Source organism: Enhydra lutris, unplaced genomic scaffold (genome assembly GCF_002288905.1).
Source record: "Enhydra lutris kenyoni isolate GAN:26980312 unplaced genomic scaffold, ASM228890v2 scaffoldscaffold12, whole genome shotgun sequence".
Classification (NCBI taxonomy): Eukaryota; Metazoa; Chordata; class Mammalia; order Carnivora; family Mustelidae; genus Enhydra; species Enhydra lutris.
In genome coordinates, this window is record NW_019154096.1 from 42,190,426 (window position 1) to 42,261,021 (window position 70,596).

At 50.6% G+C, this 70,596-nt stretch overlaps 1 protein-coding gene across 3 annotated transcripts; it reads left to right on the top strand.

The window, feature by feature from the left end:
- The first annotated feature begins 16,823 nt into the window (after positions 1-16,823).
- On the top strand, positions 16,824-47,262 carry LOC111145109 (C-X-C motif chemokine ligand 12). Of its 3 annotated transcripts, XM_022499755.1 has the most exons (5): positions 16,824-16,956; positions 21,214-21,331; positions 23,682-23,768; positions 39,360-39,364; positions 47,168-47,262. In XM_022499755.1, exons 1-5 carry the CDS (start codon positions 16,896-16,898, stop codon positions 47,260-47,262), a joined length of 366 nt encoding a protein of 121 aa, XP_022355463.1. In that variant the 5' UTR covers positions 16,824-16,895. The 3 variants fall into 3 exon arrangements, with proteins under 3 accessions (XP_022355463.1, XP_022355464.1, XP_022355462.1); XM_022499756.1 differs by lacking the exons at positions 39,360-39,364; positions 47,168-47,262 and adding an exon at positions 29,017-32,264; XM_022499754.1 differs by lacking the exons at positions 39,360-39,364; positions 47,168-47,262 and adding an exon at positions 26,422-28,826.
- Positions 47,263-70,596: the final 23,334 nt, after the last annotated feature.

Consider the following 70,596-nt stretch of genomic DNA (forward strand, 5'->3'; position numbering starts at 1 on the left):
AAAATACAGAGAATTCAAATAATATAGTTGATTATATATAATATACATATATTTACTTAAACACATATACTTAATTTATATATGAGTATGTCTCCATGCTTTCTAAACAGAAAGTTTACATCCTTTTCTACAGTCTACTTTTCTTACTGTATTTCACAAAGAAAATCTCGAATTAAAAAAAAGAAAACAATACCAGAAGCACCTGCATAGAGCCAAACTAGAAACACCCACCAGAAGTCTAGTCATTACCAATTACAAGGAACAAGTTTGGGATTTGAAATACTCTTTCCTAAACAATACGTTGGTCAAAATAAAACTTAAGTTAGATCAAGGAACTTCCTCAAAACACCACTCCTGGTTAAAACCTCTGGGATACTGTTAGAGCTGTAATTGTAGAAAAATGTGTAGCCATGAATATTTTTAGTAACAAACGTGATAATAAAAACAGGTGAACTAGGAATTCTATTCAATACATTTTTTAAAACTGCAGTCACAAAAAGAATATCAAACATAGGATCAAAAGCAAAGTAAGAAGTTAAAACAGAAATGCAGCATACAATTGATCCTGGTAGAGAAAGTGAATCTTTGGGAGAGTAGAATAGAATAGAATATTAACTAACCCTGTTAAGGAAAACAAAAATAAACTAATAAAAGAAAAGAAAAAGGAACAAGGAGGTGAGGAAGGAAAAGGGGAAAGAAATAGAGTAAGACAAAGAATATCCAAATTTGGGTATAAAAAGGAAGGGACAGAATTATACAAACATATTAATGACTTTGAACACCAGAACAAAATGTTCTCTTTTTTAGAAAAACACAGATGAACAAAATAGACTCAAGAAGAGATAAGAAAACAAACAAACAAACAAACCAGAAAACAAAAAAACAAACCAGAACAACTACTGAAGAACTACACTCCGTAAGGCACCTGGTCCCAATGCTTTTCTGGATGCCCTAAACTGAAACCGATCCTGAGACCAGATAGAGGCAAAAAAGAAAAAGAAAAAAAAAAGACAGGAAGGAAGGAAGAAAAAAGAAACTCTTTCAATTGTTTTTTGGAAAGCTAACAATTCTGACATCAAAACCTAAGACAGCACAGAGAAAGAAGACTACAGAAAATCCTTGCAATATTAATGGTTAAGTCCTCAACTAAATGTTAGTTGAAATAGGAATGTGTCAATGGGAAATGGGTCAGCGCACTGATGGCCCCCAATTTTGTGAGTATCTTGCTTGGTCTTTGGGTCCAACTCTGTTTCTGACGCAGAGAGCCTGGTCTTCTCTCAATGCCCCAGAAGGTCCCACTCAATATGGTGTGGCCAAGCTTGGCGTGCCTGACAAGGATGGGCTGGGAGCAAGACACAGGTGCCTGGTCAGGGTCTCTTGGCAGGTGTGGGTCTGAGACCCCTGTGGGAATTGTTCAGGGACGCCGCAATAAAGTGGAGGTAAGGGGTGCAGTGGGGAAGGAGAGACAGAGGTACAGGAGAGAGGCGGGACCAGAGTGGCCTCGGGTGCCCCCTCCACGCAGGAACAGGGTCATCCGGCAAGGCGGGAGCCTGGAGCTGAAAGCCAGGGGGCTGGTTCACGGTTCCTGAGCCCCTGGAGATTTATCTTAGACAGCTGGAAGGCACTTGGGAGGAAAAAAAAATACAAAAAGTGAAAACATCAAAGTAGCATCAAAGGACAAAAAGAACCGTGCCATGTTTCACAACTACCCAAGGCCCTTTGCAGCTTTTTAGTCTGTTTCTTATCAAGGCTTGGACAGTGACCACCCCCAGGGACACACCTCAGGCAGGCTGGGGAGTTAGGGAGCACATGCCTCACCTTCTGTGCCTCCTCGCCTCCCTCTGCCATGCCCCCCACATGCCAGCCCCCTGCCTCCCCTCCAGGCCAGGCTGTCCCTGCTGTTGGGGCTTTCCTACCCCAAGTCCAACCAGCTTGCACACGCATCCAGCTCTGGAACGGCCCAGGGTCCTCGGAACCTGTCGGAGCTAGGCTATTGCCCTTCCTGTCTGTCCTTCTGCTTTTTGCCAGAGTTAACTCCATAGATCCCGCATCCTCCTCAAGGCGCTGGAGAAAGTGATTTGTGCAAATGACAAGGTAACCAAGGAGGTTATATGCAGAGCATGATTGATTCCCTGGGGCTTTATTGTAATAACTTTAATCTTCTGGAACTCATCTGGTATGAATTTAGGAACCGTGCAGAATTTCACTGAAATTCCCCCTTAATGCGGCCCTCGCTCTGCTGGCCTTGGTGGTTACAGAGTTTGCCATGTTTATGATTTGGCCCCAGGCCCCTTATTAATGGGCCTTGAAAAGAGGGTGTGGAATGTGTGGGCGTCTTTAGTCATGCTTTTCTTGGGGAGGAAACAAACAGAAATATCTACCTTGAAGCGCTTCTGGGTTCTGCCTTCCTTGGAAGAGAAGTAAATCAGCTTGGGTTTCCTAGGCCCCATGGAGGTAGAGAAGCTTCTGGCACCTGAAAAGTCTCGGAGCTCCTGATGTTTGCAGATTGGAAGAAGGGACAAGATTTCTGAGGTTTCTATGACAAGAAACTCAGATCCTTCCTTAGCTGGACCCACCAGGGTTGATTTTTTTAAAAAGCGAGAAACCATATGATAATTAACTCTCTGCTTGAAGGAGAGGAGAAGTGAGTTGGGGGAAATTGGAGGGGGAGACAAACCATGAGAGACTGTGATCACTGAGAAACAAACTGAGGGTTTTGGAGGGGAGGGGCGTGGAGGTTTGGGTGAGCCTGGTGGTGGGTATTAAGGAGGGCACGTATTGCGTGGAGCACTGGGTGTGGTGCATAAACAATGAATCTTGGAATACTGAAAAAAAAAAAAAACCCTCTAAAAAAAAAAAGTGAGAGAGAAAGAAAAAAAATGCCATAGGTTTTGAAGACCAGCTTCCTCTACTTTATAGTTCTCCTGGTCAAATCTGACCACAACAGACATCAAGAGACGTCCCCTGGCAAACCTGTCACCCGATCTCTTTCCCCAAATCCGTCCCTATGTCCATTTAACAAGCCCTACTTGGAGTGGCCTTACAGAAGGGTCTTCTGTGCTGTGTATGCACTAGGCATTGGGGTATCAAAATCGGGAAAGCAGAGGCTGGACCCCAGGGATGGCAAGGTCAAAGAGTACCTTCTGACTTTCACGTCCCTCTGCAAGATCGTCTACATGCTGATGAAAATGGGCTCTGCTTCGTTAGCGGGATGAGGGGTCCATGGATCACATTATCCTCTCCAGCCAGGGGGCACTTGTAAATACGTAGAAAACCAGCCAACAAGACTTGCCCTTGTAACCTTGATGTGGCTGTGCAGGGACCCATGGAGGGGATGGGAATCATGGCCGCTCAAGGTGCAATGGGCACTTCCCTCAACCGTTTCCTAACTTTCCCATAGACCTGTTCTTGCGGCAAACGGCTTTGCTTAGCTCTGTTTGTACGAGGCGGCGCAGGTAAATGACTTTCCCCAGAACATGGAAGGATCTGCTGCCTCACAGAGACAGGCAGTGTGGCCTTCCCAGGCTTCAATCGGACAGCCCAGATTTTAATCCTGGCCGCTCACCAGCTCAGGGGTTGGGCAAATCACTAGTGTCTCCTAAGCCTGTTTTTTTTCTTAGCTTTAACAAGTGGTAATAAAATTTGCCTGCTTTAGAGGGCACGTGGCAATTAAAGTAGATAATGGTGTCTACTCCCCGGGAGGGTGCCCACGTGCAGATACTCAATGAAGCTACATTTACCTCCCTGCTTCTTTTTTTTTTTTTTTTTAAGATTTTACTTAGTTATTTGACAGATAGAGATCACAAGTAGGCAGAGAGGCAGGCAGAGAGAGAGAGAGAGAGGAAGGGAAGCAGGCTCTCTGCTGAGGAGAGAGCCCGACACGGGGCTCGATCCCAGGACCCTAAGACCATGACCTGAGCTGAAGGCAGAGGCTTAACCCACTGAGCCACCCAGGAGCCCCAACCTCCCTGCTTCTTTCCACTACTCTTTCTTACTGAAAGGAAGCGGAGAGCAGAAGAGCATGGTTAGTCCGTAGGCTTGCTAGCCTATCTGGGTGAGTACTGGCAATCCTCAGCCCTGGCTCTTGGGGCCCCTGGGGGAGGGGGGTGTCATCCACGCCTTCCTTGTCTGGCACTGTCTTCTCTGTGCTCTGGATTGAGAGGCCCTTGGGGATCTGGAGTTTGCAAAATCCACAAAGCAAACATGTGAGCTGCTCCCCAACACCACTCATTCCCCACCCTGGGCTTTGCCAGGCCATTTGGCCCAGGGGAAGGGCATTACTGTCTCTGAGCAGACATCCTGAGTATCCCCTTAGGTTTTGAAGAAATCGGGCAGTAAGGAATAGGGAGGGGAAAAAGCCAGCGGGAAAAGCCTAAGTCAGGTTCTGAACCTGGCCAGCAACCTGCTCCCGCTTTTGCTCGTTCTCCCCTCTCGGGGCCTGGGCCTCATCTGCACTACAGCAGCTGGAGCAGGAAGGGGGTGACAGGGGTGCTGACATGCAAGGACCCTCCAGCAGCATCAGGACAGCAGCCACACAACCCAGATCTAGGGCATCCCTGGCTGAACTGCTGTTCCCAGGGTCACTGGGGCATGGACCCTCCTGGGGCAGCTGGGGAGGAACTGCAGTAGCCTCCAAGGGCCATGGAACCCAGCGAGTGCTCCCGGTTATCCTCCATGCTGCTACTCCCCTCTCCCAGTTCAGAATGTGCCCCAAGACCAGACCCTGGGCAAAATATGGGGGGGGGGGGCGCGCGTCCCCTTCTATGGAGCAACGGCTCCTCCCCCACCTCAAATATGTAGAAGGGCAGAGAAAGGGAGAGAGGGACATCTCATTTTCCCCGAGGCCAGTCTGTCCTTCCTTTCCCTGGTCTATTTACAAAACCAGTAAATTCCCCCACCTTGGCCCAAGTTAATTCAATTGGGTTTTTGTCATTTGTGACTGTAAAAAATGATTAATATAAAAACCCTTGCATAAAGTTTGTAGACATTCTGCTCTAACAAGCTGGCGGAATTTTTACATCCCTGCTGTTTTCATTATAAAAGTTTCTTAAATTTACATTCATCTTAAACTAGGCCAAACCAATAGTCTGAAAGGTGCTCCATGAAATTCCACTAGCTCCCTGAGGTTTCACAGAGGTCCTGTCCCCCTCGGCTTGTCCTAGCTGTCCGCCCACACCCAGGACCCTCCCGTGTGCGTGGATACCTCTCCCGGTCCCCGTCCGGTGACTTAACTGGCCAGCTTCCTCTTCTAACACAAAACTCTTCCTGGACGTGGTTTGGTGAGGCAAAGCGGTAGACCATAGTTACATGTTGCGGTGGGCAAGAGAGTCCCCTTTGGGCCTGAGGGACTTGTTTCTCCCAAGCCCTGGGAATACCAGTGGCTGAGGGCCACCTGCCAGCCACCCCATCAGAAGCTGCCCTCTGCTGGAGAAAGCAGCTTCATCCAGGGCTAAGCCTCTTCCCAGGGCCAAGCCCCAGGAGATAGAAACATGGGGGGCCCTGTTCCCTCCGGGACAGCGTTCCCATGAGATTGGCTGGGACTTTTTTCAGGCTGCCCCACAAGCTAACTCCCTCTGGCCAATCCTGCTTCCTTCCCTCCTCTTCCACAGGTGTCCATCCTGGGAGCAAGATGCAGAACACACAGGTAAAACTTAGTCTCTGACCCCAACAGTCCTGGGCTCAGACATTGTCAGGGGCTCCCTTTTGCCTCTAGAACTCAGTAGCACTCCCAGCAGTGCCAAAGGGGCCAGCCGCAGGGTGGGGTGGAGGAGTGGGAGTTAGGTCATCCTGTGCCTGTCCTGCCTGGGCTGAGAAGAGCAAAGTGACACTAACTGCAGGTGCAGGGAGGGGAGCAGGAGGCCTTCTGATTCCTGGACAGGCCCCTCTGGGGAGTCTGAGTCAGCTGGAAGGGTGCTGCAGCAGAGGGGAGCTGTGCAGGGCAGGTCATCCTGGTGGCAGAGTGTGGCACAGGCGAGAAAGGCGGCCCCTCTCCACAGTGCACAGAGAAAAGCTCCTGGGATTCATGGGTATTCTCGTGATAACTCAAGACCCTATCCATCCTTCTGAGAGGCCTCGCCCACCTGCCCTGAGGGGCTTTGTGCAGCATGAAGGAAGGGTGGCCCAGGACTGGTGGTTAAGTGTCAGTGCAAATCCCACCCTTTCCATTTACAGGTGACAAATTCACTGAGCCCCAGCCTCCTCGTGTGACACACAGAAATGTGTAACAGTATGCAGGCCCTGAATGCCACAGCAGGTCCCTTCTCCTGTCCCCATGGTCACTAGGGCTCTAGAGTTCTCCGGGAAGTGGAAGAGCTCTTGGGAGTCTGAGTTGTGCACTCATTTCTGCATGAACATCACACCCTTGGGGGTCAGGTGCCCTACCGGGTCTTCCAACCACCACTTGAAAAGGAATGAGGAAGAGCCCAAGTGGCCACAGAGAAGGGAGTGTGCTCTCATCACGGCATGGCACAGTGGAGGCAAGGAACCTTTGGGAATGGTGTTGGGTGCCAGGAAGGGCCTCTCCAGTGCTCGGGTGTCGCTGCTGGGGCTGGAGACACGGCATCGCTGAGATAGCTCACTTTGTGCGGTCACTTGTGGAAAGCAAACACGGGGCTGTGGAGAGAGGGGGCAGGGAAGCAGTTCAGTGCCCAAGGACGGTAGAGATGCCTCTCCAGATCCTTTCGCCAAATAGGGAGGCAGGGGACTTACTGGGTAAAAGCACAAACCTTCCGGCTTTCCCACCATCACCCCACCCTTCCTGAGCCGACCTGCCAGGGGGCAGAAAGCGCGGGGGTCACACCCATCTTGCCCCAAGCCTCCCAAATCTGCAGCCGCCTCAGCTAGATGGGTTCTGTCCATGGTGCCTGGCAGCTTTGGGTGGACTGGCTGGCTACAACCCTGAGGGCATCTCCTCCCTCCTTGGCGGAGATCGAGCTAAACTTCACATCTGCAGTTCACTTGATCCTGTCGCTGTCATCGGAGTCCCAGGCCGGGCTGGAGAGGTGAAGCGCACCAGCATGGGAAGGTAAGGCTCTTTCCTGGGGCACACTGGGTGTTGCCACCCACTAGTGCCCTTCCCTTCTGGGTGCGCACTGTGTCATTCTGAGCCCGGAGCGGAGAGCAGACACGGCAAGCCTGGCTGGTGGACAGCCATCCACTCCAGTTCCTTCCTTTTCCTTATCTGCAAATGAAACACGGCTACCATCTGGCCTCCTGGAGAGATGGAGGTCAAAGTTTGCACACACAGGGCACTTCAGCCTGAATAAACAAATCACCCCCCACCCCCGCTTTTTTTCTTGGTCCCCTGTCATTCCCAGAGTCAATCCAGCCGTTCTCAGCCTGGGCTACCTCTGGCTGGGCCCCAGATGTACTCTGGGACAAGGACAGGAGCACACCTGGGCTGGCTGGGGAGGGGGTGGTGGAGGAGATGGCCAGGGAGGGAGATGCCTGCACTTGTTCAGGGAGGGAGGGAGAGCGAGAAGGTGGGAAGGAGAGACAAAAGGAGGGAGGGAGGGAGAGCCTAGCAGGTGGCAGCCGTCCCCTCAACCCCCACCTGGCTCCACCTGGCCCTGACTGCTCTTGGTGGGGGGAAGGGGAGGGTTGGAAGAGGAGGTCTTGGAATTAGAGGCCCCTTCCTGTGAGGCTGACTGACATGGACACACACAGGCCCCCTCTTCCTCCTATCATGATGAGGCTCCTAGGAAATGCTCCCCCTCCCTCTCCCTCAGTGGTCTCAGACCTTTCTTCTGTCTCCTCTACCTCCTCCTCCCCCTTCCCCAGTGCTGTGCAGAACAGGTCCCTGGGTAGAGGCCAATTTATCTTCTCACTTCTATCTCCCATCACTTCCTAGGTCTGCAGACAGGCTGGTTCTCACTGAAACCACCATGACCCATACCCCAGTGTTGACGCTTACAGAACATAAGCTCCCATTTAAACGCCTGTTAAGGGGCCAAGCTGAGAAGAGCAAGGAGAGGCAGTGTGCCCTGTGGGCTCAAAACCTGCTCTCCCTGACTTCAGATCTGACCTGGGGACTGGGTGTTCACAGCTTAAAAAGCCCCCTGCGATAAGAGCAAGGTGGCAGGCACTGGCTGTTCAGGGTGAACTGGTTTCCAGTGTCCTGTGAGGGACAAATCCCTGGGAGACCCAGCAGACGCACTCCCACCCCCAAATGACTGCCTCCTCCCGACAGCCTTCCCAACCCTCTCTCGGGCCGCTTCACCAGCCTTTAGAGGTCATGCAGCCAAGGGCATGGCTGCCCCCAGGACCCTGCCTCCTCACCCACCACCTTGAGCAATGTCTCTCAAGTCTTTGAGCCCTGGATGTTTCCTCAGCAGAATGAGGAGGCTAACTGCTCCCTGGCTGCAATTCAGTGGGAGAGAGAAACACATCTGAGGGCAGCTTCCTAAACCAAGGAGAGCTGTAAAATCACATAAATACCGCAGGCAGTCCCTGCCCCTCCACAGACCAGAGTGTCTCCCTCAGAGCTTCCAGATCCATCGAAAGGGCAAAGCAGACTGTGGCTCCTCTTCCAGCTCAATTAACCAGCTGCGGTGCCTTTGAATCGCTCCGTGCTCAGAACAGAGCATTTGGGTCTGATCTCAGTCATGAGGACTCCAGGTCTGCTAGGGCACAGTCAAGGCCGCGCTTCTTCCAGAGCCCACAGAGCCATGCCTGGAACCCCCTGGCAGGCACCAGTAAGCACGGAACAGTGGAAGCCCATGACACCACATTCTGGGGTGCCAGGCCTATGGCCCCCACTGAAGCTCCCAGCCAGCCTGAGCCTCTGAGGCTCTGCAAACCCCATGGTGGTCCATGCACATAGACCAAAGGGACCCAGCCTCCTTCTGGTCTTTGTAGTCAGCTGTTCCGTGCATTTATTAAACTGCCTCCTGTTGGCTTTCTTGAAGCCCCCCAGGGACGTAACAGACCCTACTGCCCACGTGCAGACACATCCCACTGCGGCCAATGGGTCAGGAGGGAGCATGCCCTTCTGCGTCCAAAACAACCAAATGCCAAGCCTTTCCTCACCACAATCCGGGGCACAAGGGGGAGCATACTGGCCACATCCCCAATTCCCATTGTGTTGGGAAGGCCCTTCACTCTCCAAGCCTGGTTGTCTTCACCCGAAGATTGGGATAAGCACACGAGCCTATAATACTGCGGGGGGCGGGGGGACTCATGAGCTGGCAGGGAGACCCATCAAGGGACTCTTCTGCTTCTGTTGGCCATTCAGCCGCACAGTCCTTGCCACCACACACAGGACCTCCAGGCTAACTGTGGCCATCTCAAGAGGCGCCTTGGTGCTTGGCTCCTGGGAAAGGATGCCTGTCCTCCTAAGCGGAGTCTTTCATTTCCCTTCCAACTGCAAGATCTTTGCAGGGTCTAGTGGACTCTGTCTACCGAGGCTGCATGAGACAGTCATCCAGTGAAGCCTACCATCCTCGGCCAGTGATATGCCAGAAACGATGGGTGTTCCGAAAGCTCTGGAACAAAATCCAGCCGACAACTGCACAAACCAGTGGCGTTGTTGGACCAGGTACAAACTGAGGCCATCAGTCTCTGTTGACAATGGCCTGGGTGTGTAGAGACCCTCACCCCATCCGGCCAAGACAGCGCGATGTGCTTTTCTTGGCGCGCTCTGGGCAGGGGTGCCTGACTCCTCCTGAGTTATGAGCGTTCAGGGTTTGGGCTTCCTGCTCAAAACCTCAACTCCAGTCAACTGGTAGACAGAATTATACCCACGCTGACCTGCTGAAGAAGCCACAGAAGTAAATATCGCCTCGGGTCAAAGCCACTCCTGGAATCTCGGCTGCTTTGTTGAAAGCTGGGGAGGCAGGGGCCATACATCACCGCCACCCGTCTCTGTTTACAACCGGGTAATGCCTTTTATGACCGGCCCTCTCTACCCTGAATATTTGTTTTATTGCCCCTGTAGGGAGATTTTTCCATTTGGCAAAAATCTTCAGATGGTTTTAGTCATGTTAACAACTGGTCATTAAATACAGAGGAGTAAACAGAAATAAAGGTTTGTTTCTTTGCTATTTTTTCTTTCTTTTTCTTTTTTTTTTTTTTTAAATAACTCATGGGAGAAAGTTATGAAAGGAACGATGAGAGGGGGGGAAGCCAGGAGTGTTCGAATGTTGCTCTCGGCTCCTTCCTGGGTGGGCATTCCCCAGGACGCCCTCCCTGCCTTTCAGAGAGGTCATTCCTTCAACAAGGGGAAGGCAAAGGTTTCAAGCTGTATCAAGGTGAGGGCTTGCTCTGTGATCTCTAGATTTGGGGCCCTTGATGCTTGATTATTCCTCCCCTGTGGCCCAGGAAACAGGAGGCACATCTGCTTCTGGCGGAAAAGATATCTCAGGGCTAGAGCACCTGGACAGGATGGATGGGGAGTGATTGAAGGGGAGAGCCAGGTGGGTAGGGGGGCGGATGCTTGGCTGGCTGGGTGGCCGGCTGCTAGATAGATGGATGGATTCGCAAGTGGATGGGTGAATAGACGGGTGGGGGATGTCGGTAGAGGAAGGATAGATGGGTCGGTGAGGGAAGGATAGATGAATGGATGGAAGGTTGGACTGCAGATTTATGAAGGAAGTGCAGCACCTCTTGGTGGCCCAGCCTAGGGCGTTGAGGCAAAACTTGTGCACTCTACAGAAAAAAAGAAAGCATCAATGATCAGTCAACCAGACTGCAAACACAGAAACTTCATTCTGGGAACCTAAGAAGAGAAAGACCTCAGGAAGCTGGGAGCCAATGAGACTTCATGGATGAAGCCCAAACTCTTGTAGGTGTCCTGCATTTACATTGTTAAAAAACAGTAACAACAACAACAACGCCTAATTTACAAATTCTTTGTTTGATAAATTATCCCCCAAACAAAACTGCCTTTCAACCTTCCCAGTCCGCTTCTGAGCTGTGGGGTGGGAGGATGGGCACCTTAGAAGTGCTGGGCCCTTCCCCACAGCTGAGTCCATTCCCCACTTTCTTCCCCTGGGCCCTGCTGCCAGTGGGGCCTGCCTTTGGACTTCACCTTGAAAGGCTCTCTGGGCAGCCTCCGTGTGCGGTCTTATCCAGAGCATCTGTGCCACAAGAACTATAAGACTCCCAGCCCAGGGAGGTAAGGTGGAGAAAAAAGTACAAGTCCCTCATCTGAACGAGGAGGGCCAGCAAGCCTGGAAGCCTGGCTTCTCCGACCAGGGGACCAGCTGTGCAGGCAGCAGGCCCAGAGCCTCCTCCATGACCCACAGCAGTGCTTAACCTCTTTCCTCATCTGCAGAGGCCCCGGATCCTGCACCCCCCATGTGAGGCTCCCTCTTGGGACAAGGCTCCTCAGCTCCTTGTCTCCCCCCACCCCCAGCCCATTCCACCTAAAACAGGAGGAAGGGTGCAGGCGCTGGGCTTCTGCCTGGGCAGGAAGAAGAAGAGGACTGGGGATAGTGGGGAGAAAGATTGTCTCTTCTCACCTTAGGCATGACCAGACTTTTTCTGGAAGCTCAGGGTTGGAGCAAAGGTAGCATTAAAATGCTTGTGACAGAAAGGAGAGAGAGAAGTGAGGGGGGTGGGCGGTGGAGATCATCGTTCCCAAACCGCTTTAATGCACCATTTCACACCACAGTAAAACTCTGTAGTAATAAAACTCAAGAAATCCCCTCACTGTGAAAGTGCGTGATTCTAGAACTTGCCTTCCCAATACCCTTCTCTCCCTCTGCCCACATGTCCTGGAGGCCCAGGGAGAAAACCCACAGAGAGGGGCTCCTTTGTGTTGTGAAGGGTGTGCACTATGGAGTAGAGTTACCAGGCTCAGCAAGTAAAAATCCTGGACACCTAGTTAAACTTGAATTTCAGATGAACAACGAATGATTTCTTTTAGTTTAAGTATGTCCTATGCAATAGTTGGAACATATATACCAAAAAAAAAAAAAAAAAAAAAAAAAAAAGACTTGTTGCTTATCTGAAATTTAAATTTAACTGGGTTTTCTGCATTTTATATGGCAAACCTGCTCTTCCGTCCTTTACCAGGAACAGTCCTACTCCAGAGCCAGGCTAAGATGATCTAAATCCTGGCTTTGCCAAAGAGCAACTGTGTGACCTTAGCTCCCAAATCTGGGGCATGGTGTGAACACTGAACCCACCTCAAAGGTAGTGGGAGGATGAAAGAAGTGAGGGGTGCACAGCACTGAGTAACACGTGTGAATGTTATTTATCCTTAAAGGGTTCACGCTTCCCATGACCCAGGGGTTTGTGGTAGAAGCGGGTGCACGCTCCCAATTCTAGAAACTTCTGCAGCTCCTATGCTGAGATCAGTCTATCCACATGCAAGGGTAACAGGAAAGAGTGGGGTGGGGTTAGGAACAGCAGAATAAATCTGGACCTGACTGCAGTGATTTTGGTGATGGGGTGCAGAAGTGAGAGGGTATGTGAGAGCACAGACCTGACCCCTCAGAGCCCTTGGGTCTGACTCTTCCTAAAACATTAGCTCTGCTCATCCAATGCTCCTGCAGGATGTCCCAGAAAATACCACCCCTATTTTAGGAGTGTCCACAAGGGAGAGTCTTTGGACAGAAGATCTGGCTGGCTGGATTTGGACATTAGCTATGGTAAGGCTTGCCTCTGTATGTGCCCCACAGCTGGCCAGGACCCGGCAACAGAGGAGTTGCCAGGAGCATCCAGGAGCCCTGCATCCAGGAGCCCTGACTCAGCTTCCCTAGGGTTCTTCCCTCCAGAAGGAAATGAGGCTCTTGGAACTGGCTCCCGAGGCCAATTTGGGATCTAGCTGAGGAAACCATGGCTAGACTGACAGATGCTGAGCCCCAGTCCTGGGTACATGCCTCCAAGAGGCTCCCATGAAAGTGACGTACATCCCTCTGCACACTCCCATGTTGTTCCAGAATCTGGAAAAGCTGGTCTAGAGAGTTGTGCCTTTGCCCCTGGCCAGCTCTTCCATGTTGGTCAAGGCCTTCAACCACTCTGAACTTCGGGCTTCTAGTCTTCAAAGCTGAGATATGAGGGCCTATTCCGTAAATTCTGTCTCTGGGAGAACAAAATGTAACCCATTCAGAGCAAGTAAGCCGAAGTCCTATCATTCTGAGAGCCTTCTCTGGGCCAGACAGCTTCACACTTAGTAAATCCCAACACCAACCTTGAGAGTTAGTGTAACTGTTCCACCGGTGACAGCACCCAGCTCTGAGGATTTGTTTTTCTCCCTGGGACTCCCAGTTCCCAGGGTAGAGTACCTACTTGTGAATCCCAGGGTGGGGCGTCAAAGGTGAGAGAGGGGAAGTGGGAGGGCGGGCGCAGGCAGACAGCGGTCTCCTGGCTGTGCCCCTTCAGGCCTGCACCAAAAGTTGGAGAAAGAAGACTCATGGTTGGGATAAGAGAGCTATGGGCAAGGGGGTGGGGTGGGATCTCAAAGTTCCCCACAGGGGGACCTGAGCACTCATAGGTAAGCATTCTCTAGCCTCTCCTGATGGCAAGGGTGAGAAAGAGGCCATACCTCTCTTGTGTGATTTTGTCTTACCACTCTGGGGCCAAATGGTTTGTTTGTAAGGGAGGTGAGTAGTATCAAATAATACAAAAAAAAAAAAATGTTCTTTATTTAGACAGCATTTTCAAGCTTCAGATCTTTGTGTACGACTGTGGATTTTTGCTGTATCTCCAACCAACTACAGTACTGGCTGCTATTACTTTAAATATACTTGCTTTTTAAATCATATATTTTTAAAAAATGAAATCAATCCTGAGCCATATCTGAAATGTCTGCTTTAATGTACAAGGTATACTTTTTTTCTTATTACTTTTAAAATAAAATATATAAATCTGAATTTCTTACAAATAATGTTTTCAAAATACCACCTGAAGTCATCTTGTCAGTTACACACCGGAAACAATGAATCAGAGCAAACCTTCAACCTTGTACTGAAGTCCTTCCCTGAAAGGCCAACCATTGAACTCTGAAGCAATGAGCAAGCCAGGCCGAGGGGCACATGAACTGGGCACTCGGGGTCTAGAGGTACACCTTGACAGCCAGACCCCTGCCTGCCTCCCACCTCAGACCCAGCATGACTGTCGTGTTTCTAAAGAGCAGCAAATCAGGGTGCTGAGCCAAGAGAGCCCTGGGAGATCTCACTGGGAGGGGGAGCTTGCTTTGGGCCTTGATTGAGGAACTGAGTTTCCTGGCAGAGAAAGAAAGGTGGAACCTTGGAAGTGGAGACTGTGGCACCAGCAGAGGACAGAGGAGCAGGGGTGGTGGGCTCTGCTGTCCAGAATTTGGGAGGCACCCGTATGGCTGAGAATAGAGCTCAAGCTAAAAGGCACAGTCTGGTAGCCCATGGCCCCCAAGAGCATTGGCCAGTAATGTTTTAAATGTTTTAAATTCAAATAGTTTGCCAACTGAAAAACTGGAGATTTTATCTAAAATGCAGATTCCTGGTGTCCCTACGTAAAATCCTAACTCATTCCCCTTCCCTCTGCTCCATTTTCCCATAGCACCTAAGAACATTCTATAGATTATGTGTCTAATTACTTATGTTTTCTGCCATTTTCCTCTCCCTCCTTCTTCCCACCCCCTTCCATGTAAACTCCAGGACAGGAGGTGTGGGGTTTTCTTCTTTCTTTTCTTTTTTCTCTTTCTTTCTTTCTTTTCTTCCTTTACTAAAGTACCTCAAACACTTCGCCAGTGTCTGGCATGTAGTAGGTGCTCAATAAGGATTTTAATAAATTAATGGAGGAAGCAGCAGGCTCTGATGAGTCCCACACTAATGTCTATCCTGGGGTGGCAGGGCCCAGCCAGGCAGGAAGCCTCGGCCCTAGCCCACGCAGGCCCCTCTCCAGTGACTCCCTCAGCTGCAGGGACAAAACCCAGATTTGAGGCAAAGAAGCCAGTGAGAGACTGGCATTTGCTTTAGCAGGATTTGCAGGGAAGGTTTTGTGCAGCTCCCGCCAGGGTCTGGATTCCAGGTTCCAAGTCTCGCCAGCTCCAGGCTTCTTGATTTACCGCCCTGCATCGCAGCTTTACTAGGCTGCGCTGGGTTCGGGGGGGGAGGGCATGAGCCTTGGTCCACCCAGACCTCGGGGGCGGTGGGCAAGCGAGGTTGGGATGCGGGACATGGGGACAGGCCGGGGTTGGGGGGTGGGAGCTTGTGCTGGAGACTTTGCCACCAGAGGGCGCCCGAGCTCAGTCGGCGAGCTCTTTCTCCTCTGAGGCCAACACAGGCTCACTAGTTCGCAAATACCCACCGAAAAGAGTGGGGGCCAAGGAATGCCTGAGGACTGTATTCCCCACTGGATTGTTAGTTCTTTAATGCCAGGGACCAAGCCAGTGCGTTTCCCGGCTTTACGCCCAGTGCCCAGAAGTGAGCTCGGCCTGGAGTAAATGAATGAATAAATGCAAGTTCCCAGTGTGTCTAATTGGGCGTGAAAGTAGTTTTGGAAAAAAGACACAAAAGACACCTATCCTCAGGACCTGAGTCCCAGAGCTCTTACAGCTTTCTGCTGACCGCCCCCTCCTATCGCCCCTGGCTGGAACTGCTGAGCCCAGGCCCCACGGGCCCCGCCCATTCCCCCTAGGGTCCAGACTGCGGGACTTCCCAGGTACAGAGAGCTGTCCGTCCCTGATATGCGCTCCTTGGATGGGGCCAGGTACAGAATCCACACCACTAGGGAGTAAGGGCAAGAGGAGGTAGCTGGAGCGTCCTGTGGTCACCAGTGAGGCCCCAGCGCGTGCTCCTCTCAACCCTGCGCCTCCTGGGCCGCCTGCCTGCACCCATCCCTGCTAGCTGAGGCTGTCTCCAGGTGTCCAGGTTGGGGCACCGCCTGCCAAGAGTTCAGACACCGCCCGGGCACGACTCTTTTTGTGGACCAGGAGGGCCGATGCCAGGAGTAGTGTCGAGGGGAAGAGGGGGAGTTCTCTCAACACTTTGGGTCGCGCAGGACATTCATTGGGAGACGGAGAAAATGATGAAGTTTAAAAAATTATTCTAGATTCCATTTATTAAGTACTATGTGCGGGACTCAATGGTGAGCACTTCACGGCGGAGAGAGGAGTCCCAATCATTTCCCGCACTTACTCTCGGCAGGATGGAGACTGTGGTCAGCCCATTTCACAGTTGAGAGAACAGAGGCACGGCGAGCCAAGTACTTTCACGCCTACTTAGAATTCAGGTTAAATTCACGGAGCGCTTGAGTGGACTACTTTTGTTTCCTCTGGGCAACATGGCCTTCTATTTTAGAGTCGCAGTTTTACAGGTGAGAAAACTGAGCCTTGGCTACTAAGTGATGGCGTCGGCTTGGGATGGGATTCGCTCGTTCTGCAGACTGGTCTCCTTCCCTTGGGTCAAGCTCGCGGGGCCGCAGCGCAGCGATCCCGGGCCGGTGGTCACCTCCAGGTTCTAGAATCCAAAAACGGGACGGTCGCCCTTGGCTACCTCAGGCCTAACCGGCACACATCCTCTTGCTTATCATTGCTCCTCATTCGCTTCCCGCCTTTGGGACTCCGTCTGTCCACCTGCTAAGTGGGCACAATAACTAGCCTTGAGCCCATCTCAGCGCGCTGCTGGGTGTCCTCCTTGCAGGTCGAGCCTGACAGAGCAGGGCCCCGCGGAGCCGGAGGAGGTCAGAGGCCGGAGCGCACCGCCGCGCCGGCTGCACCCCGGGCGTGGAGGGGGCGGGGAGGGGACAGGAGCGGCGGCCGCGTGGGAGGGGGACGCGCGCCCCAGCCCCCAGCCGCCGCCGCCCGGCTGCCGCTCCAAGCCCGCCCCTCGCCGTGCGCCCCGCCCCACCCCGCCCCTCCCCGCTCTCCCCTCTAAAGTGCCTGGAGCGCGCCTCCAGCCGCCGCACTTTCACTCTACGCTGCCGCGTTCGCTCCACGTCCCGCCTGAGTCCGCCTCCCGCGCGCCGGTGCCATGAATGCCAAGGTCGTCGTCGTGCTGGCCATCGTGCTGGTTGCGCTGTGCCTCAGCGACGGTGAGTGCGCTCCTCGGCGGAGGCGTGGGCGCCAGGCTCCTTGCGGGACCGCGGCTCCTCTGCTTGCGCCCGCGCTGTCCCGAACGGACCCAGTTCGCGCCGCTTTGCACCGGGGAGGTCGAGGCAGCCGCCTCCTTGGGGCGCGCTCCCTCGGGCTGCGGCGCTCAAAGCGCAGCAGCACCACCCGCGCTGAAGCTTCGCACTCCGCCTCGGGACTCGGGTCCGGGACGGGGGGCAGCGGCAGCACAGGGTCGGGCAGGGTTCCCTGGCCGGGAGAGCTCCGGGAGCGCGGGGAAGCAGAGCGGAGTCGGCAGCCGCGGGCCCCGGGGGTGGCGCGCCCACCCTTGCCCAGCCGGTGATCTCCAGCGCGCGGCTCGGTTTCTCGAGGGGAAGGGACTCGGAGGGAGGCCCCGCGGCGCCGGGCGCGGGAGATGCGTGTGCGAGAGAGCGCTTCGCCAAGTCTGCCTCTCATCGCGACGCGCAGGCGGTAGCGGCGCGGTCAGGGGCTGCTGCGCCGCGTCCCCTCCATGCGAGGCTGGTCCCCTCTCCGCACCCACCCGAGCGAGGTTTAGCGGGCGAGCCAAACGGAGCAGCTGTCGTGTTTGCACCACCCGCCCGCCGCGCTTCTGCACAGCCCCGCGGTCCGCAGGGACGCGAACGAACCCGGGCGCGCGTCCAGCCTGCTTCCTGGCCTCTTGCCTGGGTCACCGAAGAGAAGCCCAGGGGCCGCCGGGGTCGCTCATCCCCTCCCCTGCTCCCCAAACACACCTGCAGCCTGGCGCCTTTGTCACCGTCCAAGCCATCGCTCTTACCTCGGAAGGAGCGCGGCAGCCGAGTTCAATCGCCAAGGCCTTAGGCCACTGGGAAAGGTGGTGTCCTGTTTCACTGGGAGAGGGGGAGCCCTTTTTTTTTCCCCTTCTGAAGCTGAAGAGAAATCTGGCTGTCCTGTCACAGGACACCACCGCTGCAAACCAAAATAAAGTGTTGTCTTTAAACACACAAAACAAGCCACGTTAGCCAGGCCACGCTGTCCTTTCTTGGCTGCGAAGTTGCCAACAAACCCTGCAAAGGGCTGAAGGACGCTGGGAGTGCTCTTGGGGCAGCCACGGTCCAGACAGGGCCTGAGCCCCCACAGCTCAAGGCTGGGTTCCAGCTGCAGACCCTCTTCTGCATCCTGGCAGTGGACTAGAAGCCAGGTGGGTGAGGTGAGGGTAAGGTGAGCAAATGTGGAAGCAGGGCCCGAACTCCCAGGGGTTCACAACTGACTGCCAGGGGAGTGTTTTTTTTTTTTTAAGTGTAGCAGGTTAAGCGGCACCTGGGTGGCTCCCAGGTGGCTCCGTTGGTTAAGTGTCAGACTCTTGATCTCAGCTCAGGTCTTGATCTCAGGGTGGTAAGTTCAAGCCTGGAGTCTGGGTGAGGGGTGGGAAATGTAGCGAGTTGCTGGGCAGAGCTGCAGAGGGACTGGATGGAAGGCAATCTGGATTTTACCGCCCAGCTGAAAAAGTATGTGAGGCTGACTCTCCACACTGACCCCCAAGGTCATGGGGGACACTGGTTTGAGCATGTTAATGCATGTTAACTCAAATGTTAATTTGATTGTCTGGTGAGAGTGGAGCTGTCATTGGGTACCTCTGTAGAGAGATGGTGCTGCCCCCCCCCTTCCCTGGGGAGCTGCAGAAAGGTTGGGAATGCCAGGACCCACTCAGGTCATTGAGTCCTAGGCACAGCGGACCTGGAAGGAGCACAGAGGGAGTGGGAGTCTCATTAACAGAGTCATCCTGACCCTTGGAAGGGTTGGTTGCTTGCCTCTCTGAGCTGCCTTCTTGGCAGCCAAGTGGCCAGGACAGGGTCCCAGGCTGGAGGCTGGTCAGCTTCTCCTTGCATTCATAGGCTAGAATGTACTTTTTGACCTTCTGGAGCCTGTGTGCCCATACTGAGTTCCAAAACTGACCTTGGAGACACCCTTGTTTTCAGGGTCAGGCTCCGGTTCCTGCCCTCCCTCCACTGGCTGACCTCAGCCAAGCAGCTGGGGCCCTGGTTGCCCTGGGCTTTCAGGAGTTAAATCCAGGGTGGACTCCACTCTGAGACCTCATTGGAGAAGCTGGCCAGGGCTCCTTTCTGTGTTAGCGTGGAAGGTTCGCTTGGAACTGCTCTTGAACAGAGCCAAGTTCACCACTTACGGTCTGGTAACATCTGGGCGAATCACCTACACACTGAGTCACCTCCAAATCAGTTGGAAAAGTTAGTAATATTGACAAAAAGCTGGAGAGGACACAGGTGGACATAGCACTGCTTTTAGTAAGAGCCGTTGGTGCTCTGTCACTTTAAAAAAAAACCTGTTGAAAGTCCCCCCTTGACAGGCAACTAACTGGGTCCTGGGAGCAGGAATACAAATTGCCTTTGAAGGAAATGGATAATCCCAGGGGGTAGAGGGGGGAAAAGAAGAGAAGAGAAAGCCTGTGTTTTGAGCTCAGAATCAGCTCTGATTTCTGGCCTGATCTCCACGGCTTGGTTAGCCGACCCAGACTAGCTTCCCTACCCACCCCTGGGAGAGCAGCTAGCTTCCCTACCCACCCCTGGGAGAGCAGCAGCCCCCACCAGCTGCAGCACTCACACTGTGTACCTTTCAGCTTGCTGCTGCTCTGGGCTTGGGACCCCCCCCCCCCCCCCCCCCCCGTGTCACTGCCCAAGCCCAGGGCTTCAGTCCCTACTCGGCTCAGAAGGACCCAGGAGAATTCCAGGGAGACTGGAGGTGGGACACTCAGAGGAGAGACTTCCGACTTTTCCTTTACGCAGTCCACCCAGCCCCTAGCCCTGGGGTCCCTTTCCCAGGCCATCTAGTTCCAAGGCAGTATGGGCAGGATAGTAGAAGCTTCCCCTGCAGGGATTGAGTGCCCTGGCTGAAGGCCAGACCCCAGCAGAGACTTTCTGGAGTCACTTAGGTATACAGCAAAGGCTGCCCCAGGTGCTCTCCAGTACCCTGAGTCTGAGCACCGTGAAGCTGGGCTCTTTCCTTACCAGTTTTTAGGGAAAAACATTTGATCCTAGAGGGCTGGGTGGTCTATTTTTCCTGACTTGTTGGCCGAATAGGCTGCTCTTTGCAGGCTCTGCCATCTCTCAGCTGAATGCAGCCTTGAGAAAAATGAAGAAGTCCCTTACTCACAAGGTTTCTCACAGCTTCCCCAGCTCTCTTGCCCCAAAGTGCAGAATTTCAGGACCAGCAGAAGGCCTCTGGGAGCTCTGTAAAGAGCAATCCTCTTTTTTTTTTTTAAATCTCTGGACTAAATATTCTCAGACATACATTTAATCCCTGATGAAAGGATCCACAAATTCAAATAATTTGGGGTATTAAGTAGGGCTTGGATAAAATCTGCAGGGGGAAAAAAAAAAAAAAACCACGATGATCCCAGCCCCCTCTAAGGCTTGCAATCCTAGACTTAGAGGGTGAGTGGTGAGTTCTGCAGGAGCCCTTTGCTTATTTAAACTAATGAGTGTCAATTATGGCATTTTGCTAATTGGTGAATTGGCAAACAAAGAGGTAACATAACCCAGGAAGCTCTAGCATCTCTGCACAATGAAAGCCACCTCTGACTCCAGCCCTGGTAATCGTCCTGCCTTCAGGGGAGTGCTGGGGTGGGGGGGGGGGGCTTGGCCTGCCCTCCGGGGACTCCCAGGTAGAAAGCCTGCCAGGATTCTTTTGTGGTTGCCTGGGTTGAAGGTGAATGAGAGGGGAGAAGATTGCAGGAGTGGGAGGCCAGCATTCCCCTGGGGAACTGCAGTGGCTCCTGGGACAAGAGGGAGCCCAGAGCCTCCTGCTTCCCCCTCCTCCTTCCCTGAGTATGGAGGGCTTTCTTAGTTGGCCCTGGAGGAGTTTACTTTGCAGAGATTACTTGGGAACCTCAGTTACCTTAGACTGAAACAATCCTGTCCTGGGATTAATACATTTGATCTTAAGATGTCTGAGCAAGGAGCCGCTTTTAATTTCCCAGGTTCCTAGAGTCCAGCACTCTGCGGGTCCATTTGCCTTCTGGTCCTATGGAAGCTGGGCTTGCCCCGTCTCCCTTCCCTCCTGCCCCAGGGGCTCACTGTACCACCCAAGAGCTCTTAGCAAGGATGTCCCCGTAACTAGTCCCGTGGCTCTTGATCCTAAGCATCCATTCCTCCACCTTAGCCCTCAGCCGCGGACCCACACGTGCATATATCCCCACAGTCCAGCAGGATCATAACAAACCGCCCTGTTTTCACTACCTCTTCCAGGGAAACCGGTCAGCCTGAGCTACAGATGTCCTTGCCGATTCTTTGAGAGCCACGTTGCCAGAGCCAACGTCAAGCATCTCAAAATCCTCAACACTCCAAACTGTGCCCTTCAGATCGTGTAAGTGTGAACATCAGCTTCAGGAGGGTTGCATCTAGTGGGCATCGTAGCCCCTAACTCCAGACTTGTCAAAGCTAGAGAATCGACACATGCTGAGCGGCTGGCCTTGAACTTGGCATAATTAGAGGCAGCTGCGATGACCAGGAGGCCTTTGGGTACGCCACCGTGCCAGAGTTTCAAAAGCCACTCTTACCCTTGGCGCCCCGCTGTGCTCCAACTTGTTCTTGCCTCTTTTTTTCCCAAATTTCCTCCTTTAGCGCAGGAGAGGGAAGGACCGTGGGATGCCTTCAGACTAGAAATGAGGAGTTTCTGCTGAAGTCCAGTGAATGAACCAGCCCTCTGCAGGTCATAGGTGTCTGTCCTGCAGTTCCCAGACTTTGGTGTTCTAGATCCTTCCTTTCTCACATGCAGAATCTCACAAGACCCCAGTTCAGGTTAAGTGGTCTTTAACCGTTGGGTAAAACTCAAACTTTTCGGCTCACTTAACTGCTTTGTCTCAAACACAACACACGAGTTTTTGTTTTTGCTGGTGTTGATGGTAACCGCTTGTATTTGCTGTCATTCGTGTGGGAAACGAGACAAATGAAAATCCCCCCCAGAGAACACATGAAAACCTCTCGCCAGGTGCAGGAGGCTGGGTGGGGTTCAGCGAGGGAGCCTTGCACGGCCGCTCACTGCTTGGCCCCCCGCGTGCTCAAGTGCACCCCTGCTTGCCCCTAGCGAGTGTGGTCAGGGGTCTGGACGCAGGGGTGCTGGGGCTCAGGGGCTCTGGTGGGGACCTTACCTCCTGAAAATTCCCAGCGCTGAGAATGGGCTGGGGCCACAGCGGTGGGAATGAAACCTGCAATTTGAAGGTGAAAATGAATCCTTTGCTCCCTAATACCAGCTGTTTTGAAGTTTGATTTTGTCTTTTTTTTTTTTTGCCAGCCTTGGCTGCCTTGAATGTGTTTGTCACTTACAGAATGTTTTAGGCCACTGGAAGATGAATGTTTCTTCGCTGACTTTGTTTACAGTCAAATACTCTCTCCTTTGAGAGGTGTTTTGTCAGATGTGGAATTGAGCCCCATAGACCTGCTCTGCAGTTTGCATCACGCCGGGACATCTGCTAGGAAGGCACCTCAAAGTGAAAGAGGCAGCCCTGGGCAGACACAGAATCACCCCCTTCCTCTCCTGATGTCAGTCACTTCACAGGCAGGCTGCAGGATTCCCGTGGGTATCCCCAAGCCACTGTGCCAGCCTGAGTTGTCCTCACACACCCATGAGTGGCTGGGCAGGAGTGTCCTCAGGCTGCTTGAGGTTACTGGTATCCAAGGCTTTATGGAGGGGGACCCGGAGAGATAAGTCCAGTCTGCCCCCAGGAGGTGTCTGGTGGGGAGGTGTGACTGGAGCCGAGAAGTGGGAGGAAGGTGCCCTATGAATTTTTAAAAAGCAAATGCAACCAAGGAGCGTTCAGTAAACTTGTAAAATCTTTCTGGAAACCACTTTCTGGCAAATTCCCTCCACTGTGCCTCCCTTCACCTGCATAGTCCCTCCCCCACTGTCCTGTCACCCTCTACCTGTACTGTACCTCCCTCACTGTCCTCTCACCCCCCCATCCTCACTGTCCCTCCTTCACTGCCCTGTCACCCCCTACACGCACAGTCCCTCCCCGACCTGAGCTGTCCCTCTCCCACTGTCCTGTCACCCCGATCCACACAATCCCTCCCTCACTGTCCTGTCACCCCCTACCTGCACTGCCCCTCCCTCACTGTCCTGCCATCCCCCCAACTCGCACTGTCCCTCCCTCATGCTCTGTCACATCTCTTCCCCAAACTATTGCAGTCCCTCTTTTCAAATCTCCTAATTCCGGGCTTACTCTTAAGTCGGTCTCCCGTGAACTTTCAAGATGATCCATCCAAATAAAAGTCTGCCTTTGTCCGTCTCCAGCCTCAGTCCCCATAATCTTGCAGAGAAAACCCCACTCTTTTGCCCTGACATCCGGCCACCTGCTTCTCGGGCAGCCCACCCTCCTCCACGCCCTCAGTGCAAGTACCCCCTTTGATGCCTTTGCTCTTGCTTCCCTCCCTCTGTATTCCACCTGCCCGGCCCCTCCGTGTTCTCCCAAGGCCAACTCACACGTTCCCCGGCCTGCACTCTCCCCAGACTCCCCTGTGAAGGCAAGTTCCACCTTCCCGTATCTGCGGGGGGACTCGATCCGCTGCTAGGGACGGGATTCCCCACCTTGAGTTCCTCCTGAACCCGAGCCTGCCAAGGGGGTCCCGGTGCTGACGCGGGCGATGAGCCCAGTGCCCAGGTCACGACGAGCCCCCTCGCGCTCAGCCTCATACTGTCACCTCTTCCGTTCTGGCAGGGCGAGGCTGAAGAACAACAACAGACAAGTGTGCATTGACCCGAAACTGAAGTGGATTCAGGAGTACCTGGAGAAAGCTTTAAACAAGTAAGCACATCAACCAGAAAGGACTTTCCGCTAGATCCACTTGAGGAAAGCTAACACCGTACGGCAGATGGAGGGCGAGGTGTGGGGGCGGAGGGCCTGGATGGGGAGGACCAGGTGTGCCTGGGGGGCAGAGCACGGACCTGGGAATGGGCTTGAGGTCTGCCCAGCATGTAGAACCGCATTTATAGTGTCTGGTACGATCCTGCAGCTTCTGTTCACCCATGCCCCAGACCCTCGTGCATTGGCTGTTTTATAACTGGGGTTTTTCTAAGAAATCATGTTGTCCCAACAGCATTTCCCACTGACCGCTCTCTCCCGATCATCACAACCCTCATCATTCCCATTATCTTTTTTTTTTTTTTTTTAAATCAGTGATTGCTTCAAGATCTGTATTTGGTTTTGCTTTGGAGCGTTTCTTCCTTGCCCCCGGGGCCTCTGGGCACAGTCAGGTGATGGCCAAGCATGGAGCTCAGAAAAGTGTCCTTCCTCCAGACTCACAGGCTTGGAGGAAGGCGGAGGGCAGCCTCCGCAGGGGGTGCCCCTCTGGGAATGACATCCCCCTCCCCACCCTACCCCCACCCCCCTGCAGGTGACTCAGATACTGGCTAGTGCTAGGCAGCGGCCACCACATCCACCTACTCTTTTGGGCTCCGTGATTGGCTCTGTAGGCTCCATGTAGAAGCTCCTGTCACTGGGGACTGTGCTCAGAGACCCACTCCCGGCCATTCCCAGGCCTCTCCCTGCCTCCAGTAACATGCTTCCTCTTGCTTCGGCTTCTCATTTCTGTACATGCTCAGTGGGGAGGAGGGTGATTGCCAGGGCCCCGCCCTGCAGCCCCCTTCTCCCTTGGCCCTCCCCCGCACCACCCCTCAGGCCCTCTGTGAGAATCTTCTCTGGCCTTCTCTGCAATGCGGCTGGCCCTCTCCTGGGGTGGGGTGCGGGAGATCATGTCTCCACCTTCCCTCAAAAGGCCAGTCTTTGCAGAATCAAATGCAGTTTTCAATCTGAGAAACTTGTTTTGAGGAATTCGGTTTCTGTGATTGCCTCTGAGGTTTTTATAAGCCACGGAGAGGCTCTGCACACTGTGAGGGCTCTGCAATCAGAAGCAAACAAAATAAATGAAGAAATGAGCCTCTTGCCATGAACCCCTCCTCCTGAAACCACGGCAGGGTTTCAGTTTCCAGGCAGAAACGTTGGCAAGGTGACATTTCCCTGCATCAATGCGATCCACAGATGGGCCTGGTGGTATTTGTAACTTTTTGCAAGGCATTTTTTATATATTTTTTGTGCACATTTTTTTAATGTTTCTTTAGAAAACAAATGTATTTCAGAATATATTTATAGTCGAACAATTCATATATTTGAAGTGGAGCCATATGACGGTCAGTAGGTTACATTTCTCTATTCTCTTGACCCACTGGCAATTTGTAAAGAAATATATATGATCTATAAATGTGATTACAGCTTTTTAATGTTAGCCACAGTGTATTTTTTCACTTGTACTAAAATTGTATCAAATGTGACATTATATGCACTAGCAATAAAATGCTAATTGTTTCATGGTACCGACCTCCTACTGGACGTGGGAATTTATTTACCGGAAGTAAAATCCATCAGCTGTTAAACACGGGGCTCAGATACATTTGTAGAGTTGATGGAGGTTAAGATGGCCTGCTGGGTGGGTGCCTTAGGTCCCTCCTGCCCACTTCACTTGTGAGTGTGGGCCTCGCTCAGGAGCACATGAGAACTGCAACTCAAGTTTTTGTGCCTTCTTTTTTTTTTTTTTTAACCCAATGGAAACAGCAGTGCCAGTTTTCTGAAGAATAATATTTGACTCACTAATTCCTCTTCCCTTTCCTCCTCTTCCTTGGTTCTCCTAACATCCCCCCACGTAATCTCCAGAGACTCAACTCTCATAATATCCAGCTTTCACATTTGCCCATGTAAAAATCCCATAATTCTAGGCCATGGTTAATAGCTTTCACAGGAACAGGTGGCTTACCCCATAAATCATTAAATACCATTTAGCTTGAATCATTTTAATGTGACAATCATGAGCCAGTTGCTCTAATCGAATTCTGCTAACCAGCTCTCTCCCTTGCTCTCCAGAACAATCCCAGTCATTCCCAGGGGGTGTCCCCAGGCATCCAGAAAGGAGAAGGTGGGATCAGGCCCACCTTCTTTCTCCTCTCCTGGATGGCCGCCTGAATGCAAAGCGTGATTCAGTCTGAAATGCAGGTATTTTCTGTAGGGACAGCAGAGTTCAGCTCTGCACTGAAAAAGGAAGAAGGCCAGAGAAGATGGGATTGAGGTGAGTTAGAAGGCCAAGTCCAGCCTGGGTCCTTCGCACCCTTTCAGATGTGAATGCTGTTCAGGGTTGAAAGCCTCAGGCTGGCCCCTTGGCCCACAGCTATAGGCTATAACCAGTTCCCAGGTGTTCTGGAAGGCCAGCTAACATTTTTCTTTGAATTGGGGAAAATGTCCGATTTATTTTAATGAAGTACTGATGGACGGTGCTTTGCCCAGGGGCCTCCAGGCCTAAGACTGAAGCCAGAGTAAAACAGACACCCAGGGAAGTGTTAGAGATTGTGCAGACTGAAACAGACCCCTGTGTATTTCAACATCATTAATGGTTCTACTGATTTTATCTAAGGGGGCGCAGAGAAGAAAAAATGGGGAAAAAAGAAAAGATAGGAAAAAAGAAGCGACAGAAGAAGAGAAAGGCTGCTCAGAAAAGGAAAAACTAGTTATCTGCCACTTCGAGATGGACCGCAGTGCACGCTGCTCTTGTCTCCCCCGGCGCTTTGTAAATTTGCTCTAACCCTCCTCCAGGGCAGACCCCCTGCCTTCCAAGCAGGGGCTCAGACCTCAGTGGAGGAGCGGCGCTCCTGTGGCCTGACTGGCCCCTGTATTTATGCGCATTTTCAGGCCCTTCCTGGTCTGCTAAGTTATGAAGAAAGTAGTTGTGCAGAGACTGGGGCGGCGGTCTGGGGTGAGGAGGAGACTGTGCTCGAGACTCTGTCTAGCGTGGCCCAGGGTCTCTCCAGCACTGCCCTGGGCTGCCCAGCCTCCCACCCCGCCCTCCACTCCCTCTCTCCGAAGGGCCGGTGACTGTTCCGGAGCCCACATGGCTCCACACATTTGCCATCTGTCTTCCTGCTGAGGCCAGGGTGGGGCTGCCCTGCCCTGCCCTGCCCTGCCCTGCACAGAGCCGTGACTAGCCCAGCAGCGGGAGCCTCGGCCAGCAAGGGACATGCACCTCCTGCCCTCCCCTTGACCACGGCCAGTGCCACCCGTCACCGCCTTCGTGGGGCAGCTGTGGCCGTGCCTTTTGCAGGTGCTCACTGACTTTTTTCCCAAGTGCCTGCTGCCTGGCCCTCCACCCCTCTGATGCCCAGGGTGGGACTCGTCCGGCAGCCCCTCCCAAGACTGTGAGAGTGGCTTTACCTCCGAGCAGGGGTGCTTTCTGAACGCCAGGTGTGGAAGGTGGGTGGGAGCTCCACATTCCCAGGGAGCAGCTGTGGAAATACTTCTCAGGGAGCCTCTGGGCCCGGCACTTCACTTTACAGATTCTTTAAATGGGTCCCCAATGTGGAGGAACTGTGTGAAAGGCCTGTTTCTCCCACCCACCTTCTGCTGGGTGAGGCTCTGTGACTCTGTGCGATTAGGTTCCAGGACACAGCTGCCACAGCCCTCACTCATGGGAAAAATCTCCTTCAAGTGAACATGGTGTTCTAGAAAGTTCTAGAACTTTCCTCATACCACCCACAGATTAATGTCTAAAATTTCTTGCCAAGTCTCTTTAATTTGGACCAGAAGAAGAGGGATCCCATGGGAGAGCAAGGCCCTGATTTCAGTAATACTTTGAGAAAGGACACCTAGAATATCTGGGCTATTCTCCCCATCCTCCTGTCCCTCATAAATACTTAGCCTGCACCCCATGCCCTTGGTCATAATTCAGCATGTGGACACAGAAAGATGAAGTAGTTGGAGGTCAGAACAGATGGAATGAGGAGAAGAAAATCTCAGGTCCCTGCGTGTCCCACTCAAACTGGAGCACTGTGTTCCCTTCTGCTTTAGTGCCATCCTCTGTGATAGCAGCGCAGAGCATGTGGCATTCCTTGTTTCCATCAGGGAAGTGTCTGGCCAGCGCGCTGCAGCCAAAGACCTTTTAGTCCCCATCGCCATCCATTTATCCAGCCGACTCTCAGCCTGCACCCCTATGGCCAGCCCTGCGGTCAGCAGACCTGCTCCCGGGCATGTGGGGAGCCCACCCCCCGCCTCTGCCTCGGAAGGCACTGGGCTGTTTGCTGTTCTGCCCCGGGCTACAGTCTTCTGTGGAAGCCAGCAGTGGGCCTGGTCTGGGAACCTTGGCTGGGGTAGCTCACCTCTTACATAAGCATCTTGGAGCCAGTCACACCTGAGGTCCCAGGCTCTCCATTCTTGATCCAGCAGGATTAGCACATCTCTGTGCCTAGAGAGGGGTGGCAGGTCCAACCTGGACACTGCAGAGAGCTACTCGCCATCTAGCCGTGGAGGGCAGGGGGAGTTGCCATGGGGACTAAGACAGCTGGCCCCACATTAAGAAAAGCAAACCAGCTCCAGGCTGTCCTTCTATGACTCCACTGGCCTTGGGCCCTCACGCTACCTGACAGGCCAACCCGGTGTCCTGGAAGAGTGAAGAGCCGGCCTCCATTCCGTGGTGGGTTGAAACTAGGCAGTGCTCTCGAATGGCACTCGGTCCTGGGCCCACCCCTGCGGTGTTGGCCCAGAGACTCCGGGGCCAGTCAGCAGGCTGGGGTGTCGATGGAGGTGGTTGATGGTGCCAAGGCCTCGGAGGAGCAGGCAGCCTCCTCCGGGCTGGGTGTGTGTTGGGGCCACACTCAGGCGGCGGGTGCTGGCAGCCCTCCATGTGTGCTGGGCTCGGGCGGGGTGCCCCGCCTGCTCTGTCCTGTGACCACTGTACCGTGTTGTCTGTCCACGCGCCCTTGTTCATCTGCTGTGCCCCGTGCTGGCCGCGCCCTCTGTCTTCACTTCCCAACTTCCACCCCTCCCTCCGCTTCAGCCACCCCCCACCAGCTGCCTCTCTCCCCACCCTCCCCCTTCCCAGGGCCTCGGAAAGCCGGTGATTTGGAAGTCAGGAGTTGGGGGCCCCACCGCCGCCGCGGGGGGCTTGGCGTCTCAGGCATGCAGCCTGGCCGCTGTGGGAATCCGCCTTAATGGTGTCTCCCTCTGTTCTTGTTAACAGGAGGTTCAAGATGTGAGAGGCGCAGGTGGGGTCAGACGCCTGAGGAAACCTTACAGTGGGAGCCCGGGTCTGAAAGCAGTGTTAGGAAGAGCCCGCAGCGGCTCCCCTGCACCCAGGCAGGGCCCAGTGCATTTCCAAGGGCTTCGTTCTGCACAGTTTGCCTTATTTTCACCATTTGATTATGTAGCAAAATATATGGTGTTTACTCTTCATTTAGTTTGATTATCCAATGTCACTGGTGACAGATAGGAACTTAGACTAAGGCCATTATTTTACTTGCTATCTTACGATATCTTCCCCTTGGAGCCCCTCGCCTGGCCCGAGGTTCCTGAGTGTTGTATCTCCCTGAGCTGTGCAGGCTGGGACCCCCAATCACCCTGTCCTAGGATGGAGAGCCACCAGGAGGTATCAGAGCCCACCAGCCTGGGCAAACCCTAATGAAGGCTGCCCTTGTGCAGGGGGTAGAGGAGGGCTAGGTTTAGAGGGCCAGGCAATAGCCTCACCCTCCACTGGAGTGAGGCCTGGGGTCTTCCCCTTCAGTGAGCATCACAGAGCTTCCCCCAGCCGAGGGCAGGCAGGAGTGTGAGGCTGGGGTAGGGGGAGACACGCCCCTCATCCTGAACTCTTCTCTACATCCCATCACGTTCTTCTCATCACTGTCTCTCTCATCCATCATCATGTGTATCCAAGACTGTCTCCATCACCCCGGAAAAAGACTCTCTCAAGACCCAAGCTTTCATTTAAACTGGGCACCAAGAAGCAAATCAAAATGTCTCGTGTTACCATGTTCTGAAAACACTGTGCACATCTGTTGTCTTGTTCGGAATACCGTCTGTCGTCCAACCCTGTGTTCTTGTTCAAAGCCAATGTCCTCGCTGCATGCGCTGTCAGCTCCTCGTATGCAAAGGCTCAGAGTCAGGAGACATCTTTTAACCAGCTTTCTGATTAGGGCCGTGAGCCTCTTGGGTGGACAGCCTGGGTTTCTCCACGGATCACAAACCCAGGATGGATCCACGGAGCCCAAGGGAATTCGGTTTTCAGCTGGGCTGAACTCTGAGGACGCCAGCCCTCCCTCCATGCTTCCACAGGTGTGAGTATCTCAGAACCACGGAGAGTTTTGTCTCCGTGGCGCCAAGAGCGTGATTCTTTTGGCCGTCACATGAAAAGAATCCTCAACTCTTTTTTGGTTTTTGAAAACCCAATCCACAGAATAATGAGTCCTGGACAGGAAGATTCTTTCCCAGTTAAATTCTAACCTCATCTTTTCCCCACTTGGCAATCCCATCATCTGCTCCCTTGTAAAGTGGTCTCTGGACTTGGCTGCTGGAATTGCCTTGTGCTTCCAGAATGTCCAGCAGGGCATTCCTCCTAGAAAAGGGGACGTTTGGGAAAGTAGGTTAAAGCCTTGACATGTAAAGGGTTTCCCTTTACTGAGACCAGTTTGTAGAGTTGCACTAAGCAGTTTTAAAATACCACTTTTTGAACAGCTAGGCATTTGAGGGGGTTTTGCTTATTGTCTTTGTTTTATATTTCGTCTCACGAATACTTTGCCCCTTTGGTTAAATAGCCCAGGGAAAATTTTTAAATTAAGAAAGAAAAATAGAAGGCCAAAACCGGGAAATGTATCCATCGATAGGACACTGTAAATACTATACAGAAAGTATATTATAATAAAATAATCTTGAATTATAGATGTTTTTAGATATAATCATCTTTGGGTTGTCAGTTACACGTTTAAAGCGTTTCCATAAATATTCCTTTATATAGGATCTTCAAGGTAGAAAGCCAGTCCACCAGCCAAACAAAAAATGTGTATCTTCAAGTCAGTTATATTATATTGAATAAAATAGAGTACAGGGGCCTCTATAAGGAATAAAGAACTGATCTCAGGACCCTCTTCTGAAATTAAGTTATCACTGCAGGTCTCCTGAACTATACTATGGGTGAAATGATCGAATTTTTCAGTAGGATGGGCATTTTCTAAGTAATCCAAGATAATTTAAAACTCTCATGGAAAATTTGGAACCATCCTCCCCTGGAATCCATGAACCAGAACCATTAAATCTCTTGCTCCCAGAAAAACAAGGCTCTAAATCTTGACTACAGTCAAAAAAAGAATCATTCCTTTCTCCCCAATAGAGGGAAAAATAGATAAGAGTAGAAACTGCAGGAAAAGTTATCTGCCTAACAATTGCCCTCCTTACACTCTGCTCCTGAAGAAAGACGGCCTCTTGAAAGCAAATACGCATTTAAATAGTCTATTTGCAAAGGAAAAGGCTCTCTTGATCCCCTTTTGCTTTAAAAGTACAAGTCAAGTGCATTCATGGATTAGGAGTCCCCCCGGCTATTCCTCCCTGTCCGATGCTGCTCGACCTGACCTTCCCTTGGGCTCCTTGTAACCCCCAGGACAGTCCTCCCCCTGCCAGCCTTTGCATCAGGACCCGGGCAGCTGTGGGGCCGAGCTGGGGACGGGACTGCTGTGTGTTTATATCCGAATCTGCGCCATGTGTTGTGTGTACTGTTCTTCGTCCAGCCCTGCTCAGGTGCTGAGACCCCAGCGAGGAGGCTCAGGAGAGGGGCCCTCTGCGTGTGGGCCTGTCCTGCAGAGCAAGGAGGCTCAGCTTGGAGCAGACGGCCTGAATAGCAGAAGGTTGCAGTCCCCCCTGTGTGAAGCCCAGAGAACTCCTAAGAATTTTCATTGGATCCGATTTCACCTTCCTTTTCTGACTGCTGCCTGATGCTGTAGCCATGGGCTCTGGGCAGGGAGTTTATCAGCCCCCCAAGCCCCTGCCCCAGGGGGTGCACCCTTCCACAGCAGGATAAGAATTGTGGGGTCCCTGTGCACATCCTCCCTGACCCATTCCAAGGGATCCCCTTCCCTGGAAAGTGCTCCCTAGAAACCTTCAAGTCCCATAAGCAGACCACTGACACGGCCAAGTTGAAAAAAAAAAAAAAAAACCTCCCAAGCTACTTGTGGGTCCGTAACCTCGCTGGCGTCTCAGTCTCCAGGCAGTGATGGGTTCAGTGTTAAATGTGATGAATACTGTATTTTATGTTGTTTAAATACATCTCCCAGATAATGTGAAAATGGTCCAGGAGAAGGCAGCTTCCTGTATGCAGTGTGCTTTTTTTTTTTTTTAAATAACAAATAACAACTCCTTTTGAGAAACAACCATTTCTACTTTGAAGTCATATCAATGAAAAGATGTATATCCACTTACAATTTTCCTAATAAAGACATGTATTCAAATGTAGCAGCCAAGACTTTGAAATTAGTGTTGCCATTCGAAATTTTCCAAACTTGGTTCTTCCTCCTTCATCCCAGCCCAGAGGAGTTCTGTAATCTTAGCTGCACTGGTTAGTGGAAAACAGGCCATTGCAATCACGCTAATCGTAAGGAAGAATTCTGGGGACATGCTTGCCTCTTCTAGTCAACTGATCCGTAGCAGGTGCGGGGGAAAGGCACTCTCTTCTCTTTGAATGTCCTTGGTTTTGCTGAAATCCCTTGTTAAAGGCAAGCCAGTCCTCTACTCCAGAAGGGATGGTTTTACGCAAGGACCCACATAGTTGCCTGTCAGCTGTGGGTCAGGAAGCCTCCATTTGCTACTTTCAAGGCCTGGTGGAGGAGAACAGCAGCCCATTCCCACAGGCACCGTCAAGGACCCAGTGCCCTGGGCATCTTTTCTGTCCTGTGCTGGGACCTCCTGGAAACTTACTGGATCTCTCAACAGCTGCTCACCAGCACTGTCCTGGATAACTTGACCAGGCGGTGAGCCCGGTAGGGTTCTGTCCTCATAGAGGTCAACCTGTCACACTTACTCCTACATTCTTTCTGGTCCACAGTCAACTGCACCAGAAAGGAGGGGCCAGTACAGAAGCCACAAATGTCTGAGTCCAGATTGCCCTGTCCTCCGTAACCTCTTGCCCGTTGGCCCAAACAGGACCACATTACCCCTGTGCTCAGAACCTCCTGGCTGTTTCTAGGGTGGCTTCGATGTGATTGCTCAGGTGCAGATGGACCGGAGGAGGAAAGAAGTACTCGAGGAGGCCATGGCAAGAGACAGCATGGTGTCCAGGGGTGAAGGCGGGTGTGTGGATTAGCAGAGTGGTGCTGGGATCCTGGTCTTGTCTCTGCTTCCTCCGTGACTCGAGACACACCTCTTGCCCTGAGTCCCAGCTTCTATAACCTGGAAGCTTAGCATCCCCAAGAGTTGAGCAGACTAGCCGTGGGTAGGATATGCTTCTCTCCCTCTTTCCACCTGTTTCCTGGGGGTCCATCTGCCTCTCCTTAGGCCTCAGCAGTGCTCAGATACCTGGAGCTAAAAGTGATCATGAAAGGTGAACAGGAGGGGAGAAGACTCTTGGTTGGGTCTCGTAGGTTCCCTGAGCACCTGCAAGTGCTGGTTCCAGCGCATTCCACTCTTCTGGCACCAGGAACCAACAACCCCTGGATTAAGTATCAAGTATTCAGAATGATGCTGACTCTTCAGAACGGTGTAGCTTAAAAAAAAAAAAGGAATGCTTCCCAGGGCTGCTGGCCCCTATAGAGTCGGCTGACAACAGCTTCACTTGTCACTCCACGGAAGGACCACTTAAGCTTGTGCTTGCTGCCATACTGGGATTGATAAAGGACCCAGAGACATCCCCTAAGAGCTCCCCTCACACACACACACAAAAGGTGCACAGATTCTGTTTAGTCCTAGGCTCTCTTCCATCCTTGAAGGCACCCACCAGCATCAACCCAACTTGCATACATCACTTGTAGTAATCACTTGAGCAAATCCTCAGCCTATGGAGAGCTCCCCTGAGAACAAACTGGGAAAACAGAGTTCTCAGGGGGAGTCCATCCCTCAGGCATCCCTCAAGAGGCTGCATAGGGTCCTGGTGGCCACATTCCCCATGCCTCAAAGAGGGCTTGTCATGGTGGGTGTTGAACAGACATTGGATGTGTGAGCAGGTGGCCAGGCTGACAGCCTCAGGGACAAGCCACAACCAACCCCCGGCATTCCTACCTGGTCTTGGAGCTACTCTCAGATTTCAAGGAGGTTGCTCTACTAAGTTTTCAGGAGTCAACATTCATTTTTGAGCAAATGAGTTGCAGCTACCCCTTGGCCCATGAAACCAAACCGAAACAAAGCAGAGTGTTCATTCCATACCGATTCTCTCCCTTTAAAGTTTCATCCTACCCCCTCCTCACTCCGCTGGTGGGCTGGCTTCTAAGTCAGAAGGAAAGGCAACAATAAGAAAAGGATCCATGAGCCCCACCTCTGGTCCACTGCTACCGCTCTTACCCGGCAGGAAGCACCCTGCTCCCTTGCCGTCCTACACCTGGCCCTGGAGCCAGCTTCTCATCTGCCCAAAGACATCTCTCCTGACTCTCCCTCTCACCTACACCAGCAATCGTTCCCTCTACATCAACACACCAACGTGCTCTAATATCTCCCATTGGAAACAAAACAAAGCGAAAATAAAACCACCCCTGACCTGGTATTCTTTTTTTTTTTTTTTTTTTTTTTTTTTTTAAGATTTTATTATTAGAGGCAGAGGGAGAGGGAGAAGCAGACTCCCACTGAGTAGGGAGTCCTATGTGGGACTCAGTGCCAGGACCCTGGGATCATGACCTAAGCCAAGGAGGACACTGAGCCACCCAGGCGCCCCCCCCAACTTGGTATTCTTCCCGCCCCTTGTCTCTACGGCTTCTGCACTACTCTGCTTCGCATCACATGCAAGTCCTCACAAGAGGGCTCCTTATTTCCTGTGTCCGCTTTCTCCCCTCCTCTCTCTCTTCTCTTTCTTGAAAAACCCACTCCCAGCTAGAATTTTGGCCCTACCACTCACTCTATTAGACCCACTCTTTGTCAAGGTTGTCACAGAGCCATTGGGAAATGCAATGGCCAGTTATCACTTCTCAGCTTCCTCGGTGTCCCAGCATGGTCTCTTGACAGCATGGGTCGCCCTCCTTGAAACACATTCTGGCTCGCTCTCAGCAGACCATTCCTGACTATTTCTTCAGCTTCATACCTTTTCATTTTCTTTTTTTCTGTGTCCTCCTCATCACTGGACATCTAAACACGAGAACACCCCTCAGTCAGTCCGCAGACGCTCCGTGCGCCTATACCAGGTGACATCATTCACTCTCCTGGCCTTGCACACCATGCAAAAACTGAGGAACCCAGACCCATCTCTCTCCTGGGCTCCAGGCTTGGACATCCCCTCCTCCCCTGAAAGTGAACATTTACAAAAGGAAACTCTTATTGTCCACGTTTTCCCCAAGCTGCTCATCCCCATTCCTGTAAATAACAGCTCCATTGCTTCTGGGTGCTCAGGCCAAAACCATACTGCCATCTTTGATTTACTTTATTCCCTTACAGCCCTGAACTAAACCGTTAACAAACCCAATTAGTTAAGCTTCGAAATATATTGAGAATCCAATCACGTCTCACAGCTGCCATCGTTCTAGCAACCACCCCCTCCCCCCTCTCCCTGCCCCCGCAGTTCCTCTGGAAGCAGCGAGGTGGCCTGCTGAGCCACCTGGTCGCGCCACCCCTGTTCACACCCTCCAGTTTTTAACCAACGGAGGCTTACACCCACTGGAGCCTGCCACCTCTCTGACCTCACCCCTCCCTCTGCTCCAGCCACAGTGGCTCCCTCACTCTTGAACAGGCCAGGACTGACCCTGGCTGGGGACTTATGTGCCGGGTAGCCCCTGCCCAGATACAACCCAGCTTAGCCCCTCCCTTCATGCAGTCTCTTTTGGCCATCATCTTGTGAGGAGAGCCTTTGCAGACTCCCCCAGCCTGCGGCCCTTCCCCGATGTGCGACACAGGACCCCCTTATCCTGCTTGGCCTCCCCTCAGGCACAGCCCCTTCTGCCAGCTTTCTGGGCACTGCCTGCTTTCCACGAGAAGGTTCATACCACATGGGAAGAGAGGGGCTTGGTCCGCTTTGCTCACTTTGTGGCTGGCCCCTAGAAGACGCTAATGAAATATTCTTGGAACGACCGCCTGATAAACCAGAAGGAGGTTAACACATGGGAGTCTTGGCCCATCTATGAAAAGAAAAGCAGGACTCACCTCACAAGGTCGCCTGTTCGTTCCCACACTTAAGGGCACACTGTGAAGTCATCATTTAGCACCAAATTCTCCGCACGCCACGGTGCACGTATCAGTGGTCACACACACACACACACACACACACACACACACACACACACACACATACCTTGCCTCTTGTCTAGAATCCCCCATGCCTGAGCCTTCCCCCTGGAGTCCCCAGAGCATGAAAAACCATAGTGATTCATTTCCTGTGACCGAGACTGAAGAATCACCCCTGTCCCCTGGGGCACCTCCTTCGGAGTGCTCCTTGCTCCTATGGGGACCTGCACACACTTCCTGGGAAGACTGTGGGGCTGTCAGGGCTGGCCTGGGGACAGCTGGACAACTGGCCCAGTGTCCGGGTACGGGGCCTCTGCTGCTAGTGCTTCATCCCAGGCCTGACCTGGGGCGGCAGATGGCAGGCCAGCCCCTGGGGAGGAGGTCAGGGAAAGAGCCGAGAGCTCAGGAAAGGCTGGTGGCAGCAGGACAGTGTTCCACTCTCCAAGGCAGCAGCTCGGCGCTGCAGCCCAGCAGGGGAAATTGCTCAGGAGGAGGAGTGACCGGTCTTGGTCAGTCTGAAAGGCCCCAGAGGCAGCCACAGGCTCACCTTGTCCTGGCCTCTTCCAGGCATTTCCCTGAACATCAGCGCAGGTCACGTGGGCTTGTAGGCCGTGAGGAAACAATCATTTGGGGGCATTCCTGAGCTCCGGGGGGAGGCGGCTCTCCTTCCGGCCACTGTGGGAACCCTGGAGCGCCATGTCCAGACCCTGGCACCTGGGAATGAGGCCTGCCAGGGACCAGCTCTTTCCAGTTCTTCCTCTGTGGGGGCCTGCCCCTGTGCTCAGGCAGCCAAGGAGAACTGGAGGCTAATGCATTCACTGTACTTCTCCTTAAGCAGGCAGGACAGAGTTCCCAGGGAGGACAAGCACACACCTTGGTCAGGTGCTTTCCATCCAGCTGACATTTCGGGATCAGTCTCTGCCTGCCAGCCTACAGAGGTGTTTTTCAGATGCCTCCTTCTTCGGCGTTCCCCACAGTCCCAGGAGATAACACCCCTCTCCTGTGTGATGAACACAGAGACAGACGTCCTAAGCAGCCATGAAGTGTCCACATCTCAAGGCTGGGACATGGAAGGCCCAACTGATTCTGGACTATTTGGCTCCAGTGGTCCTGGCAAACCATTCGTGCAGTTTGTAGAGCTCCCTGGGCAGAGGTGGTGGGCGGGGGCTGCCGGGCACAGGGCAGGGTCGGCCCCATATGGTTCAAAGGGATACCCTTGACAGTTAAATGGCAGTCCCCCCCAGAGGAAACGCTCAGCAAGCTCAGCCTATGAAATCAGTAGAGACTGTCAGAAGCAGTAGTTTTTTCAAAAGTGAAATAGCACCAAAAATAAAGAAAGAAGAGAATGGTATAGAAAACACTGGCATATGTCACACTTACTAGAACAATTTGTACACAAGTGTGTGTGTACGTGTATGTGTTTTATAATGTCAAATCCAATTTTTATTGTGGTCTATCCTCATAAAATGTACTGCTCTTAGGCACATGAAACCCAATGATGAACGTGGCTTGACTCCCTGAGTAGGACGGAAGTTGGAAGAGGACACCAGATTTCTTTGATTTAATCAGAGGTTTTAAAAAAAACACACAAGTGTTTTTAAAATCAGCGTACATTTTACAAGCACAGTAGACATCTAATGGCATCTTTTTTTCTTTCCTAAACAGCTGTAGGCTTTACAAGGAAATGGTGATATTTCAGAACCAAAACAGCATAGCCACAATCCCTGCCCCATACTGAGCCTCCTGCTCTGTGCCTCTGTACTGGGGCTGAAGGCAGCTCCTCACAAGGAAGGCACCTGACTGCTAGGCAGTGTAAAGATGCTGCTGATCCCAGCACAGATAAGGCAGGGGAGGCTCAGAAGGGTTCTGGGGAGCCCCCAAAGCCGAGGTGCATGCCTGGACCAGAGTTCTGGAATCCAAGCACAGCTATCTTGGACCCCCAGGCTCAATCAATGCACTTTCTTGGAAATGGCTGAGTATGAGCCATCCCAGGAAAGGCATGGTTCTCACTCTGTGGTTTTCCGGAATAACAAGATCTCACCCACAAGGCACTGTCCCTGTAGCTGCCAAGGCCTGTGTTCTCAAGTGGCCTTGTGAGAGAGTCCATTTCCTTTGTGGCAGGGCTCATGAGGCTCCCCTGCTGACCTCCCCAGACCGGTCATTGTGGACCTGTGCCCTGGATCAGCACCGCGGCCACAGGGAGCCAGGGAGTGGCACCTGGAGTCATAGAAAAGGGGGACTTGAACCCAAAATTCTCAAAGAGAGGAATCTGAGAGGGTCATTCCTTGGACAATCGGGGGTACCATGATCCTGTTCAGATGCCCTTTCAAAGTCGTTAAAGAGTGACCAGGCATTCCAATGTGCCTGGACAGTCCCAGGGCTACCTGTTGCACCAGCAAAATGACTAACAGCACCCTTTCTCTCTCAGAATGTCCTATTTCAAAAAATAAATCCTTTGGCTACCTCATCAAATAATGAAAAGGCGTGTGAAATCTGCTAGGATCGTACCAGAAGGGCAAAAGTTCCTGTTCCTCCCAGCCCCTCTTCCTCTTCTGCCTCCTCCTCTCCTTCTGGCAAAGCCTAGACAAGCCTTGGGTCCATGTCCCCCTTCCTCCCCTGGCCTTCCTCTCTTCACCCAAACTGGAGCTGCTCTCTGGGGCATCTGAATTCCCAGCCTGGCCTTGGGCTCCTCATCCTCTCTGGACACCAGGCAAGAGGCAGGGATGCCAGCCCAGGAAGACAAGGATCATGGGGCCTGCTGTCAGAGGCCACCCCATCACAGGCCATACGGGAGACCTGCAGAAGTCCCTGAGCCTGCCCGAGCCTGGAGCTCATCTGCAGTTCCTCCTCTGTGGATCACTTCATGGGGACAAGGGCCAGCTCTGGACTGCCCTGGGGGCAGGACAGAGCTGTTGCCTGAGTGCAGGGAAGGAGAGCAGCTCGGCATCCGTGACATCCCTCCTCTCCACGTGCCAGGCATGAAACACACTAACTGCCACTCCGTGCTTCCTTCAGGGGAGATGGAATTCCCAATTTGCAGATGAGAAAGCAGCCGAGTTAAGCACTTTCCTAAGGCACGTACACAGAAGCAGCAAAAACTGGAGCCTCCACATTTTGTATCGAGCCATCCATATCACTAGTTACCCTTCCTTCCCGTGTGTCTTGGACTTCCCACTGAGGGCCAGACAGGAGGCGTCCGGGGAGGGAGGGGAGATGGTGACCAGAGGGAGTCCCTCCACCGGCTGCTGGGCTGGGGGCTGTCCTGGGGCTCAGTGGTGACATAAGTCACCGAATCTGGCACATGAGGTGAGCATAAGTGTCTCCTGGGTTTGACTGTGTTGGCCGACAACCCCCCTCATGAGCTGTCATGGGTGCAGGAGGGTAGGTATAAAAAAACATTCTTGGGTTGGAAAAAGGGAGTTAGACTCCAGCCTGGCCAGTGGGCATGAAGGAGGGTGCTGGAGGCTGATAAGGAAGAATAGGGATAATAACCATAAAAATGATGCCAGGTAATGTTCCCCAAGAACTGACCAGGTGCCAAGTTCAGAGCTGGTTTCTCTAGATCCATGATTTCATTCAACCTGACATACTCAGGAGAAAGTGAGTGACCACTTAGGGCCACTCGGGATCTATAGCCGACATGGACCTCCATCCTCTCCGTCTCTGCATGGTTTTGGTTCGAAGGCTAGCAACTGGGACTTCGTGGCTAGGTAAGTTGGGTGCTAAGTTAGGGCTTTGCTATCAAAGCCCACCAGCATGTGGCTCTTTCCCACCCCTCTCAGGGCTGCCTGGCACTTCCTCCATTTATAATCAGACCCAGTCTTAGTGAAGTGCTCCTGGCAATGTTTGTCATTCAGCTGTATGTGTTGACCTGCCTTTGCTGGAAGCCAAGCTGGGATAAAGGATCTCAGGCCCCTCATTCCAGCTTCTCCCCAGGCCCATCTCCCATGGTGCTCCTCCTGGGGTGCTGGAAGCACTCAAGGGTGGGACGTTGTCATGAAGTCAGAGTTCAGGAATCATTCCAAATTCCTGTGCTTAGGGGTCTGGTCTTGGCCTCTGGGCACACAGGCCCAGGGTCCACCCACCCCAGGCTCAGCCTGCTGCCTCCCCTCCATTTGCCCTCTTCTGGATCCCCCATAGCTCCAAGCTCAGCCCTCCCACGAGATGCCACACTCATTTGGGGCTTTGAACCCTATTCCCCTTGGCCCTGGTTCCATCAGCAAGAGTCATCAGCTCCGCCCAATTTCATGGAGATGTCTAACTCCTAAGTCTCCATTCTCAGGCCACAGCTAATTCGATGCAAGAAATTTTAATCCCTTGTTGACCAGAATATTGAAACAAATGCCTGAGGTTATATAATTGCCACATGCTACAGCTTTCCCAGACCTGCAGCTTCGGAAAGGTTGGGACAGCCACATCTCCGGGCTGGACCCAGGAGCTCCTTAGGGCTGCCCATCCCGGTGTGGTTCTGGCATACAGAGCACATCTGATTATAAGTCTGCTGCCCGGGACATGGTTTGAAAACCATTTTTGCTCCTTTACCTGTGAACTGAAAATCTTATGTCTGGATTTCACTATTTCTTCATTTTGTTGATAGCTCACAACCACCAACCTCCCCAGGCTTGAACATATGTGTCCTTGGGAGTTCAGCCTCCCCATCATCCTTGCATCCCAATTGGTCCAGTTTCAGCAAATTCATTCCACCAGCTGTCCTGCCAGGAGGCCCCAGCGCCAGCGGTGTCCATGTGGCGAAGACAGGTCCCTTCTCCAAGCAGCCAGATGGCCTCCTGCCCACAAACAAATTAATTAATAAATAAGGTTTCCAAGTAAAATAAGATGGGTGGCGTCCTTCGCCAGGGTTCCCGCACACCCACTCTTGAGCCTAGTCCCCACCCAGAGGTTGTTTCAAAGGATATACAGAAATGTCCAATGCAGCTTGGAAATCATTTCAGTTTCCTCTTCTCTCCCCACTCCCACACATCAGGAGCCCTTTTACAGAAATCAGATCAAAGTGGAACAAATCTGTGAGGTTCCCAGCACTAAAATGCTCCTTTCCCAAGGTTTTTGTTCACATGTTCACACCCTTCAGCTCCAAAACAAGACAGAAAGGGCATCTTCGGCAGGTTTGGGTGTGGCATTGTGGCAGGAAGTAGAGACATTTATAAGGAATCTCATCTTAGCCAAACCCAAACAGTTGATTAGCCAAAGGGGCTGCTGCTAGCCTATGGGAGCAGCGCCAGCCTCGATCTGTGACTCTGGGTATGTCCCCCGCATGCTTGGTGCAGTGAAGGTCAGGTTCATAGACCCTGGCATTTCCCAGAACCCAGAAACAGAAACACAGGGTCTGACTGACTTTCTGGACGTGGCCAGTGGAAGTCATCCATGGTGAGAAAAGATATGCAGAGCTTTCATGAGAGTCTGGAAAAAAAACAAACAAACAAAAGGAATGAAAACAGAATTTATAATATAATATCAAACATTTAATTTTAAACAATGTGAGAAGGGCTTTCAAATTGCCTTCAACTATTAGAATTTTGGAGTCAGTGGATTTTGGAGTCGATCAGAAGACAAAAAAGCGCCTTCACGGGAGCAATGTGTTAGATTCTGGAGCACAGTCATCCGCGTTGTCTTGCTTTGGCGTTCCCCCACTGTGCCCAGTAAAGAGTGAGCTGAGCTTTTTGTAGGGACCAAATAAAACCGTTCTGCATGGGTCTCGCCACTCCTTTATCTGAAACCCTCCAAGAGCTTCCCAGGGCACCCCACTCCACCTCCAATTTCCTTCCCCATCCTCAGTCACAGGGGCTCCCTCCTGCCTCCTCCAGGGTCCTCAAGGGCACCTTTCCTTTGTCCTAGGCCACTTCCCAGACCTTCTGTCCCACCATGCCACTCACCCTTCTGCTGGACCCTCCCCTCCCCTGGGAAGCCTCCCTGTTAACCATTCCTGCCCCACCCAGTTTCCTTCCCACCCCAGACGGCCTCTGTATCCCCTATGAGGCGACCCTTCCCTCCACACCACGCCCAGCCCTCCCCACTGGGACACCTGAGGACAGCTCACCATTCCAAGGGCTCGGCTCTCTGAAAGTCCTCTCCCTTCAAATAGCCAGGTCTGAGTTTGTTTACCTTTTCTCTGGTGTAAACCTAACTCACTACCCCAGGCAGTAGAGGCAGCAAAGCTGTGACCTGTTAACTAGTTACAAAGTAGTCCCCATTTTTGTTTGTTACCATGGCCCATATGCCCTTATTATTTGAGTAACAAGGCAAGCTTGTATTTCTCTAAACACCTTCATGTGGTTGCATTTGCAATGTATGTTAATACATTACATAAAGCATAGCATTTATTTTATTAAAAAATAAAACAATTGAGTTTAGCAATTTGAAGACCGAACACTGCAACCCCCCCAGAACTATAGACTGAAGCATTAGGAAAAACTGGAATCCACGATTTTTAGCATGCTTGTGCCCAACCCCCGAAGGACTGGCTCACAGCATCGATCTTGTTTGGCATTTTCTTCCCCATAGATGTTTGGAAAGGAGATTATTGCCTTAGCACGTTTTCAGTGAGTATGTGAAAGAAAAGAGAAGAAGGCAAATCCAAGAAGGGGATTTAGTAAAAGAAATAGAGAAAAGCAGGCATGAAAAGCAAGTAGAGAAGTGCAGAAGGGGAAGGCCTGGGCCAGGGGTTCTCAGCACCAGGTGCATGGTAGGACCTGGATTCCCAGGCTGTGAGCAGAGAAATCAGTCTTGGGAGTCGGGTGCATGCCAACAGCATTCTATCCCCCAGCCCCATGAGTAATCTGGTGCTGGGAAATCATTGCTTTGGACCAGTGGTTCTCAAATTTAAGGGATTAAGAGAATTGCCCAAAACTTCTTAGGACATAGATTTCCTGGCTGTAGCCCCAGAGCTTCTGTTTCCCCATGCCTGGGAGAGGCCTAAGCAAGTGCATCTCTAACAGGTCCCCAGTGATAAGATGCCGCAGGTCCAGGACCACAGGGTGAGAGAGAGCCTGTGCTCTGGAGCTTGGCACATTCAGCCTAAAAATTGAAAAGCTTCAGATGATGTGCGGACAGTGACCGTGTCCTGTTCCGGGAGTGGTAGGGCAAGAGATCTGTGAGATTGCAGGGTTGAGAGACACATTCCTCTTCTGGAGTGTTTATTCTGCCTCTTGGTCTCTCCCTCTGCATGCATCCCGCCCCTCTGGTGCAGGGAGCTCCCTGTCTCCTAGGGGAGTCTAGGGCATTTCTTCCAGTTTTGATTATTGTGAAATTTTCCCTTAAATGGAGCTGAGCTTTTGTGCTGTATCGTCCATTGGTTGGTCTCAGCACACCTTAGAGTGAGGCTGCATCATCCAGGTGACATGAAGACCAGGGGGCTTAGCATCTTGATTTCTGATTCAAGTATCTCCCCAGTACCTCCTTGGAGGGGTACAGTGCCCTGCCCAGGCTCCCAGGCTCATGCCAGCCCCCATCTGCCTGCTCCAGTGTTTCCAGAGCTCAGCCTGCTCACACTCCGGTGCCTCATCTCGTTGCACTCTGTTTACTTGTTGTTGTTGTTGTTGTTGTTTCATTTAAATTCAAGTTACTTAACATACAGTGTAGTACTGGTTTCAGGACTAGAATCTGATGACTCATCACTTACATACACACCTTGTGCTGACCCAACATGCCCATCACCCAGTTACCGCACCCCCTCAGTTTGTCCTCTATATTTAAGACTCACTTATGGTTTGCCTCCCTCTCTGTTTTTATCTTATTTTATTTTTCCTTCCCCTCCCCTATGTTCATCTGTTTTTCCTTGAACTCTGTTTTTATCCCCTAGCAAGCCTTCACATCACTTCTAACAGGCCCTCCACAAAACCAAACAGATGGGTGGGAAAGGGAGGAAGGGTCACATGAACTTGGGCACCACAGGGCATGTGAAATCTGATCCCATTACTGTCACTCAGGATCCTCCAGCTTCTTGAAGGATCTTCTCTCTCACCTTGTGGAATAAAAGGCTCTGTGGGGTTGAGTGGGGCTGACCCTGCACTTTTCTCGAGGTTGGCCAGAGAGGCCCTGGTGAGGGACCCTGGTCAGACTGCCCTTCTTGGGGCTAGGCAGTGAGCACTGACCCTGAGTGCCCAGAAACTAGGCATCCTGGACCCATTTGGTGTGTCCTCCCCTCCCAGGCTTCCCATTCCACCTTCTTTGGACTTCAAAAATTAGATAGATAGATAGATAGATAGATAGATAGATAGATAGATAGATAATAGATAGATAGATAAAAGACAGATATTAGATAGTAGATAGATAGATAGTAGATAGATAGTAGATAGTAGATAGATAGATAGATAGATAGAGGATAGATAGACAGATAGACAGAAAGAAAGAAGATAGGGAATGATTCCACCCAGTGCAGAAGAAGGTGAATCTACCTCAGCCCCAGCCACTAAAATCCTCAGGGCTGAGCAGCGCTGAGGTCCAAAAGCTGATATCAAGATGCTGAGAATCCCACATACCTTCCTGACTTCTCAGTGAGCTGTGAACTAGTCGATTCAATCACCTGCTTGTATATTAAAGGCATCTCAAGCTTTGCCTAAACAAAACCGAAGTCCTCATTTTCACACCCACCGTCCCCGGGTCAAGTAATTCCCCTTCCAGTTTTCTACCTCATGGTGTCACCCAAAAACCCAGAGCCACCTGTGATTCCTCAGCCCTGCCCCCCACCCTTGCCTCCATCCAGCCCCTCAGCTAAGCCAGAGGGATCATTAAAAAACCACCTCAAACCCAAGCTCTCTCAGTGGGCCCCACACGCTATCACACCTGCTCTTGCCTGTCTCGTCATCTGGCTGCACAGAGCAGTCTCAGGGAGTGTGCAGGGACAGTGAGGGGCCAACCTGGAGGGTGGGGAGGGGCCTCCGGGGCGGAGTGCAGGGAGCAGTGTTGGAGCCCTGATGACACAGGCATCCTGCCCATTTGGCACTTCCAGGCTGTGATCCCAGCCTCCGTGTTGCTGTCTCCTCTCACCCCTCAGTCAGATCTCCCTTGCTCTCATTCAGTTCATGGGATGCCCGGAGTGTACCCAGCATGCTCCATTCCTCTCCGTTCCCCACAGAACTGAGGGCAGAGGCAGCTGCAGGGGCTTCGATCTGAAGGAACAATCAGGGTTTAGTGCGTGTCCTGGAGACTCGGTCCCTGAGACCGTGTGTAGAGACACTGCCACCAAAAGAGGTTACTTCATGGGATGGGATTCTGGGGGACTGTGTGGAGTATCTTCTGTCGCCCTCCAAAAGTTTTTTGGGGCCTGATGTCTGCCCCGGGTTCCGATGCCAGGCCAGCACTGCTACCTGCATCACCAGCGGGAAGTAAAGATGTTGGGTGAGGTAGGCTCAGGATGTCCATTCCCTGGAACCTTCAGACCGGGTCAGTCCTGGTTTCTGAAGGTTGTAGCTCTGTCCAGGGGTACCCCCTGAAGTTGCATCTAGTGACTGTTCCCTCTCCCTGCTCAGGGGTTGGCGACCCTGTGTCCTGCCTGTGCCTTTGTAAGGAGTCTCCTTATTAACCTCTTCTGAAAGGATCCTCACGTGAGCATGCCATCTGTTCTCTGCTGGGACCCCGATCGCTACACTTACTTTCCCTTTCAGATTCCATTTTCCCATGATGTCTGCATTCTGTCTAACAAGCCCAGGTCACTGTTTAGTACAAGTCAACTGCAAAGGTAATGAACAAGGAGAGGCAGCATTCAGGGTGCTGCACGGTCAGGGGGCTCCCTGGGGTGGCTCCCTCCAGGCCAAGTTTCAACCCCAACGGGGACACACGGCTGACCCCGCCCCGGCATCTGTGCATAAAACTGCTCAGATGTGGATTCTAACTCAGTAGTTAGGATGACCCCAAAAGGATTTGCTGAGCATGACTCGATCCCCACTCCCGAGTAAGATGTTTAAACTGTAGTCTGCGTACTTCTACAGCTAGACCTGGGCGGACCTGAGTTCCAGGCAGACTTGGCCTGTGTGACCCCAGACAGGTCACCTAAACTCTCCATGTCCCAACCTTGTCATTGACACGAGTATTGCCTGTGGAGAGAAATAAATGAGATAATGTATTTAAAATGTTTAGCATAATAAGCAACCAAGAAGTGCTCAAAATTCGGAGATAATTTTCATTATAATTATAAATGCTACTCTATAGAGAGACCAATAATTGAGCCCAGTAAGGGGGTTATGGTATGACCACTCCACTTTCTTTTTCACAGGGCAAGTGTTCCCGGGGGGCTTTGTGTCCCAGGCTGGCCTGGGCTCTTCTCCTGGTCTTCAGGGTTTATTGTGTCCATCTTCTCCTGTGTGGCCCAGGCTGCCTGAGGCCCCACTTGCTCTGCCTTGGGGTAGTGAAGGCCTCTTACCCAGGTCCTTGTCTCTGTTCACAGAAAATCTGGAGTCTGGGGATCTGCCGTCAAAGTTCACCCCACATACAGAGACATTACCACTTGATGTCTGAGGAAGAAAGATCCCTTCTTGGGTCCCCAGGGTATCAGTTGCCAGCCTGGGGCAGGGGGTCCATTTGGGGCAAGCATCTTGCTGTAGGTCACCTGAGGGCTCTGTGACTGGCTCAGGGTGGTGTTGGGACCCTTTTAAATGTTTGCTATTCAGGAAGAATCTTTTCCTGAATGAGAATCAGCCCCTTCCATTGGGCCCCTACATGGACAATTCCCCCAGGATAGTACCTTGTTCTTGCGGCCCATCTAACCACTCTGTCCACCACTGGAGACTCTACCAAAGCCTTCATGAGTCCCCACAGTGAGGTGGACCCCCACTGGAAGGGCACCAACAGATATGAAGGTAGGAAAGTGCCAGAAGCTATATGTGCCCTGGCCTGAAAGACCGAAGACAAGCATCGTCCATCCCAGACAGGCCAGGAGCGAACACTTGCAGGGGAGGCTTTCAGGACAATACCCGAGGGACAGCTGAAGCACCTCAGACTTTGCCCCCTCTCACATCCGTCCACTCTCTTCTGCTCACGGGCAGCCCAAGTCACAGGAAAAGCAAGAAGATCACATTTGCAGCATCTGTGTAGCTCGGGGCTCAGTTCCACTGTATCTACTATATCGCCCCGGCTCTAGCTACGTGATGTGTGATGAACAATAGGGTTGCCGACGGCACCACACCTTCTACCCAGCCCCGCTGGGTGATCAAGAGCTCCTACCAGCTAGTTTGATGTTTAAAACATAAATTCTTTCAAACCTTTTTTCCCCAAGTAAAATTCTCCTTGTGTGTGTGTGTGTGTGTGTGTGTGTGTGTGTGTGTGTGTGTGTGTCCAGAGCCCACAGGCCCAAGGAGCTCTGCCTCTGGTTACCTTCCAGTGTTCATCCAAACCACCCTCTCCCCATTTCCTGCCATCCAGCCTCCCCAGCATTTTCTGTGTTCCTTGACCAAGCCCAGCTTGCTCCTGCCTCAGGACGTTTGCATTGACTGTTTCCTTTGCCTGGAGCACTATCCCCTCATCTTCCCACAGCTACCCCCTCTTCATCCTCAACTTAAGGAAACCCCCTCAGAGAGGTCTTCCGGATCACACCAGGCAGACCACCCTCTCCAGGTCCAGCCCTTTCCCCCACACCGTTTAGGCAATTTGGGTGCAAAGGCATTTCTTTGATAATTTGTTTTTCTTATTTTTTTTTCATTGTCTGTTTGTGGGCATAAGTGTGTAAGGACAGAGCCTTATCGTTTTCCATCAGTGTCACAAGGACCCTAGAACACCAGTGCAGAGCACATAGTAGGTATGTCATGATGTGTGAGGCCTGGATGGATGAATGATTGCCCAGTGTAGAGACGAGGGGTCCTAGCTCCAGGACAGAAGAGCCAGAAGACCAGGCCACCATGTTACCCAGTGGACAGCTCATGGAGGCAGAAATGCCTGCACAGCCTCCTGTCAAGTGCAGGCCCAGGCTCTGAAAGCCACGCATGCTCAGAAGCATTCAGGTATGGGGAGCACAGGGGAGGCCCCGGCACTGGGGATTCCAGCAGGCCTGGGATCAAGGAGAAGAGGCTGGACTTGACACCAACTGGTGGGACCCTGGGCTTTGGAGCTAGGCGGCTTGCCCAGGCCACAGCTGGCTGGGCTCTGCCGGGCCTCCCCAGGGAAGGAGAGCTGTATAAACAGGAAGTCCACTGCCTTTGATAAGCCCTAAGTCCTTATAGGTCTCTTTGTCCCAACATTATTCTCTACTAGTTTGAGGCCTCAGCTCTGATACAGGAAAATGAATTTCACACTTGCCTCCTTCCTGACTCAATCACATGCAGGAGAGGGGCAGGAGAAGAGAGAGAGAGACAGAGAGAGATACAGGAGAAAGGGGAGGAACAGAAATATAAAAGAGAAAAACGTAAGAAATGGAACGAAAGAAGGAAAGGGAAGGGAAGGAGAAGGTGACACGTAGAAGAAAAAACAAAGAACTGAGTGATTATAAAATTCTCTAAAGTCAACAACTATGCAAGAATGGAACTTTTGAAAGCTAGAGGTATTATAAAGGCACTAACTAATAAAGTTTCATAATTTGGAACTTCTGTGCACTCCTTGCTTGCAAAATGCCCAAGTCAGGAACATTCTCCTTCTGATGAAACAGGTCTCATCAGAAATTCCCTCTTCTACCACGTGCTATCCTCCCCAGGTAGGTGGCCAGATCTTGGAGCACTGGGAGGGTGGGCAGGGAGTGTCGTGTCCCTTGTACCCCAGGAACCAGCACATGGTCCTCCAGGCATCCACAGCAGCCCACCCTGGGCCCTCAGAACACAGAGACCAGGTTAGGAGTTTCCGCCTCGCTGGCCCGGTCATGCTGTCATTCACATGGGGCCTGGCAACCCTGTTCTCTGAGGGAAGGCGGTGTTGAAGAGCAGAAGTGAGACCACGCTGTGAGTAGCTAGCCACGTGGCCTCCAGCAGGGCCTTCGGTATTTTAAACCCCAGTTTTTCCATCTGTGAAATGGGGAGAATAAGAATATCAACCTCTCAGGGTTATTGACAAAGCTCAGGAGGAACAAGGCAAAGGCAAGTTATCTGTGAAGGGAATGCACGGGCCCACGGGGAAATCAGAAAACACAGCTGCATACCTTACCTGGCAATGGTAAGTAGGCAGGTGGATAAGGTCAAGGCTAGTAGGTCCAAGGAAACCTGTGTGCTCCCCACACAGACTTTCCACTTGTTCCGAGCACCCAGCACAGGGCAAAGATGTACCTTCCACTTTTCCGAGACAGATTTGTTGAACATAAATGAGGCATTTGCGAGCACATGCTGGGGCCTGAGCCGCGTGCAGGGGCTGCTGAGATGAGTAACAACAGCCATTGATTATCAACCACTTGCTTTATACATCTGCCTCCTTTATTCTTCCCACAGTCCCCCATGGTCGATGTTACTCCCATTTTACAGATGGAGCACCTGAGGCTCAGTGAAGTTGAGTCAAGTCCAAAGGCCATTTAGTCATTAGGTGGCAGAGCCCACTAGCATCTGCTGATGCCCCAGCCTTTGCCCATAACCACCATGTCCTTGACTTTGAGGACTTTGGGGAATAGGTAGAAAACAGACATGAAAAGGAGCAAGATGTTGTGCAATGAAACTGTGGGAGCAGGAGAAGAGCACAGTGCCCTGCCTGCACAACCACCCATGCCATGGGAAAGCCCCATGGAGGCTTGGCCATTGGGGGAGAGAGGTACAAGGAGCAAGGGAAGGACAGCCCTGGCTCCTTTCGAGAGAGACAGAGAATTTGAAGTGACAGAAGCGGGATTCATAAAAGGTTGTGCTGGGGAGACAGGCCAACTTGTGCACCGAAGTATCCCCCACTTACTGACCTTAGGGACCCCTCAAATGACCCTACATTAGTGCATGCACAGCTGTAATCCAGTATATTGGCAACTCCCCCCACATCTCCACTAGGATGATGGGAGTGGATGAAGCCTGCTCATGCTTGCCCAGTACAGACATGTGTCAGCACTTGTCTCAGCACTTTACCTAGTAGCCCTTTCCATTGTCCCAACAACTATAGGAAGAGGGTTCGATTATTAGTCCCTTTCACATACAAGGAAATGGAAATTGTGATTGTTAATTTTAGTTGTTAACCTGATGGTCCCCATTTGTTTCATCAAATACTAATCTAGATGTTGCTATGAAGGTATTTTTTGGGTGTGGTTAATGTTTAAATCAGTAGACTAAATAGAACACATTATTCTCCATAATGTGGGTGGGTCTTATCTAATCAGTTGAAGAACTTAAGAGAAAAGATTGAGGTCCTCTGAAGAGGAAAGTGTCTGTCTCCAGGTTGCCTTTGAACTCAAGACTGCAACACCAACTCCTATGGGAATTGCCATTCTGCCAGCCTGTCTTGTATATTTTGGACTTGCCAGCCCCAATTATACTCACCAGAGCAAACTTCCCTTTCCATGGGCCCTAAGAAGAAAGCTGGTTACATTTGCCATGGATCAGGAAAATAGCCCAGAAGCTTCTTCCTCTGGGAAGCTGAAAGCTGGCCCTCACTCAGCTATGATGAACAACCTTCAGGTAAGGTGTCTGGTGGAGGGGTATTTGCCACTGGTCCAGGCTCCCTAGGGAGACCACAGAAACCCTCCTCTACTCGGGGTCAGAAGCTACAGGGCCCGTGTCCTAGGTCTGTGACTCTCTCTTCCCCTCTGCCCAGGTCATGAAGCTTCCAGGGTGCCCAGGGGATGTCCTGGGTCCTAGCAGCCCACCTGGACCACCAGCTTTTGGGGGAGGGCAATACTGATCTCTACGCGGCATTTGCATTACTGACTTGGTCTCGCAGAATGACTCAGAGGTTGGCAGAGGCTGGGGGTTCTATAAGAAGGGAATCAGAAAGACACCGAGTAAATGAGGCCATGGCATTTGTCAAATCATGCCTCAATGAATTTAAAAGATCTGCTTGAACACGACTGCCTCCCAGGAGCACAGACTTTCCTCGTGATTCTCTGGAAGGCTCACATACTGCTTCCCAAAAGCTCAGACTGCTTCAGGTCTTCCTGGAGGCCTCTGTGCCGGGCCAGTGAGGACCTTTGGTCCTTGGCTCCACCCATGGTCCTGGGTGCCTATGAAGAGCTCCTTGGATATTCTCAGTGAATGTTGCTGTTTTCAGATATCCCAGCATCATTCCCCCTTCCTAAAAGCACAGAGAGCCTGTTTTGCAGGATCTTCTCTCTCCTTCCGTGATCCCACCTGTGGCATCTTTACTGGGGTCAGGATTGTGGGGGTGGGGGATCTAGGAATTGAGGGCTTCCTTCCCAAGCTGGGCCGAGGGACACCCTATGGGAGATGTGACCTTCAGGTGCAGAGAGGCAAGGACAGAAAATGTAATAGGACAGGGCTCCTTCTGGTGCAGCTAGTGTCTAGAAGAGAAAGCGGGGAGCTGCTGAACCAATGCTGCTCCTTGTTCTGCTTTTTTTTGGTCCTGAACTGATTCTCCATTGCTCTTTCCAGCTATACATCTAACACTAACAGTTTTGGTCGATGTCCCTGTTGCCTGAGCGGGGTGGAGAGGGGTGGGGATGGAGGATACACGTTTCTAGTTGGAGTCCTGAATGACTTTGAACATGGATATTAACAGAACCCTCTAAGTCAACCAATATATACGCCGGGGATTACATGCATTTAAACACACAGGTGTGTTTTGTTTAAAAATTAAGAAAATTATTTAATTAAAATAATTAAGATAATTACTTTGGCGGCTGCCAAGCAGGGAAACGTGTGTGGGCCATGGCGGTATGGACAGCTTAGAGCTGCTGAGACTGAGGGTGTTTGCAGAGGAGATCCTCACAGGAGGGCCCGTTCAGCCCACTGAGCCAACTGAGCGTGGCTGCTGGCCCTCAGGGGAGAGCGCTGTCCTGTCCCTTTACGGAGCTGCGCTTGAAGCTAGAGAAGAGAATAAAGGGTTTAGTCCCAACCTTGACTGTCTCTGCAGCCCTCTTCTCCCTCCTCCCTCCTCTTCCACTTTGCAGGGCTCAGCTACTGCATTCAGTCCACGTGAGTCTCTTAAATCTGCTCTCTGGCCCCATTTCGCCTCCAGTATCCCGTCTCACATTTTTTATTGCCACCTCGAGCCCTATCCCCCGTGACACCTCAAACTTACTAAAATCTGGCCTTTGTTCACTGAGCCATCTACAGAGATAGAGAGGAATAGATCAAAGGTAAGAAACAAGAAAATTGCTTTGGAGAAGCACTGTTTTGTTTCTGCCGCATCCCCCGGTCTCCCTACCCATCACTTGGTTCTTGGCATGCAGGAGGCGCTCAGCATGCCCACGGAACGAGTTGACCACAGACGCCACCCCCCACCTGCTGGCCATCACGTGGCCGTAAAGCCGGGAGCCCTAGCCCCGCCATCCTGCCTGCTCTCCCTGCCGCCCTACCTCAGCCTCTCCTTCCTTGGACCACATCTGCTGTAGTAGCTTCATTTTCCCCCCTTCAGTCTTTCCCTTCAGTTCCCCTTTGCCTGTTAAATCCTTCTCAAGCCAAGGTTTTCTATTATTTGACAGGTACACCAGGTCCTACTGTGTGGGCCTGGTCCCATGCTTCTGTGAGAATGCCCCCACCACCTCCCAAAAAACCCTTACATGCACCTCACACACATCAGCTCACGTGCTGTTCCAGGTCACCAAGGGAGGTAGGGACTCTTCCCTCCCCATCCCCCACCCAACCCCTCCCCCACCCCAGGCTGCAGACTGGGGGAGGGGTCAGGCAGGGAGCAGATGCCCAATCACTGTTCTGTTCTCTTGGACTCTCCCCTAAACACTATTAACTGCTCCCCAAACCGGAAAACATGACAGGTCCTTTGATCCGACATTCTAGGACTTTCCCAGTCGGTGCACAGTCCCCTCTCCAGGTGGATCTACCCCTTGTCTTGTGGTTTGAGTCTTCCCAGTGTCAGTCCCACAGGGTCCCCTTTGCTCTTCCCCCAACTGAGGTGTGATTTCTCCACGAGTTCAAATCCCATTGTTGAGGGCCCAGATCATGTAATACTTGAACCTCTTTTTGAAAACACCACCATGTGCCCTCACTGTGCGCCCAGTACTTAGCCTTGCCCAGACAGCAGCATTCCTGGAGAAGCCCCTCTGGCTGCACCAGGGAGCCTCGGCCAGGCGGGTTGTGGGGGGGGGGCGGTGGTTGCAGAGAGGAATATCCACCCTCCTGTGATCAAATTGCAGGAGACCTCGGGCAACTCCCCCCTCTCACCCCGTTCCCCCATTCCCACTGCCTTCCCCCTGGCATCCAGATCAATGTCTAAAAAGCAAGTCTTCCTCAGACCTCACTGTGAACCTTCCTTAAAAGAGAAGGGTCTCTAGGGAGGAGAGCCCACCTCACCAGCCCCTGTCCTGCGGTCCATACACCCAAGACCTTTTTCGTAAGAAACCCAGAGCAGAAATCAATAATTGCCTTTCGAATGTGCACTATGCCTTTATTCCCAGTTAAGCAATTTTGGTATTTTCAAACCTTGGATCCATTACCTTAGCTCATTAAAAATAATCGTTGTGTTTCAACATTCAGTACAATAATTAAGAGTTCACAGGCAGGTTCCTGACATTTCCTTTAAGTCCCTGAAATCCAAGTTCCCTCCTTCCCTGGTTTATTGAAATTTGAAAGCATGTCCTGTTCTGTCAGGTTCCAGGTGACCCTGTGTTAAAAAGCCACATTTTCAACCCAGAAGGTAGATAGGTGGTATGCATCTGACTCTAAGAACAATTGATTCATTACCAAAAAAAAAAAAAAAAGGGTAAGACATATATTTTTTTAATCATCGAGAGTGCTCCCCCCCACTCCGAAAAAACCCTTAGGATTCTTTCTCCTAAGATCCCCAGAGACAACTCAACAATATGTAGGAAATTCAGAGGAATCTGTGTTAGTTTGGTGTTTCTGAGCCCGCTCTCGAAGGAAAAAAAAAGTCAGAAAGTTAAATGCAAACCCCCCCCCAAAAAACCCAAAAAGAAAAAATAAAACCCAAAAACAAACTATGCCCTAAAACTGAGCTAGTAACTAAGACAGGAGAGATGGTAGGTCTGGCTGGGAAGCTAGGTCTGGGCAGCTCTTAAGCATGGGTGCACGCCCAGGGGCTCAGGGCTGCCCTGTATCCGGCCACTGGGACCTACAGTCCCTGTGGGTGTGGAAATGCTGGTCCCTGAGCAGTGTGGAGGAGAACCCACATGCATTTATTTACAGGCCTACAGTGGATCTACATACCCCAGGTTCTCAGAACCTTCCCAGGCAACCCTCAGAAGCATGGTTGATGGATGCCTAAGGCTTTCAAGTTCTCTCTAATCTCCTCCGCAGGAGGGGCTGGGAGCCGGGTTCAATCCCAAAGTCTTCTCTTTCCATTTTCATTTCGCTAAATTTTTCCCATTTTTCTGGGTCAGCGGAGTTAATTGGGGGATCTTGGTTCTGTCACCCAAGGCATTTGAAATTCAGCTTTATGCACTCAAGTTCTTGATCAGAGTATCTACGCCCTTTCCACAGCTTGCCCTTCTGCCTGTCTTAGTAAATGGCACCAAGAACAGAGTCTGGACCAGAACTCGGGGTTCTGCGATCCCCACAGAGAAAAAAGTGGAGTCAGGATTCCCCTTCCTGCAATCCATTTGACAGTCACCCCTGCTTCTCTCAGCTGGATTGTGACTCGTTTATGCCCAACTAGAAAGGAGCATTACTTTGCCTACTGCATTTTTTCAATTATTTCATTGATGTTTTCATGTTAGATACACCAAGATTGTAATGAGAGTTTTCTAAGTGCATTTCCTAGAAACACTTAAAGAGAAGAGCCTAGTTGAACCCTTCTGTGTCAGAATTCGGAGAGCCAGGTTTTCTATCCGTACCCTCCCTTTCTTTCCGTAAAGGCTCTTTACACCAGCCCGGGCAGTGGGAACTGGGAAACAAACAGCCTCTTGCATTTTCTTTTCTTCCTACAGAAATGCATTTCCCTGCAAAGCAATCTTATTATTTTTATACGTTCCCAGTGTCCCTCATTACAGGTGGGCTCTGGGCCAGCTCAGGGCTGACTGTGAAATTCACAAGAGAGCCCTAGTAGAGGGAAAGAATCCCTCACTAACTCCAATAATTATGACATCTCTTTCTTTTCATTAATAGAGCAATGCACAACATGTTCTCTGCTAAGTTATTTATCAAATAAAGATTCTATAGCCTTTACCTAATTGGATTCTTTAAGCTTTAAACTGATCCATCCTACAGACCTGGTTTGTGGAGGGTTCAACAGCGCATAAGCAAATGAAATGAGGGGGACTGGGGAGTTAATGCTTGACAATTGAGATCTCTTGGGATGGTTCAGAGAAGGCTGGATTTCTGGGTAAGAAAAACAAAGAAAGATGAGACAGGAAGAGATGAGAAGCCTTATGATTCGGTTTAATGAGGACTGTTTGGGGAGCTGTGGCTTTCAGCGATACGAACAAAATCCTCCCTTAGCTAATTTGAGGGTTACATCAGAATTTTCCTCCTAAAGATTTTAGCATTCCAGTTATGTGTTACTCTCTAACAATCAACCCCAAAATGCAGTGACATGAAACCACCCCCATTTTGCTATCTCGTACATTACATAGGTCATGTTTGAACAGGGCAGAAGGGAGTCACTTGTCTCCCCTTCATGATCTCTGGGGCCACAGCCTAGAAGACTTGAATGGCCGGGAGTGATGCTTGCAGCTGGGGGCTGGACTGGGCTCACCTGGAGGTCCCTTCACTCAACGTCTGACCACTGAGTTGGGTGGCTGACAGGCTAGGATCTGCTGTGCCAGCTGACCACAGTGCCTCCTCCTCACCATGTGGTTTGGGTGGCTTGCAGCACGGAAGCTGGATCGCAGGAGAGAGCACCTGGGATGGTTAATTTTATGTGTCAACCCGACTAAGCCACTGTGCACAGATATTTTGTCAAATGCTAGTCTAGATGTCACTGAGCAGTGTTTTTTTTTTCCTTTAGATGAGATTAACATTTAAATCAGTAAACTGAATAAAGCAGAGTACCCTCCATAATGTGGGTGGGTCACATCTCATCAGTTGAAGGCCTCGGGGGCGGGGGAGACTGACCCCCCCACACACACACACCCCCAAAGAAGGAATTCTGCCTTCAAACTGCCCTGAAACTCAAGAGTGCGACATCAATTCTTCCCTGGATCTTCAGCCTGCTAGTCTACTCTGATTTTGGATTTGCCAGCCTTTACAATAGTGTGAGCCAGTTCCTTAACATTACATCTCTTTCTGTCTCTCTCTATATATATGTGTTTACATATATGTCTATATGTCTAGTTCTTTTTCTCTAGAAAATCCTAATATGTAGGGACCAGAGAAGGATAACCTCAAGGGAGCTTACTGGAAGAGATGAAGGCTAAAGTTTCCAGACCTTCTTTGGCTGATCCCCAGAAGTCAGAGGGCATCACTTCCATGCAATGGTCAGATCCAGATTCATGGTGGGAGGTGTCAAGAAGTATGGGCCCATGTCCTGCAACTGCACACTGTGAAATTTGTGATGGCACTTTGAGAAGTATGATCACAGACAGGGTAGTTTCCGGACTATTGTCCAGGAAGCTGGGTGAAGAAGCACATCTGTTCCCAGAGCCCTGATACCATGGCACTGCCTCTGCAGACATTTCCCTCCTAGAGACAAGATGGGCACAGTCAGTGTCATGTTTGTCCTAGGTCTCCAGTAGGACCAACTGCCAAGTGAACTGCTGCCTTGCCCTGAGTTTAAGAGAAGCCTGGAGCACGTGGACCATGGATCTAAACATCTGGTCAACCTAGGCAATTTGGAAGAGCACATATGGGCAAACCCTGAAATTCTAATGTGGGTATGATTGGTGGGATGGTCAAGCCCATCAGCCACAGGACGACTCCTCTCAGTGTGTTTACTGTATGCTGGGTCATACTCAAAATTCTTTCATTGTCTCCTTTAACTTTTTTTTTAAGATTTTATTTATTTATTTATTTTTTAGAAGTATTCTTTTTTTTTTTAAGATTTTATTTATTTATTTGACAGACAGAGATCACAAGTAGGTAGAGAGGCAGGCAGAGAGAGAGGTGGAGGCAGGCTCCCTGCTGAGCAGAGACCCTGATGCAGGGCTCGATCCCAGGACCCTGGGATCATGACCTGAGCTGAAGGCAGAGGCTTAACCCACTGAGCCACCCAGGCACCCCATGATTTTATTTATTTATTTGACAGACAGAGATCACAACTAGGCAGAGAGGCAGGCAGAGAGAGAGGTGGAGGCAGGTTCCCTGCTGAGCAGAGAGCCCTATGCGGGGCTCAATCCCAGGACGCTGAGATCATGACCTGAGCCGAAGACAGAGGCTTTAACTCACTGAGCCACACAGGCGCCCCTCCTTTAACTTTTAAAATAAGCACATAAATTAGTCATCTGCTGTTGCTGCACAAATCTCCCCAAACCTAGGGGCATGAAGTAACACCAGTCATTGCATCATTCATTCTTGTGGTGCTGGGAACCCAGGCTCATCTAGGAGGGTAGGAGTCACCTTGAGGGTCACTGTCCAGCTGTTGATGAGGGATTGGATGGGACCTCAGCTGAGCTGTCAGCTGGAACATATGTATTGGCTTGCTCATGAAGAGTGGCTGGATTCCAAGAGAAAACCTCCCAAGAGAACCCGGCAGAAGCTATATGGCCTCTCATGACCTCATTTTGGAACCATGTACCATCATTTCCACTGTATTCAATTTGCTACAAGTGGGGTACTGAGACAGACCATGTACACATAAGAGGAGTGTCAGTGCATTTTCAGGCAGGTCTAGAAACCACTGCACACTGTATTTCTTTTTCTCGTCCTACAAATGAGGAACCCAAGGCCTTCATAGGCTGAGCTGACCACAGTGGTTCACACAGATAGTGGGTAGCGGAAGAGAGACTTGAACACAGTTTAGCCAGCGTCCGAAGCCTGTGCATTCAACCAGCGTGCCGCCCAGCCTCTGTGGGAGCCTACATTCTAGCAGGGCACAAGAGACAGAGATACGTAGGGACAGAAATTTTACAAGCGCCAGAAGAAAGGGGCTGATAGGCTATTCCAAAAGCAAGGAAGGAATGAACATGTCCCACTGAGATGGCTTTCTGGAGCAGGTGGACTGGGGAGGATCTGTGTATGATGAGAGTGGACAGAGACGGGCACCTGGCTGGCTCAGTCGGCTGAGCGTTCGATTCTTGATTTTGGCTCAGATCATGATCTCAGGGTCCTGGAGGAAGGTGGAGGGGTACAGACATTCCTGGCAGGCACAGGACGAGTGGATATGCAGAGGCAGGAACACGCATGGCAGCCCCGATTAACAGAAGCTGAATGTGCAGAAAGAGATGCTTGGGAAGAAATGCGGGAGACATGGACAGCCCCCTGATTAAGAGTGTGCTCAAATGTCAGGTAGAGGCCGTTTGCTTTCACTTAGAGCCATGCTTTGCAAAGGGCAGTCTCCGGCCCCGTAGCATGGGAGGCATCAGCATAACCTGGGAACTTACAAGAAATACAAATTCTTCTCCCCACCCCGGGCTTACTGAATCAGAGACTCTGGGCGTGGGACCCAGCAACCGTGTTTTAACAAGCCCGGTAGGCGATTCCATGGCAGGCTTGAGTTTGAGACCCTCCCAGCTATCTGGGGGTCTCGCAGCAGGTTTGAGTGGAGCGTGCTATGATCTGTGCCGCTCTTAGAATGGATCACCCCGGTTGCGGTGTCCTGGGCAGGCTGGAATGAGAGAGCAGACACTTGTCTCCAGGACGGAGGTAATGCACAACGGGATTAGGGTAGGAGGAGAGCCCTCCCTCGCAGCCTCCCCTACAGACCTCACAGGCACAGTTATCGACTTAGAATTTCTGTAAATATTTGAACCACGTGGCCCAAGAATCTGAGTACAAACCGAGGACCCAGGGGTTAAGTTACAGACGCGGTTTCCTGTTACACAATCAAGCTACACTCCACAGTTTGCCTAGGGAAGAGCATTGCTTGGTCAAGCATTTTCTCTTGGCTTCCCATGCTTCATTACAAGGTCTCTTGGCTCTGCCTGAAGCCCGTTGATTTTTCTAAACCACCTCTGCCGAGGGATTTAATAATATGATGTATCACATATGGTTGAACACTAAATGAGATAATTCCTGCATGCTCAAATATATTAGCTATTTTTATTATTATCGTCCTTGTTAGCACCAGAATCATTTTAAATCCTGAATTTAGTCAAGATACATCTACTGTATACCTACCACATAGAGGGCAGTGAGAACACAGCGGTGAGTTAGACGATCTCCGGCTCCTCTCTATCCTCCACTGTTCATTTGTCTCTGAGACAGACCAGAACATGGAGCTTAGCATTTAAAGAATTGGCTTTGAGCTCTAAGGTTCAGGAAGCATTCACTTGATCATCTTGGAAAACCACATCTCTAGGCCTATTTATTCGTCTGCAAATGCAATGAAGAGACTGGTCTGGCCTCACCAGATGGTGTGAAGATCAAATGAGGAAAAGGATGGGAAGACTTTTCTTGATTCTTTGTGACTAGTAAAGGCTAGTATCCTCGGGCACTAAGAAACAAATGCCTCTCCCTCCTTCTTACCCTGCTCTCTCCTGGCGCTGCTGTCTCCTATCTCTAGGCCCCGCTCCCCACTGCAGCCTTGCAGATCTCTTGGTCTCTTTCTTTGGGCTGCGCCTAGCTTCTCCTCCACTGCAGGAAAAGTCAGTTACATAATGAATCAATTTTCCTAATGACTAATTCAGTGAACATATCAAACACAGATTTGTCAGCAACGTGTTCCTTTGGGCTCTTGATAGAGTGTTTGGCAGTTCTTACAGCACGTGATGATTTTATCAGCTTATCAATATCGCCAGGGATGTTCCATTTGTGCCACGGTGGGGATCCTGGGGGGCACTGGGGTGTGGAGGAAATCTCCAACGGAGGAATATGAAGGGACCCTCAGCACATGGTCCCACCTGCACCAAGTGACTCAGAGGGTGAGGGACTGGAGGTAGCAGGAAACTATGGAGATCCTGGGTCCCTGGAGCCCCAACTCCTACATCCCCCATAGTCCCTGCCCATCCATCCAATATAAATCACTGAAGGCTTCAGTAAATAATTTTTAAAATGCTTTTGGTAAATCTGCAAGCTGGTCATTGAAAACTTAGCTGTTCTAGTACTAAATGATCTAGGCACCACTCAGCATGAAGTCAGATGACCTTTAAGGACTCATCGAGGCCCAGACAGACCCTTCCAAGTGGATTCCCAACCACTTAGGAGCACAAGTGGCAGAGCTTGGTCTTTAATGCACTGTGATCAGAGTTGTCTCTGATAGCTGCCCACCCTCTGACCTGAACTGGAAGCCCCACACATTTACTAGGGTCCCCGCACAGGCCACCAAGTGAATGGGACAAGAGCGGCTTTCCAGAATCCCAGGTATGGGACTCCGTGCCACCTGAAAGGGTCTGGCCTGGAAACATCTTGGGTAACATCTCTATTTTTTTCTCTCTAACCTTTCTCAAAGTTACCATTTTCCCTACCCGTTTCAACAATTTTTCTTTTCCAAGCCAAGAATGAAGGTCAAAGAACTTTCCCCACGAGCAGCTGTCCTCTGCATATGCTCAGCTTCCAGGGGGCCAGAGTGGCAGGACAGTTGACCTTCCCCTCCTTTCTCTGCTGTGCACCTGTGGTTGAGCTAGCCGTCCCGAGAGGCTTGCACCTGCGTGGTGCTTCAGCTGTGGGCCCTCGAGCATGCATGCCCTGATGTTGGGGCATCCCTCCACCCGGAAGAAGGTGGGGTTCCCAGAGCGGAAGTACCACCATCACACCCTCCCCCTGCACTTCCTTAGAAGAGAGGCGAGTTCCCTGCTGGGGTTCTGTCTTCACTTTCCACATGCAAACCCCGTGTTGGGACCCTGCTCCTGCCAGAGTTGTGGGCCATGAAGGCAACACCTCCTGGTTCTGTTAGGAGGAACTTGCCTAAAGCGCCCGTCAGGAAGAGACAAAGCTGGAAGCGGAGCCCTTCCTGTGGGATTCTGAGCCGCTCTGCTCTGTGGGCGGCAGCTGGGTCTCTCTGTTGGGTCTCTCTAGGCCCATTGCCCCAGCAGAGGAATCGGCTGAAACTCAAACCAGCTCAGATGTCTCGGGCCCCACATCCCATTCCAGAATCCCTGTCCCGAAGACAATTCCCAAAGTCCCCAGTTTTGCACATATGGCCTTCATTATTGGAGTTCTGCCTGTATCTAATGCCTAACCACCTACTCCAGTATTTCACTAAACCACAACACCACGTGCATGCTCTCTTACAGGCTGGGCCCTTGGACAAATGGCCCTTCTCTTGTCTTGGGGCTGCCTCTCTCCAAGTGCATGAGTTTGCAAGGGTTGCCATAACAAAACACCATGGTGTGGGGCGGAGGCTTAAACAAGAGATATATTTATTGTCTCCCAGTTCTGAAGGCTGGAAAGACCGAGATCGGGGTGTGGGCAAGGTTGGGTCCCTCCGAGAGCTGTGAGGAGAGGGTCTGTCCCAGGTCCCTGTGCTTGGCTTCGAGATGGCTGCCTTCTCCCAGTGTCATCACATGGGGTCTCTTGTATGTGTACTGTGTCCTGACCTCCTTGTCTTATAAGGACACTGGTCATTTTGGCCTAGGGCCTAACCCTAACAACCTTACTTTAGTCATTTCTTTGAAGACCTTATCTCTAACACAACCTCATTCTAAGGTACTGGGAGCTAGAAGTTCAATGTAGGAATTTGGGGGGACACAATTCAGCCGATAACCCCAAGCCCCAAGTAGGGAGAGTCATTGTACTGGTTTGAAGGTGGCTGAGGGGTTTCTCCACAACGTGGGACTTGGGATGCTAAAACTGGGTCAATATTGAGCCAACCCAGACAGTTGGTCCCGTGGCCTGAAGTCCCTGCAGGCTTCGGTATGACAGTGTGATTCCATGGCACCCTCTGACCCCTGTTCTCCTGAGTTTCTGCCTGCTTTGTAGGAACTCCTTGAATGGAGAAGCCATTGCTCACTTATCTCCACATGCACCTAGCATTTATTAGGTGCTCGTATATGCAAAGGAATGAATAAATATTCCCTGAGTATGTTCTGGATCCTTCCTCTCCTCGTGCCTCTTCCTGGAATGCCCTTCCCCCTTCCCTTTACTTGAAGTTTTTTATGTCTGACTCCCAACAAAAGCCCAGCTAGAACTCAGAAAACCATTCCAGATTCTTCCACCAGAGCTGACAGGGAAGGTTTCTCCATCCTTTGTGCCTGGCCTTTCTAACCCATTGTCCTCCGCCTAGGGCTTAGTAATGCAGGGAGAAAACCGAAAACCGGTTTGGCTAAGACTGTGTCTCACCCTCTCCAGAGGCTTGAGAGCAAGAAGAAGCTCGCGCAGCCCCTCCCCAGGGAGACATGCTCAACTCGGTTAAAGCAATGCTTCCTGCAAAGCTCACCCTTGTCTTGGTTCACTTCAGTCCTCTCAGAACCTGAATGTGAGGTCCAGAGAAGTCAGGGGGCAAGGACGGAGCACGGAGGTTGTTTTTTGGGTTGCAAATCTGCCGCGCTGGCTGGACTCCCCTGAGCACCGAGCCTGGTGGCATCTGGTCCACCGGCTCCTCCTGCCTTGCATCTGGCTTTCCCATGGGCACCCTATGAAGCCCTTCCTAGCCCGGGGGCCACAGGGGGTGGGGTCACCAGCGCCACTGTTCATTGTTCATGCTCTGGGCACAGTGCCTGCAAGATCTCCCTCGTGTCTCCTGGCTGATTTTTGGTTACCTGCTCTGAGCCCATCGGTGACAGGAAGGCGCAGCAACTGTTTCAAGAACAAGAGAACAGCAGGCTCTTGGACTATAGTTAAAGACCTTCTTAGACGGCTCTAAATTGAAATTGTGTGCATCATGGTAATCACGACACTTAATATTTCTTCTGTGCCAGATCCCAGGCAAGGGGACTTCCATGGATTAATTCATTTTCAACAGACTACCATCCCGTCAGGCCAGTTCTCTTATTACAATGAGGAAACTGAGTCACATGGAAGGTTAGATTACCTCCTCAAAGACCAGGCATGCCAGGCTCAAAGTGACACCCACGTCACCTCTCCAGCCAGCTCACAGCAGATCTTAAAGTCTGTGTTCCACTCTAAACCAAAACTGGGATAGGAACCCTCCAAGAGAGTTTACAAACACACACACCTCCAGGATCGGGCCACCTAAGCCCGTCCCTTGCAGGCGCCGTGGGTGCACATGGCCAGGAGCTCGCACAGACGGGAGGCGTGGTGCAGGTCAGGCACAGCTGCGAATGGCCACCCTCATGCCTCCCTTCAGTCTGCGCCCTGCCTGTCCTCCCTTGCCTCCCCCTGCACGGTCTCTCTATTCCGTGGTCATGCCGGCTGCCCTGGGGCCTGTCTTCACCACAGCTGTGGCCAGGGCCATGGGATTTAGTAGGGAATTAGTCTCTAATTGTATCCTGTGAGTCATGAACATCTCCCGGCTAATAATAACTACAGCTAACCCCTGCTCAAGACCTCGCAAGTCTCAGAGCTCTTTTACCCGGGAAAACCCAATTGATCCTTCTCATGGCCTCATCAGGAAAGCAGGTGGTTTTGTGGATTCCCGTCTTTTGGTAATCCAAGGGCCAGCCAAAAGGACAGAGAGTGGTGGCTCCTTTGCGGGGTGACTGGAAACCTGACCCCATTCAGTGTGGGGCACAGCCCCGGAATCTGAGCGCAGCAGCTGCCTCTGAACTTTCCGAGACAACACAGATGGGACAGACGCTCACCCCAGAGCATGGGTTAGGGCAGAAGGGACAGAACAGAGTCCCTGGAAAAGAATCCATGAAGAGACATAGGAAAGAGACAAAATGCAGAAAGTAGGTGGCACTCATCAGCGGGCACATGGAAGTGATTGGAGCCTTAGGGGATCACCTTACACCCCCCTCCTCCCCCTGGGGAAATCAAGCAGGTGGTGGTGCCCTGGGCTCCAGCGGGGTTGAAAATAATTATCCCCAGTTTATTATTCAGAATGGCGTCGTTCATAGCTGAGCAAGAAGAAAGTAAATCCCCCCTTTCTGATCTTTGGCCTCCTTGACAACAACAGCATTAGGAGCCGGACTATAACCTGGGTGGTGAAGACAGCTGGATCGGACACTTGGGTCCAGGAGAAAGGCACGCATGCTGCAAGGAAGGCTGCAAATCTCTTAACCAAGAGAATCTCATAGCTGTGAGACAGTGCAAGGGGGTCTCAGGGTCTTAATTTGCCATATGTGGAATGGACATTTGAGACTCTGAGGGTTAGGAACTGGCTCCCAATCATCACACAGATGTAGGGGCAGGGCTGGGCATGATACCTGGAGGCCGGCCTCCCAGCCCAGTGCTGGCCAGGACCCCTGCAGACTGGGAAGAACTCCTCATCTTGAAATGCCTTTGGGGTGGGGGGCTGACCTGACCTTGAGCCTCTGAGCTCAGCCTCTCTTGGACAACCTGGCATACATCTTTCTCCCCAACCCAACCTGTGATCTGCATGCATAATGCAGGACATAATAAAAGGATTTTTTTCCCTTTCTGAAGAACATCAGGCTTTGTTGATCTATTTTCCTTTTTCTCCCCCTTGTTTCTTTCTCTGTTTCTTCCCTTAAAACAGATCAGCAGCTGATTATGGAATGAATACAAGTTCAGTTGTAGGAAGTCTTGAAAATATAGAAAAGCATAAAGTGGAAAACATAGAAAAGGGTAAAGCAGAAAATTAAATGTCTTTAAATTTCCACAATTTAGATAAATACATGTTAACATGAAAGCATATCTTCTTCCAATCGTTAGTAGAAGCACACTTCACATAATATAGTTAATAAAGTTGGGTCATCATGTATACATGACGTCATGTATACATAATTTTTTATATATTTATAGTTTTACTTATATACAGTTGATTTTTTACTTATTTCAACAGACATATTTTCCCCACGTTATTCAAGTTTCTTAGAAAAAATGTGTCTTACAGCTGGCTCACAATTCTGTCATATGATGGTTTATAATTTATCTAACGCATCCCTTCCTATAAACACTACTGCAATGAATAACACCATAGACAGACTGCCGTGCATCCGTGGGAATTTCTTTAGGACACTTCCTAGAAAGCAAGAGAATGGGGCAAAGGGCATAAGCTGCTTGGGGTTCCCTGTGCACCCTGCACCCCCAGACAGTCCCGAAGACATTGCAGGTGGGTTTCTCTGACTTGCTCACTACTCTGTAGCTTGAGACCACTTCGGGAATGAGTACTTAGCAATCTCTGCCTCTGCATCATTAAAAATGTCATAAAATGATTAAAAGAAAGTGGAACAAAAACGTGGAATGCAAGAGAGGACAAAGGCAAAGAACACCCATCCAGAACCCGGCTTAAGGACGATGAGCACTTTGTCAGAGCTGTGGTCCTCAGAGGGCAGAGAAAAGCAGGCACACCCGGAGTGCCCCAGCAGCTACCTATGTACTCAATGCCCCTAGAAGGTAGCCTGTCTCGCTGTAGCCTACTCAGCTCAGTAAGCATTGAGCGGTGGCTCTCCACTGCTCGGAAAATGCCTATGGTTTTCACGCCCGTCAGGTGCAAGTGCCAGTATCTCAAACCTCTGGTCGGAGTTTATGTTTCAGGCATTATTTTTCACTTACCCACTTGTGCAAGTTTCAGACTCCAGCTGAGAGAAATTTCTTTGTGATCTGTCCCCCACCCCTTTTCCTTTCTGACCTTTGTGGGGCCACTTCCTTCCAGAGTTTCTGCTCACTTCCTATGGCAGTTCGATTCTCCAAATCTGGGAGTTACTCAAGAGTTCTGGTTTTAAAAGCCTCCTGTGGGGGCCTCTACCATGTCAAGAATCAATGGATCAGGGGAGCACCAAGTTGTCACGCATCTAATCCGTCCTCTAGTACCAGAAGAAAGGCACAAGTACAGAGCATCCTATGTCCCCATTTCATTGAGAAGCGAATAAGGGGCAAGGATGCCTCATGAAGCCTCACACTGGAGGACAGAGGGGGATAAGTTAGCCTCACTTCACCTGGGCTTCTGTGCCCCAGGATGAAGCAAGGCCCACAGACAGGTTCTCTTTCTTCTGATGAGAATGCACCTCAATACAGCTGAGAAATGAGACTTGTAAGAAGTGATATTCAGCATTTGGATCTGGGTAGCCCCACACTGTGCTTATGGCCAACCTGACCCAGTCCCACATGGAAGCAGCAGCACCCACAGAGAAGCCCACGCACACTTGGACTTCCCCTGAGCAGAGTGTGGAGAGCTGGAGGAAGCTGCTTGGTTGAACTGATTTCTTTCCTGTGGAGGAGGAGCCCTGGAAACCTGGGTCAAACGAGGGGTGACAGGCCACAAAAGCTCAGGCCAGGCTGGGGAGCAGAGACTATTTGGACCATCTGACCAAACTGTTCACCACAGAGCCGCATCCGGAAGGCAGGGGCCCAGCTCTACACCAAAGAATAGATGCTGGGGAGAAAAGATCGGAGCAGAGGTTTCAAATGGGAATGGGGAGAGTTAGTGGAGGGGGAATGGGATGGGGAATCCCAGAGGTGTCAAGAAACCTGGAGCTAGTTCTGCTTATTCCTTTGCATATTTTGAGGGAAAAGTTCACAGCAAAGGTCTAAGAATCGAAAAGTAAACACATTCCTATGATCCAAGATTAACAACTGTTTTCAATATTCTTTTGTTTTTAAGGAGAGCAGATATTCTCAAACAAACTACTGTTTTAAAGATTTATTTATTATTTTAGAGAGAGAGAAAGAGAGAGAGCACAGAGAGAGGGTTAGAGGGAGAGAGAGAGAATCTCAAGCAGACTCCCCCCTGAGTGGGGAGCCCGACTTAGGGCTCCATCCCAAGACGCTAAGATCATGACCTGAGCCAAAACCGAGTCAGATGCTCAACCGACTGCACCACTCAGGTGCCCCCTAAACTAAAATATTTTTTAACCACTCACCTCTGTCTTACTTCTTTACCTTTCGTCGGTGGCAATCATTGCTATGAGCGTGGTGTGTTTTCCAGTCGTTGCTTTTTATATTCTTACAAACGTATAGCTTCATGACCAATATATACTATTGGGGTCTCTATGTGTGGGTAATTTAAACAATATTGTTCTGTAAGCTTTATTCTTCATCTTGCCTATTGTCTCAGAAATATTTTTGAGATCTATCCATACAGACACATATGGAGTAGTTCATTTCACTTAATATCTGTGTCTAAGTTCTATCATAGAATGTCACACATAGATTTATAAAGTGATTTATACGAATTTATACTCCTACCAGTAGTGAAAGAGATGTCAAGTTGTTCCACATTCTATCCAACCTCTGGTACGTATATCTCACTGTGGTTTTTATTTGCACTTGTCTGGTGACTAATGCTGTTGACAATTTGTGTGTGTTCGTCATTTGGATATTCTCTTTTGTGAAGTATCTGTTCAAGTCTTATGCCCTTTTTTGGTGTGTTCTATGCCTTATTTCTTACTAATTTGTATATTCTGATATGAGCCTTTTTCTGTTTTGTTTCATGGCCAACTATCTGCTTCTGTTCCATGACTTGCCCTTTCATTTTCCTAATTGTACATTGCAATGAGCAGGCGTTCTTAAATTGCATGAGGTCCTATTTATCATATCAGTCTTTTACTTTATGATTGGTGATTTTAGCTCCCATTTAAGGAATATTTGCATCTCCAAAATTATGTGATATTATCTTTTCTTATCACCTGAAGACTTTATTTCTTATATCTACAGCCATAATCCACCTGGGAAGTGTGTGTGTGTGTGTGTGTGTGTCTATGATGTAAGGTAGGGATCAAGGTTTGTTCCCCGCCCCCCAAAGGACCTGCCAGTAGATCTGGCACCATTACATGAAATGGCATTCTTTTTTTTTTTTTTTTAAGATTTTATTTATTTGACAGACAGAGATCACAAGTAGGCAGAGAGACATGCAGAGAGAGAGAGAGAGAGGAGGAAGCAGGCTCCCTGCTAAGCAGAGAGCCCGATGCAGGGCTTGATCCCAGGACCCTGCGACTGTGACCCAAGGTTTAACCCACTGAGCCACCCAGGCGCCCCTGAAAAGTCATTCTTTACCATTGCTTTGCAACTCCACTTTATCATAAATTAAGTACCCATATTTAATTGAGTCTATTTATGAGCTATTTTTCCATTTATCCCTTGTATATTCTCCCCTAATATTACAAATTCTTACTTATTGAAGTTTTGTAACACTTGATACTTAGGGATTCCTCTCACTTGGTTCTTCTATTAAAATTACTTTGGCTACTCTTGGCCTTCTTGCATTTTCATATATATTTTCTTTCAGCTTGTGAAACACTACTTGGTTTTTGTAGATTGCCTTAAATTGTAGGTCAATTCAAAAGAGAAGTAAAATCTTTATGATACTGAGTCTTCTAATCCATGAACATAGTAGACCTTTCCATTTATTTACATGTTATGTAAATGTCTCTCTGTAACACTTTAGGGATTTTTGCATAGAGGTTTTGTACATCTTTTATTAGAATTATTACCAGACTTGTGGCATATATTGGTTAAATGGTGTGTTTTTATATTTAATTATCAAACTTTATGGTTACACATAGATATATAATTATTTTTTAATCTTAGCTATTTCAAGGCATCTGGGTGGCTCAGTTGGTTAAGCATCTGTCTTCGGCTCAGGTCATGATCCCAGGGTCCTAGAATTAAGCCCCACATCGGGCTCCCTGCTGAGTGGGGAGCCTGTTTCTCTCCCTCTCACTGCTGCTTGTACTCTCTCTCTCTCTGTCAAATAAATAAATAAAATCTTTAAAAAAAAATCTTAACTGTTTGTCTTTTATCATGTCAACACCACTGTGTTTGTTTACTTGGTTTGTCATAACAAAATACCATAGACTGGGTGGCTTAAACTACTGAGATTTATTTTCTCACAGTTCTGGAGGCTACAGATCCAAGATCAAGGTTAAGCAGGTTTGGTTTCTCCTGACACCTTTCTCCTTGGCTTACAGATGACCACCTACTTGCTGTGTCTTTACATGGCATCTCCTCTGTGTGCACACATCCCTAGTGTCTCTTCATGTGTGTCCAAATTTCCTCTTCTTGTAATGAAACTAGTCAGGCTTTAAGGATAACAATCAGAATACTCTTCTTGTAAGGAGACCATTCTAACAGTCTCATCTTAACTCAATCACCTCTTTACAGGCTCCATCTATAAATACAGTTCAAGTACTGAGAGTTTAGGACTTCAGCATAGGAATTTGGGGGGACACAATTCAGTCCATAATAACCACATTTTTGTAATTACTATATCTTTATAATATGAATTTTACATGCTTAATACATTGCTGCTTTTCTTCTTCCTTTTTCAGAATCATTTAAGATAGTCATTTAGTTTTACTCTTTCAACAGAAAGGGAAAGAGAAAGAAGAAAGGAATATGGGGATAGTTGAAAGCAAAACCTGGAAGAATTCCATGAAGTGCCAGAGAAGTGGTACTCAAGGCCAAAGATAGAGCTGTTAAGCATTCTGAGTTCCTAATATAGTTCTCTTTCAACCTCTTATTGCAGGTAAAACAGAGCAATGAGTTACCTGGGTCCAGTGGACGGAAGACCCTACCATTTTCTGGAGCATTTGAATGTGGAACAGAGTTCCTATTTCCTTCCATCTGAGTCATACTCTTCCTAGTGGACCAAGTGGTAGAGTTTACTGTAGCTTCCTCATGGGTCTTGTGCCTCTTTCACTCTACTACTATTAATAATAGCTATCATTTAATAATATTAAATTAGGACCTAATTTAATCCTCTTAATTACCCTGTGAATTACACATTCTCCATATTACAGATGAGGAAACTGAAGTTTATGGAAACTAAGTAACTGTCCCAACATGTCATTAGCTAGTAATAGAGCTGAAAATTAATCCATGTTAATCTGACTCCAGATCTCATCTTGCTCCCTGGCTTTTATCCTCTCATGGCTAAGTAAGAGTCCTATAGAGTACTGGGTCTATTGTCCTGGGTATAGGTCTGAAGAGGACTTGCCTAAAGGCTTTGATACACAGAGCAAGAGAGTGATTCCAAGGATTTTGTAACCAAGACTTTTGTTAGGCCAAGAGGTACAATATGAGAAAAGTGGATATCAAGGTACAAATTTTGGGAAAGTAAGTAATAGTCATATTGGTAAGAAGTGAATGCATGGGAGGCCAATCTAGATGTTCTCTGACTTCTTTCCTACTCTAATTTCCCTCCAGAATCATATCTACCTGGAACATCAGAATGTGAACTTATTTGGAAATGAAGATGTGATTAGTTAAGATGAGGTTATAATGAATTAGGGTGGGTCTTAAATCCAAAATGATTGGTATCCTTATAAGAAGAGGAGAGCACACACAGAGGTGTACATAGAGAAGAAGGCCATGTGAAGACAGAGATAGAAATTATTCTGCCATAAGCCAAGGAATGCCAAGGATTGATGGCAACCACCAGAAGC

Bases quoted from the DNA above. Each gene is read 5' to 3' on its own strand.
- LOC111145109 (XM_022499755.1), top strand. From the start codon at position 16,896: ATGAATGCCAAGGTCGTCGTCGTGCTGGCCATCGTGCTGGTTGCGCTG. The intron at 16,957-21,213 runs GTGAGTGCGCTC...TACCTCTTCCAG, and splicing joins TGCGCTGTGCCTCAGCGACG to GGAAACCGGTCAGCCTGAGC. The intron at 21,332-23,681 runs GTAAGTGTGAAC...CCGTTCTGGCAG, and splicing joins AACTGTGCCCTTCAGATCGT to GGCGAGGCTGAAGAACAACA.